Source organism: Dryobates pubescens, chromosome 7 (genome assembly GCF_014839835.1).
Source record: "Dryobates pubescens isolate bDryPub1 chromosome 7, bDryPub1.pri, whole genome shotgun sequence".
In the NCBI taxonomy this organism is placed as follows: Eukaryota; Metazoa; Chordata; class Aves; order Piciformes; family Picidae; genus Dryobates; species Dryobates pubescens.
This window is the reverse complement of record NC_071618.1, coordinates 10284091-10356179: the sequence shown is the minus strand read 5'-3', so window position 1 is coordinate 10356179 and position 72089 is coordinate 10284091. Positions and strand designations below refer to the sequence as shown.

Below are 72089 nucleotides of genomic sequence, written 5' to 3'. Positions count from 1 at the left end.
CCATGTCACAGTCACTTGCTCAAAGCACCCATGCTTACCCCAGCCAGCCCTTCCCTTATATAGAAAGCATGACATCAGGATGGTAGCAAATATCCATTGGTTGGTTCAGCTGCCTATCTTTGCTGTGGTCCCTTCCAGCATCTTGTAAACAAAAAAATACCCAAACAAAAAATCCCCAAACCTTATCCCTATCCTAGCAGAACCCAGGACCAGTGGGTCTCAACTCAGCCTTGCTAGTCTCTTCCCTTCCTTGCATGATTTGCTATACCTGGAGATCAAGAACTCTTGTGCTCTATGGAAAGCATGCTTAAATTTTGCTTTCCTAAAATTCAGGGTCCTGACTATGCTACTTGTCTGACTTGTATGCTTTATAACTGTGAACTCCACCAGTACATGATCACTGCAGCCCAGGCAGTCCCCAGTCTTGATGAGCTCATCTGTATTGGTGACCATCAGATCCAGCATTGCATCCCCTTAGGCAGGGCTGTCTATTTCCCATCTTAAGAAGTTATCACTGAGGCATTGCAGGAGTGACTCAGTCTGATGCAGCAGCTATTGATAGTGGTTCCCCACCCTTGAGGGTGGCCAGGACTGGATTGAACACATTTGAAGATGGTTTTCTAGCTGCAACAGAGAGGAACTTTCAATACCTGTATTATGGATGGGTGTCTGAGGCTGTAAGAGAGTTTATTTTCTTTGTGTAAGGTTTACAACCATTTTGGATGCTTCCTTTAAAAATCAGTGTGCAGATCTCCACCTCGTTCAATTTTGAGGACTTCATAAGTTCCTAGTTGTGGTGGTTTGAAAGGAAAGGCTCTGCTTTTCCCTCCCCCACTGAGAAAGAGGCCACGGCTAAACCCAGTCGGAGAAATGAGAATATATTTTACAAGGAAACAGATTCTATGTAACACAACAAATACAGGTATTTTACAATATATACAGGAATATACAGCAAATGAACTCAACCAGAAACCAGACCCCCCACAGAGGGGGCTTCCCCCTGTGCCCCCTTCACCCCCCTACCTCCCTTCTTCCCCAAAAGAGGTAGAAAAGAGATGTGGACGGTTAACAGGGCAGGAAAGGAAGAAAGGCCTGGCACAGGAGTTAGTATCTTATCTTAGTTGGCCAGAATCCCAGAAGCAGATCCAGCCGAGAGGGACAGCGAAGAAAGGAAGACTGAGAGAAAGTTCCAGCTGCGCTGGGACTAACCTCACCTCCCACAATTCTACCAATGAAATTTGTTTAGAATACCAAAATATTTTACAAACATTTAGCCAGTGTGCCCCTTCCTTAAAGGCACAGCGTCAAACGGCCACACTAGTATATGACATGCATGCATTTTTTTCTCCACTGTCACAATTGTAGTATAATATTTAATGTTCTAATTGGGAAGAAAATGAGTGAATAGCCAGTTGTGAAGAGAATTGGAAGAACTAATTTCACTGAAAGTCAAACTTGATTAATTTGAGCCTTTCTACTCATCTCCTTTTGTCCTTAGCTAAACAGGTTTGCTTCACAGGGGCCAGATTATTTGTAGTGCTGGGTGATAATTTCCTCTCCTGCCATCTCACTCAGAGATTTCCTGCTCATCATCTTTCCATAAGAACTTCTTCAGGTCAGCACACATGAAGATTTGTATCTTTTGCATTTCAGTGGTGGAGTTGTTAACACACAACTACTAGAGCCATCTATGTACTGGAAGACAGTTCTTAGATGAGTGCCAGCTCTGGTGCTCTGCTCCACACCTTTTTAATCATGATGGTATGTGCAATAATGGATTTTCCTTGCATCTACCAACTGAATGCCATAGAGTCATATAATACCATAGAATCATAGGCCAGTAAATACTTTTAAGACCAAGAGTCCAACCATTAATCTAACACTACAAGGTCCACTGCTGAACCATGTCCCTAAGCACCACATTTATGTGCCTTTTAAACGCTTCCAAGGATGATGATTCAACCACTTCCTTGGGCAGCCCATCTCACTAACTAACAACCCTTTCAGTGAAGGAATTTTTCCTAATGCTCCACCTAAACCTTGCCTTGTGCAGCCTGAGGCAGTTTCCTCTCATCGTGTCCCTTGCTACTTGGGAGAATATCATTCAATAATCTCGGATGGATCCCATCTGGCCCCATAGAATTCTGTGGGTCCAATCAGTACAACAGGCTGCTTGGATTATGGTGGTTTGGTTCTGTTCCCTGCCCATGTCTTCCAGCTCAGGGGGCTGAGTACCCAGAGAATAACCAGTTCTACTACTAAAGACTGAGGCAAAGGTGGCACTAATTGCCTCAGCCTTTCCCTCATCCTTAGTCACTAGGTAGTCTTCCTGAGTGGCCTGCCCCTTCTTCCAGATGCTATAAACTTTCCCTTTTTTGCCTAAGCTGTAGCCAAATTTCTCTGGTCAGCCTTTTTCCCCACCTGCCAGTCCATCAGCACATGGAGGCAGCCTCCTCCTGCACCTTTAAGACTTTCTTCTTGAAGTCTGTAGAGCCTTCCTGGACTCCTCTGCCTGTCAGGACTGCTTCCCATGGCGCTCTGTCAAACTGTCATGACAATTTTTTTTAAGCATCTGGCCACATTTTTTTTTTTTTCCCTCTAGCCAGAGCATACAGTTGATTCTATAACCAAAAACACTTCCTGACATCATCTCCATAAGAAAAGAGCTGGACAAAGGATATAAGGACACAGTAGTTTTCTTCTCCATCTTTCACCAAACTGACATACGATCTAATGCACAGGGTGGACAATGCATATAGTAAATGAAGCAGTTTAGAAAGGATTAGAAATTGTCACTGCTAAAAGATCAGTGTGATATTTTTTGAGTATTCAGTGGGGTTCAGTGCTGTTCAGATGTTGCAGTACACTCACACCTGCCTCATTCTGTTAGATTTCAGCTTTTCTGCCTTTTATATGAAAAATCAGCAGGAAACATTGCTACTTCTGTCACTTTTCTTTTTTTCTTTTTTTTTTTTTTTTTTTTGCTGGTAAGCTTGTCTTTAGCATCCTGCAGTAGACTTTACTTCATCTCATTTTAAAGCATGAGCCTAAAAGACAAATTATCCATTTTTCCAAGCAATACAGCTCCTTTAATGTACTTACTCGGACACTCCCAGAGGTAGGATCAATATCTCTATATTGAAAAGACTGGTTGTGGGACTCATGTAAGAAAAATGTAATGGGTTTTGTGCACAGTAGAAGCAGATGTACTGCAGAGAGGCATTGCACTGGCTTCCCTTGACAATTGTACCAATATCTTTCAAATCCTGTAACAAGCCCTGTTCTAGCCCCAGCATCTCCAACACGAGCAAAGAACTATTCCTGCACTGTATTTAATGTGTGTTTCAATGTAAAGTGCAGTACAAATCTTCATGACAAGAGCTTGAGCAGATTTTCTCCCCTCCCTCCAAGTGAGAGGCGATGCATTGTCTCTTAGTCCATAGGTTTATACTGATTGCTTTTCTATGGCCCAATATTACAATTGAGTGGAATAGATTCACCCCAATGTATGGAAAGTAACCCCCATCTCTTCCCTTCTAGCCTGAGAGCATGGTAAAGCTGCAGGAAAAGAGGATTCAGAAGGTAACAAATGAGCAGCCTGCTGGATAAGTGATTTACCTGTTAGGCTACTATAAAATAAGTGGCAACCATAAGCTTTCTGGAACTAATGCCTTAAAAAGAACTCCTGTGCTATTATGAGTGTGATTTAAAGTCTGGAGCCAAAGAGAAAAGAGTCAGCTCCCTACAACCTTGAGTAAGCATCAGAACTCTGGATGGCACCAAGAACTGAGCATTTCCCACTGCCAAACTCTCTGTTCCCTGCAGATAACCTGTGCAAGACTCTAGATCACCCTCCAGGCTTATGGCTTTTATTCTCTACTGTCTCAATATTCTCTCGAGCACAGCTGTAGCCCATGTAGTCCCTAGATTTTCCTGTTTTTCCTGTCTTAGAGAAGCAATTTCTGGGACTGATAAAGATAATGATTTCTTCTAGTTCTAGCCTTATCTAACTCAGTATAAAGGGGATGTCTTCACCTTTAATTTCAACACAGAAATGTCCATTAACACAATACAATCATGCTGATGAAAGATCCATAGACTTACATTGAAGATATTATGACTGGCAGAAAATACACTTTCTTTTCAATAATATCAGCACTGAGTACCTGCAATTTTCTTTGGCTTCAAAATCTAGAGACACTAGAGGGTCAAAGAAATGTAAACAGAAGAATTAAAAAGTGATTGTCAGAAGGACTCTGTTTTCATTAGTGGAGTTCATGTCTCTCTCACTACAGGAAAGTGTTTAGCAGCTCGAAACTGCACATATTAAAAAAAGGCCAAGTAACCCATCAAAATACACATATATGCTTTTTCATGTGGCAGAACACAAATCTGCCACTATCTCTAAGGGCATTAATGCATTACTACTTTTACCAAGACAAAAATCCTTTTCTGTAGCACTAAGCAGCATTCTTGGGCTATACATATGCAGATGCTTTACATGATATCTGGCATAGATTTGTGTTTATTGTGTTTCTACATTAAATACCAAATATCTTAAAATCATAGAAATGGTGACTGGAAGGGAGCTCTGGAAGTCCTGTAGTTCAGCTGCCCATTTCTGTCAAGATTATCATGAGCACTACCCTAGGTCAGCCATGATGACTAAGAACTTCCATAATAAATAAAATAAAAGCAAATTTATAAAACATAAAGGTATTGCATAAAAATGGTTGTTAATTCATTTGGGCATATATGTTTTGAAAAAAAACAACAAAATTAGTATTTTTCAGATTATTGGTCAACTAATTTTATTGTCAAACTTCTTATATAATGAGAATTCAACCAAAAATGCAATCATTCATCACATTTTTTATTTAAAAAATTGTATTTTTTTCCACTTTGTTCTTAAGATTTGTCAGTTGTCTTTAATGGCACATTCACTGTTTTATTCCAAGCATCATTTAATCCCCAAATATGTGCTTCCCTAAACTGACTAATTAAAAAACACACTGCAGAAATCAGTGTTATAACTGAGATAATAATCATCCCAAAGCCTATCTGGCTTTTTCATAATGTCACATCATTGTGTCAAAGTCCCCTCAGTGAAATATGCATTACAAAGAGAAAGCAGGCGAAGCTGGTTTTTATTTGACAAGATGGAGTAGAAAAGATTCAATCTAAAAAAAAATGCTGATGCTTTGGTTTTCAGCTCAAGGTAACAACAGCAAAATGAGAAGGTTCTGACCCAAAAGGTGACAAAGAACTCCCTAGGGATGAAGAAATACATAGTATTTCATTACACATGGAGCCACTATATCATTACATTAAAGTATTTGTTTCTCCATTGCTCAGCCTGTATTCCTTACCTTAATTTGACTTCACATAATTTAAATAGAATTTCATATCTTCAAAGCACTGTGCATGCATTAGCTAATTTCACTTATTAAAATTTGATACTGCTGTCTAATGATAAATTCCCAAATGCAGTAGATTTGAAAATTTCCTGCTAAGTATGCCTTGATAAGCCTCCTCAAGTGTATAGCTGTAAACTGTTTTTTGATGTCATTAGATCTGTAACCCTTCCCTGGTACTATGCTGTCAGGTAATAAGGAGTTACAGCGATTACTGAACTGCTAGACCAGCTAGAGAGAAATGAAGACAAGATTTCCCTTTTCTTGAGGGATTTTTGTCACCCTTTGGAGGTATTGCAAAGTCTCCATAAAAATATGGCCACCAGAATGTAAACATTCACTGACAGACCATTTTGGTACCGTATTTTAAGTGTTTCATGACAAGCTTACTTTTCTAACATGAATGCACAAATGGATGAGAACATATTTACACATCAGATCTGGATATTGGTGTCCTGAGCAGCAGCAACCAACAATACTCTATGTCAAGTGCAGATCTCTCAGGTTTTCTTCACATGGCCTCTGTATTCAGAGCATGGCTGGAGCCACTTCTAGATTTTTCCACTTTCTGGGGACAGATCCAAATGTTGTCAGACCACGGGCAGCTATAAACTCCTTCGAGTGACTGCAAGGCCGTGTATCAGGACCCTGTGTTCTGAATGGCAGAAGGCCACGGGAGAACTAAAGTAATCCTGGAACACAAGTTAGCATCCAAATATTGCAAAAGACAAAGGTGATAACTTGTTTCTCAGAGGTGGTTGGTGGGGAGAGCAAGCCACAGGAATTAATGCTTTTGATCTTCTCTACAGGAATGACCACAGAGAAAGATTTGAAGGGTTCAGATAGCGTGATTTAAATCTTGAAATTTTCAGTTCCAAAGTGCACTAAATGTACAGGACTCTTCAGTAACTCTGAGGCAACTTCACCTTGTTTTCTAACATACTGGGCATACTGGGGTGCAAATATTTAAAGCAGTAGCAACCATTAAGCATTGATAATATGACCTGCACAGCAGAGACCTTTCAGAGTATTAGGCTAAGTAATTATTAGCAGTAAACAAGAATGTACACACTACAGTGGATCATCAGAAAGAAAACAGAGCTCTTTTTAGTTTTAGAGATGAATTAGGACAATTTGTGTATTAAATTTCCCTGCAGTACTTCAGACTACTTAGTTTTCATACCTTCAGATGTGCCTGTTCCTCATGAGATTTGCTGTAGTCATTCTGCTGAGCTTCTGTTATATAAACAGAAAAGTCATCTCTCTTACCCTGCCCTCCCCAGCTTGTCTTAGCATATGCTGCTAGCTTTCACAGTTGACAGACACTCTGACAACTGGCAGTCTGTCTGTCAAGAAGATCCTAAAAGATGAAAGTGTTGAGTAGAAAGTTCAGTTCAGGCTTTAGGAATCTTTGCAACACAGATACTGTGGCAGAGTGCTGATAAAATCCTTGGATTTTTATGGATGTGGAATCTACTTAAAAGTTTTAATGTTTACTTTACACAATGTTTAATCACCAGAAAATTTGATATTTTAAAACGCAACCTCTCTCTCTTCCTTTCTCTAGGCCAAGTACAAAAGGCCAATAACCTCTTCTCACTGTGCGTGAGAATTGGGTGCCTTGTCTCAAGGTGACCCTCACAGATATACCTCTCTCTTTCTACCTTTCTGGAGACTTTGCCAGGTTCCTATCACCTTCCTCTTGCTTCTTCTCACCTTTCAGAACATTGTTAACTTTCCTTCTGCCTGGTTTGTCAGGTGAGGAGCTGATCCCACACCACTGCACCAGGCAGCTGGCATCAGGCCAAGCAATATTGTCCCTTTGTTGCTGGCAGCCAACAGCATGATGAGAGGAGGCAGTGACCTGCCTGGCAGCATTGACAGCAGAGGAGGAATGCTAGTGGCAGGGCTGGGATGATGCCAGGAGCCTTGCTGGGATGGCTCTGGCTCTGCATTGCAAGACCTCTACAGGAATGGGGCAACTTTGCTGATATCCCTGACAAGCACTTACATTTTATTCTCATAAGTGCAGACTTTGACAGAGTTTAGGAGCTGATGGAGTAAAACAGCTTTGTGCTGCTGTCACTGCTTCTAATTACCATCTCTAATAAGGCTTCATACAGACTTCTTCTCCCTGACTTTTAAAATGGTGTTATGGCCTCCTGGGTGAGTGGGCTGTTCTTTCTGACAAACCAGCAAGAGCAAATCTATAGTGCCTGTTTGAACATGAACAAAATGGACTTACAGTAAAACAAAAATGCAGAACATTATGCAAAATATTCAGCCCAGAAAAGGAAACAAACAAACAAACAAAAACCCAAACAAAACATAATGTAAATAGATGATGGAAATTATACCAAACCTTCTCCCTTGACAGTGATTTATTTAAGCCAATTGATTTCAGGCATACAACAAATTTTGATCACAAAGAAAGAGGTTTGTATATTACATACTGCCCTTTTCTTTCTGAATAAGAATATCTCTGCTTGAATAAACCATTTGTCTTTGATAGAAATCTAAAGGATTTTTGATGCAGTCCCCATGTAAGACTGGAAACTGACAACACCACGCAACTTGTCCACAAGCTGTAGCACACTTGTTTTCACAAGAGTCTTTTTCTTCCCCTCATTTAGTCTCTGCTGTCAGATTTGGGGATTTTGTTCAAAGTGGGTTTTCTTCTTTCTTTCTCAGTGAGCTGTTTCACTGAGTCACACATTTCACCTCAGTGCTTTATATGATAAATCTGAAAAATAATTTAAATTGGCACAGATGCTATAAGATGCGTCAATCAATTCTAAATGCCATCTGTCGCAGTACATTCAAAGTGGAGCAGAGAAGAAAGCACCCACTGGTTCAGTTCCCCCACATTACCTAGCAGGTGCCTGACTGCCCGTCAGCAGCTCTGCGTCTTTCTGCCTTCTGAAGCTTAATAGGACAACCAATCATCTAGTTTAATCCTGAGGTCTACAGCAGATTGTAAAAAAATTACAGCCAAAGCTAAGGTTCTACCTTCTATTCTCAAAGGAAGGCTCAAAGAAGAAGAAATCCTTTAAGTTTTCATTATGAAATGTAGAAGATAATTCCTCCCTTATCCCTCTTTTCTTTACAATTGAGCACAAAGTTCTGTCTTACAGTTTGTACATACACAGCTCCTTTTCATCTCAAGACTGCTTTCTACTCTACAAGAGTGAGGCCTGCAGCCCCAAAGCACCATTTACTTTTCTGCTTCTATGTTTCCAACCTACAAATGCTCAGAAAAGAAGTCTGTGGTTTTCTTTCTCCATGTTTGGGTTTGCCAGGGCAAGTAAGAGGGGTGTCGTGTGGGTTTTTTTGCTGTAGAGAAAAGTGGTGCATATATAGATATAACAATAATGGACAAAATACTGACATGCTTTACCCTAACTCTGTGCCCTCGTTCATACAGCCATTAGGTATTATATGGATACTTGACCCATGAGCAGTATCAAACACACCAAGAGCAGACTGGCAAAGAAGGGCCATGTCATATCCCATCCTTCCTAGTCCATAAACTAGACTGCATTTAGTGGGCTACTTTGCAGAAGTTTTTCTTCTTGTTTTGCTCCATCTGCTGTTATCCACAGCCATAGGAATGTGAATGCTGCAGACAAAGTGCTGCAGGCAAAAGGGTCTTTTCTTCTGTATAAGCATTCTTAGATTTTCCAAATCTTTCCCAGAAGGGGCCTCTGTTCTCTAAGTGTACCTTACCAGCAAGGCTTTCTTCTGTTATGTCCTGACTATTACTAAAAGACAAATACCACATGAAATTCTTCACATTTTCATCCCAAACTTTGCTCAGCCATCTGTCTTTATTCAGCCTTCTCAAATTATCTATAAATTTATTCCTTTTATTCTCTCATGAAATTACCAACTTCAAAATCCTTCCAAACTACTCTGAAGCTTTCATCAGAACTAATGATAAAAGCAGTAACCAGGTTGCTGAAATTTTGGCAATGCCTGAGAGCTCCGAAATGGCCTTTCTCTGCCTAAGAGGGTTACTCACAGTGGGTGAATTGCTCAGTATCTGTTTCCTTGGGAGACCTTTAATCTCTGTGCTGGGAGATTATGTCACAGTATCACAGTATCACCAAGGTTGGAAGAGACCTCAAAGATACATAGAATACATAGAATACATAGAATAAACCAGGTTGGAAGAGACCTTCAAGATCATCGCGTCCAACCCATCAACCAATCCAACTCCGCCCAAGCAACTAACCCACAGCACCAAGTACCCCGTCAAGTCTTCTCCTAAAAACCTCCAGTGATGGTGACTCCACCACCTCCCCAGGCAGCCCATTCCAATGTGCAATCACTCTTTCTGTATAGAACTTTTTTCTAACATCCAGCCTGTATCTCCCCTGGCGCAGCCTGAGACTGTGTCCTCTTGTTCTGGTACTGCTTGCCTGGGAGAAGAGACCAACATCCGTCTGTCTACAACCTCCCTTCAGGTAGTTGTAGAGAGTAATAAGGTCACCCCTGAGTCTCCTCTTCTCCAGGCTAAGCAACCCCAGCTCCCTCAGCCTCTCCTCGTAGGGCTTATGTTCCAAACCCCTCACCAACTTTGTTGCTCTTCTCTGGACTCGTTCCAGCAAGTCAACATCCTTCCTAAACTGAGGGGCCCAGAACTGGACACAGTACTCAAGGTGCGGCCTAACCAGTGCAGTGTACAGGGGCAGAATGACCTCCCTGCTCCTGCTGGCCACACTGTTCCTGATGCAGGCCAGGATGCCATTGGCCCTCTTAGCTGCCTGGGCACACTGCAGGCTCATGTTCAGTCTACCGTCGACCAGCACCCCCAGGTCCCTCTCAGCCTGACTGCTCTCCAGCCACTCTGACCCCAGCCTGTAGCTCTGCATGGGGTTGCTGTGGCCAATGTGCAGAACCCGGCACTTGGATGTGTTAAATCTCATGCCGTTGGACTCTGCCCATCTGCCCAGCCTGTCGAGGTCCCTCTGCAGAGCCTCTCTACCCTCCAGCAGATCAACTCCTGCGCCCAGCTTGGTGTCGTCAGCAAATTTACTGATGATGGACTCGATGCCCTCGTCCAGATCATCAATAAAGATGTTAAAGAGCAAGGGGCCCAGTACTGATCCCTGGGGCACACCACTGGTGACTGGCTGCCAGCTGGATGTGGCACCATTCACTACCACTCTCTGGGCTCGGCCCTCCAGCCAGTTCCTAACCCATCTCAGTGTGCTCCCATCCAAGCCATGGGCTGACAGCTTGGCCAGGAGTTTGCTATGGGGAACGGTGTCAAAGGCCTTGCTGAGGTCCAGGTAGACTACATCCACAGGCCTCCCCACATCCACCAGGCGGGTCACCTGATCATAGAAGGAGATCAGGTTGGTCAGGCAGGACCTGCCCTTCCTAAACCCATGCTGGCTGGGCCTGATCCCTTGGCCATCCTCTAAGTGTTGTGTGATTGCACTCAGGATGACCTGCTCCATAATCTTTCCTGGCACTGAGGTCAGGCTGACAGGCCTGTAATTCCCTGGCTCATCCAACCGGCCCTTCTTGTGGATGGGTACCACGTTGGCCAGCTTCCAGTCAGCTGGGATCTCTCCAGTGAGCCAGGACTGATGAAAAATAATGGAGAGTGGCTTGGCCAGCTCATCTGCCAGCTCTCTCAGCACCCTAGGATGGATCCCATCTGGTCCCATGGACTTGTGGGGGTCCAAGCTGCTGAGAAGAGCTCCTATCACTTGCTCATGGAACACAGGGAAACCATGCAGCTCCCTGGCTCCCTCTGCCAGTTCTGCAGGCCAGCTGTCTGGTAGACGTTCTTTCCAGCTAGTAAAAACTGAGGTAAAGAAGGTGTTAAGTACCTCTGCCTTTTCCTCATCCTGTGTTACAACATTTCCTTCCATGTCAACCAAGGAGTGGAGGTTGTCCCTGCCCTTCCTCTTGCTATTAATATATTTATAGAAGGACTTTTTGTTGTCCTTCACATCAGAGGCCAGTTTAAGTTCCAAATATGCTTTTGCCTCCCTAATTTTTCTCCTACATGCCCTAGCAACCTCTTTAAACATTCCATGGGTTGCCTCACCTTTCTTCCACAGATTATACACCCTCTTTTTTTCCCTTAGTTCAATTAAAAGTTCATTACACAGCCAGGCTGGCCGTCTGCCCCGGCGGCTCCTCTTCCGGCACATTGGCACAGCCTGCTCCTGAGCCTTCATCAGCTCTTTCTTGAAGCAGGTCCAGCCCTCCTGGACCCCTTTATTTTTAAGGGCTTTCTCCCAAGGAACCCTCTGAATTATTTCCTTGAGCAACCTGAAGTCCGCCCTCCGGAAGTCCAGAGTGGAGGTCTTCTTGCTGCCCCTCTTAGCTTGACTGAATACTGAAAATTCTATTATTTCATGGTCACTGGCCCCTAAACAGCCTCCGACCACCACATCACCCACCAGCCCTTCCCTGTTGGTGAAGAGGAGGTCAAGCATAGCCTTGCCCCTGGTAGGCTCACGCAGTACCTGGGATAAGAAGCTGTCCTCCATGCAGTCTAAGAACCTCCTAGACTGCCTCCTCTCTGCTGTGTTGAGATCCCAACAGATGTCAGGCAGGTTGAAGTCGCCCATAAGGACAAGGTCAGGAGATCTTGAGACAGCCTTAAGCTGTCTATAGAATGCTTCGTCGACATCATCCTCCTGGTTGGGTGGTCTATAACAGACTCCAACCAGGATGTCTGCCCTACCGGTCTTCCCTCTAATTCTTGCCCACAAGCATTCAACCTGATTGTCCCTAATCTCTAGCTCAATGGCATCTAGTGCCTCCCTGATGTACATGGCCACCCCTCCACCCCTTCTTCCTTGCCTATCTCTCCTGAAAAGCTTGTAGCCATCAATTGCAGCACTCCAGTCATGTGAGCTATCCCACCACGTCTCCGTGATGGCAACTACGTCATAACTTTCCTGCTGCAACAAGGCTTCCAGCTCCTCTTGTTTGTTTCCCATGCTTCGTGCATTAGTGTACATGCACCTCAGCTGGGCTGCTGGTTTGGCCTCTGACCCTAGCTTACTGCCCCCAGACTCTTGCCTGAGGGGACTAGTTTCAGCCCCTCCCCCCTTCGAAACTAGTTTAAAGCCCTGTCGATGAGAGCTACCAGTTCCCTCCCCAGAATCTTTTTACCTTTGGGGGACAGGCCATTCTCATATACTGTGACCTTTCCCCTTCTTTGGGACAGATGTACTCCATCTGTTGCCAGGTGGCCTGGTGCAGTAGAAATTTTACCAAGATCAAAAAACCCAAAATTCTTTTGTCTGCACCAGCCTCTAAGCCACTTGTTGATTATGGCTGCTGTTCTGTTCCTTGTGGTATTCCCTCCTGCAACTAAGGGTATTGAGGAAAAAATTATTTGAGCACCTGTCCCCTCAACCAGATCTCCCAGGGCCCTGAAATCATTTTTGATAGCCCTGGGAGTTCTGACTACAACATCATCATTCCCTATCTGCATAAGTAGCAAGGGATAATAGTCAGAAGGCTGTACCAGCCTGGGTAGCCTTCTAGTAACATCATTAATTTGGGCTCCAGGGAGACAACAGAGTTCCCTATGAGATGGGTCTGGCCGACAAATGGGGCCCTCCATTCCCCTCAGAAGTGAATCACCAATAACAATTACCCTCCTCTTTTTCTTGAGGGAGCAGGTCCTGATGCCAGGGGAGGGTTGTTTAACCTTAGGCTGTTTTGCCTTAGGCCGTTTAACCTTAGGTTGTTTACCCTTAGGCTCTTTAGCCTCAGGGAGAACCCCAGATGGTGTGTCCTCTGGTAACAGGACCACCTCACCCTCGATCTCCAGTGCCCCATACCTGTTTTTCAAGAGCAGCGGGGAAGGTGTGGGAAGGCAAGGAGGTTTAACCTTGTGTCTTTTGAGAGGAACCTGTGTCCATTCCCCTCTGCTTTTTGGGTAACCAGCCTCTGCTGTGGGAGCCTGCAGAGCCTGCTTACTCTTGTTCATATCTTTCCCCCTCTGGTTTATCTCTTTCCTCTTCATGTTCATCTCTTCCCTACATTCCCTTACACTTTTAAGACTAGCAACCTCATCCTTTAGTCTGGCCACCAGATTAAGTAGGTAGTCAATCTGCTCACACCTTATGCAAGAGTTACCCCTACTACTCTGCATCTCAAGAGCCAGGCTCCAGCACTCTCTACAGCCAGATACCTGGACAGCTACCTGCTTGTGTTCTTCCTCAGTCTGGGTCGACACTGACTTTTTTTTTTCATCAAGTCCAACCTGTCACCACAGACCTCATGACTAAACCATGGCACCAAGTGCCACGTCCAGTCCCCTCTTGAACACCTCAGGGACAGTGACTCCACCACCTCCCTGGGCAGCCCATTCCAATGGCAAACAACCCTTTCAGTGAAGAACTTTCTCCCCACCTCGAGCCTAAACCTCCCCTGGTGCAGCTTGAGACTGTGTCCTCTTGTTCTGGTGCTGGTTGCTAGAGAGAAGAGACCAACACCTTCCTGGCTACAACCACCTTTCAGGTAGTTGTAGATAGCAATGAGGTCTCCCCTGAGCCTCTTCTTCAGGCTAAACAATCCCAGCTTCGTCAGCCTCTCCTCCTTGGGCTTGTGCTCAAGGCCCCTCATCAGCCTTGCTTCCCTTCTCTGGACACATTCAAGTGTCTTGATGTCCTTCCTAAACTGAGGGGCCCAGAACTGGACACAGGACTCAAGGTGTGGCCTAACCAATGCAGAGTACAGGGGCACAATGACTTCCCTGCTCCTGCTGGCCATACTATTCCTAATGCAGGGCAGGATGCTGTTGGCCTTCTTGGCCACCTGGGCACACTGCTAGCTCATGTTTAGGCAGCTGTCAATCAGCATCCCCAGGTCCCTCTCTGTTTGGTAGCTCTCCAGCCACTCTGACCCCAGCCTGTAGCTCTGCATGGAGTTGTTGTGGCCAAAGTGCAGAACCTGGCACTTGGACTTGTTGAATGCCATCATGTTGGACTCTGCCCAGATGTCCAGTCGGTTGAAGTCCCTCTGCAGAGCCCTTCAACCCTCTAACTGATCAGCAACTGCTCCCAACTTGGTGTCATCTGCAAATTTGCTGATGACTGACTCAATCCCCTCATCCAGATCATCAATGAAGATGTTAAAGAGGATGGAGCCGAGCACTGATCCCTGGGGGATGCCACTGGTGTCTGGCTGCCAGCTGGATGTGGCACCATTCACCACCACTCTCTGGGCTCGGCCCTCCAGCCAGTTCCTAACCCAGCACAGAGTGTTGCAGTCCAAGCCATGAGCTAACAGCTTAGCCAGGTGTTGGCTGTGGGGGATGGTGTCAAAGGCCTTGCTGAAGTCCAGGTAGACCACATCCACAGGCCTCCCCACATCCACCAGGCAGGTCACCTGATCATAGAAGGAGATCAGGTTGGTCAGGCAGGACCTGCCCTTCCTAAATCCATGCTGGCTAGGCCTGATCCCTTGGTCATCCTCTAAGTGCTGTGTGATTGCACTCAGGATGACCTGTTCCATAATCTTGCCTGGCACTGAGGTCAGTCTGACAGACCTATAATTCCCTGGCTCATCCAATTGGCCCCTCTTGTGGATGGGCATCGCGTTGGCCAGCTTCCAGTCATCTGGGACCTCTCTGGTGAGCCAGGACTGCTGGAAAATGATGGAGAGTGGCTTGGCCAGCTCATCAGCCATCTCTCTCAGCACCCTAGGATGGATCCCATCTGGTCCCATGGACTTGTGGGCATCCAAGCTGCTGAGGAGAATTCCAATCACCTGCTCGTGGAACACAGGGAAACTGCGCAGCTCCCTAACTCCTTCTGCCAGCTCTGCAGGCCAGCTGTCTGGAAGACATTCTGTCCTGCTAGTAAAAATCGAGGCAAAGAAGGTGTTAAGTAGCTCTGCCTTTTCCTCATCCTGTGATACAACATTTCCCTCCATGTCAACCAAGGAGTGGAGGTTGTCCCTGCCCTTCCTCTTGCTATTAATATATTTATAGAAGGACTTTTTGTTGTCCTTCACAGCAGAGGCCAGTCTAATCTCCAAATGTGCTTTTGCCTCCCTAATTTTCTTCCTGCATGATTTGGCAACATCCTCAAACATTCTATGGGTTGCCTCACCTTTCTTCCAAAGGTGATACACCCTCTTTTTTTCCCTTAGTTTTATTAGAAGTTCATTACCCATCCAGGCTGGCCATCTGCCCCGGCGGCTCCTCTTCCGGCACACTGGCACAGCCTGCTCCTGAGCCTTCATCAGTTCTTTCTTGAATCAGGTCCAGCCCGCCTGGACCCCTTTATTTTTAAGGGCTTTATCCCAAGGAACCCTCTGAATTAGTTCCTTGAGTAACCTGAAGTCTGCCCTCCGGAAGTCCAGAGTGGAGGTCTTCTTGCTGCCCCTCTTAGTTTGACCAAATACCGAAAATTCAATTATCTTGTGGTCGCTGGCCCCTAAACAGCCTCCAACCACCACATCACCCACCAGCCCTTCCCTGTTGGTGAAGAGGAGGTCAAGCATAGCCTTACCCCTGGTAGGCTCACGCAGCACCTGGGATAAGAAGCTGTCCTCCATGCACTCTAAGAACCCTCTAGACTGTCTCTTCTCTGCTGTGTTGAGATCCCAGCAGATGTCAGGCAGGTTGAAGTCACCCATGAGAACAAGGTCTGGAGATCTTGAGACAGCCTTAAGCTGCCTATAGAATGCTTCATCAACATCTTCTTCCTGGTTGGGTGGTCTATAACAGACTCTAATCAGGATGTCTGCCCTGGACTATTTTGTAATTTTCTCAACCAGATACCATTTTCAGTTAAAAATATATGGGTGGTTATGCTAGAAATCAGGCTAGCTATGGGTCATTAAACAACATATGTTGAGATTCATTGATGCCATTAAGCACCCACTTAGTGGATGATGTATAAGATACAATCTCATTTTATATATGATAAGGATAATGTATGCTAAGTGTGGCCAGGTGGATAACACCTTATTTTTGAATAATTGTTGGGTTTCCCTCATCAAACAATATCTATTGTCATTAAATACAATTTAAAAAATGTAAATTTTAATTAGACAATCATAAAATGCCTTCACCACATGAAATTAGATGGGCAAGCTTTTCTGCCTTGTAAACTTGTAGCTTCATTTAAAATCTTTATAGACATTATCCCACTTTTTATTAAATTCTATAGGTTTCAAAAAAATTGCTACAGAACTTACACTGACCCTTATTGCTATCATCTCTTCTGGAGGACTGTTTGACAAAAATGCCAAGTGACTATGCAAATAGTCAGGAGTACTATTTGCAATTCCACATGGATTTGAGTTTCTTTATGGCTTATCTTGTCTCCATATGCTAAATAAATTGACCTCAATTTCCTTTCTTCTCAGATGAAAAGATGGAACCCAAGTTGCTTTTTCTTACCCTTCTGACATCATTTTCATTACAGAATCACAATATTACAGCACTCTTTTGTAGTATTCACATGTTTAGATCTGCCTTTTTTAAAGGTGCTCCTCCATTTCCATTGATAACATGTCCACTTTCACCCTCCTTATCTCCATTTGAACGAGTTACCACATTCTTCAGCAGTTTCCTGAGGGAAGGAGCACCTACAAATGCTCCAGCAGTCCCAATTACATAAGTCAGCGAGTTCTTACACTCTGCTTACAGAGTGCTCATCCTCAACAAGCAAGGTGCTGAAACAACCACGTATAAACATTTGACAAAGGGATTATAAACTCTCTTTAGTATAGTTCTTCTTCCAGAGGCACTGCCTTTTCCTCAGTCAATTATTTAAAATTAATTTTCTTCATGCTTTTATAATACATCAAGACAACCGCTGACTTCTTCAGAGTTCCTTTGTAATGCCTGAGAGGTCTAAAAATGCTAACATCTATCAGCTGTGCCTCAGGTTGACTGATGCCTTCCATGGTCTGCTTTGAACAGTCTGCTTCCCTGCTCTAGGGCTGCACAGTAAGCTTCTCAACTCCAATCAACTCCAAAAGCTGCCTGTGCTCTACCAGTACTCAGAAACTCGGCAAGCATGATGTAAATTGTATTATCTGTAATCATGTAAATTTGTACAGTCAGAGAGTCGATTTTTATTTGCTTGGCAGGAGAATCCACAGGCTTGCAACACTCTAAAGCATTTAAATTGCTAGGTACAACTGCTGTGACATTTCAATTCAGCTGTGTTCATCCCAAATGATAGAACCACCATCTCTGACCTTTCACATGCATGTATATGCATAAAGCTTGACAGTAAGTAAATGTTTGAGATCTCTCTTGGAGTACCAAAAGCAGCTGCCACCTTGCATAAGTATGTGCGGAGATTTGGAAAATTTTCATTAATATTCTGCTAAAGTAAGCCTGTGAAATTTTATTGTTAGCAGTAGCACTCAGCCTCAGAGAAATAATAGGTAAAAGACAATATATGGCGTGCATTCACGTCAAACTTCAACAGAAAAGCAACGTACTATCTATTGCTATGCTTTTCACAAAGGTTCATCTCCCTTACACCTGAGCAGAGCTGCTAGGCTGATATGGAGCTGTCATCTGTGGCCCACTCCTCAGCTGCATTATGCCAGCATATGTCAGGCAGAGATCTGCAACCATACTGTGCCACTCCATTATTGCTTTCCTCTTTTGGCTAGAGGGCCAGAAGTATATTCCCCTGAAGAGGAAAGTGCTAGTTGTCAGAAAAAATTATGAAAACATATGGGCATATGGCATACGGGAAATGAAGTGATTCAGTGCAGCTCCCAAGTAATCTCCTGCAAACATAGATCCTTAGAGGTTCTGCCTGTGAACAAAGCTTGTTCCTCTACAAAACAGTGGCATGTAAATAACTACTTATTTCCTATTTTTGGTAGAAGGTTGAAGGGCACCTTTGAGAGCTGTATCTACTAATGCACATAAATGTTCTGCTGATAACCCCTCATAGGATTTGATACAGAATAAAAGTGACCAAAAATGCTGCTTTTCATGATGCCCTCTATCACAAGAACACATTTTTTCTCAAATGTGAGGAACTGACTCCTTGAAAGAATAAAAATTACTTTAAAGCTATTCTGTGAGAAGTATCTGGTTCAGATCTCTTGGCAATATGTCACACCACTAAGCTGAGTAACATATCTGCTGCCTCCTCTGTGTGAATGAAGACATGATATTTAGATCATGAAGATAAAGACCATTGCAGACCCTATGCATCTCTTTAAAAACCAATTAATTTCAATAAAGACTTTGTCAGCAAATACATTTTTTATTTATACCAGTGTTACTTGCCCTAGAACATGGGCTTACACATAAATTGTTTTGCAGGACAAGGGGAATCCCAATTATTTGCTGTTTGAATCATCAAAGAGGAGAATGCAGAAAATGTTTTCCTATCTTGTGATATTTTGACACAATTTTAAAAAACATATCTCCCATTCTACAATGAAGATTTCAAGATGGAGACATGTAAAAAAGTTACTCTGACCTCAAAATATCCATCAGCCAAATAGCTTGGAAAAAACCCCAGAGACTTGTGATCATTTATGTGAGATCTAGAGGTGGTCCATCATCCCTAACTTCCTGTGTAGCAACTGAATTTCTGCTTCTGAATTTGATTTTTTTTTTAATTGTGCTAAAGAAAACATTGCATATGTTGTGCTTTTGAGGAATATGGATTTCTTGACATAAAGCTCTTTTGAAACAAAAATTCTGACAAGATACCCCTGAACAAAGCTTTTCACACCAAAATCAATATTGAAAGGGAATTACAGTTCACCAGAACATTCAGCAACAATAAAGTTTGTGCTGTGTGTCTTATTCCAAACGTTGGGAAGGAGACGCTGTTCTATTTGAACATTCGCATGAGTGAAATTAGGACACAAATGAGGCTATATATCACAACGAGACTATTTATTAATGAGAGGAAAAAAATGGAGCAAACAAAACAGAAAGGAAAGAAAGAAAGAAAGAAAGAAAGAAAGAAAGAAAGAAAGAAAGAAAGAAAGAAAGAAAGAAAGAAAGAAAGAAAGAAAGAAAGAAAGAAAGAAAGAAAGAAAGAAAGAAAGAAAGAAAGAAAGAAAGAAAGAAAGAAAGAAAGAAAGAAAGAAAGAAAGAAAGAAAGAAAGAAAGAAAAAGAAATTAAAACAGACAGACAAACAAACAAACAAACAAAGTGTGAGAGAGGAACAGAGAAAATAGAGACAGAGCAGGAGAAATTGTTACCACCCCATGGTGCTGCTTTGGTGGGGGTGAGGAGAGATGTCCTGGGCTGCTCCTTCCAGCCTCCGATGTCCTCAGTGATGTTTCTCCCCTTTCTCCCCTTTCTCCCCTCTCCCCCCACCCCCCATAAGCTGGTATAGCTCAGGGCTTTTATACTATTCCTGATTCATTCATCATAGCTCCACGTGGCCCACACCCTTGTCACATTCCAGGGGATCTTTCCTGTGTGCTTTCAGGGGTCTGTACTGAGTAGCCTCTGCCCCTCTTTGCCATCCTCCACACCCCGTGGGCAGTTGCTGTCTCGGTGGGCAGAGATGACACATCAAGCAGGTTGTTCAGGATGATCTTAGCTTTGTTGAGACACTTCTCAGTTCTTAATGTAATCACCACAATCACAAGGTGATTTACACATTCAAGAGAGGATTCTCTCACTCTCTCATGATATTTTGGAAAATCAGAATGCACACATCCAGGCAGATGTTATTTGTCATCTGCATTTCTTATTCAGTATTTGAAAAGAATACATTTTTGTCAAATTACCATTTAGTATTTATTATCTTGATCTCCACTGTTCTAAAATAACTTTGAAGGAGGAAAGAACCAGTGACTAGGACAGAGGTCAGCAGTTTGCATTTCTGCAAACAGACTCAGAGTCTTTCCCACTCTGGAAAAGAGGGTTTCTGGAACTGAAAGTTACTGACTTTCTCAAGTGCCAGAACTTCAACAGACAGCTGTTATAGTATGTCACACTTCATTCCATGGACACCAGGGCTGTAAATTACTGAATCTGAATTACGACCTCTAGAATATACTAAATTATCTCACCTTTGTCTTGGAAGAGATGCTTAATTATATCTGTGAACACCACTTTAAAATATACCCTGAACATTCTCTGTTACAAAGAATACAGGAACGTAATTATTCTTACAAGGAAAACAATACCTATAAGCCACATTTATTCCTCTGTAACAGATTTCAGACCTTTAAACTTTTCTTCATGAGATTGTCTAGAAATTGGTGGTGTAAAGGAATGAAGGGCTGAAAAAGAAATTTATGGAGATGAACATACATGGTACCACTGTATCACTATTTTACAAAACTAATAATATTACAAAATTAATAATCTGTCTACTTTTAAATCTAATATCTAATGGCATTTTTTAAAGATATGTTTATTTGCTTTAATAGAGCTTACTAATTTTTCGCAGGATATAAGCAAATTCTAATTAACATTCAGTTAATGCTATCCCAGGATAATGGTGGATTTGATTGCATGTTTCTATTATTTTTACTTATTATATTTATATAGATACCAATATTACTAATACTGAACCATTATCTATTATAATAGCTGGCTGTGTAATCATTACATCTTGTGTATCACATCAAGTTATTTTATTTTCAGTATTAACCAGAAGGGCATGTTAATCTTGAAAGCAGTTTATTACATTAAGCTGACAAACAGCTTTTGTATTAAAGGAAATCAAGCATGCTAAGAAACTTACAGAAAATGCCATGTGCTCCTGTTTGTTATTCTTCAAATTTTGTTGAAAATTATTAGCTACTCTTTTTTGAAAATAAGATATCCATTAAGATAAGGCAGACCTTTAATTTATGCTAAACTGATATGCTTGGTTAGCTACTTCTGAAATTAAGCTAGTAAAACAGCGTATATCTGTACAAGTTAAAATAAATTTGACATCTCTACTTGCCTTGAATATTACTGACTAATCTTACATAAATATTAAGACATAGTACAAGGACAACAGCTCAGCCTCCTTCACTGTTATATAGGCTTAGAACCAGATCAGTCTTTCAAGCATCCTTGATAAGCTATAAACAATTCTTCTTCACAATTGTCACTGTACTCAGGTGAAAGATTAATTCTTTTTTTTTTTTTTCCAAGGCAGGAATGGTAACAAGATTTTTTAAATGAAGTTATGAACATTCTTCACTTGATTGCAAATGATTGAGAGATTGGCTGATTCAAAATGACTTCTTGTGTTGAAATTCATGTGATGCATAGTTCTGTGACTGCAGTAGGACAATGCTGACGGAATAATAACTGCAGATGTTTCAATATATGTAAAGCTATGCACAGTTAAATTGTGATCAATGTATTAGGTTTATCTGTTGGCAAGAGCATAATCTTACTAGATATGATTAGCATAAAATCTACCTCCCACACTATAGTATATGTACTTTGGTAGCAGTATGGGGTGAAAGATAAAAGGAAAAAAAAATAGACTGATGGGTGAACAACAAATTAAGACTTTTGAATTTCTACATGAACCTTAAAGAAAGTATTAAATGAAAACATTAATGAAATACCCTTCCAAAAACTACTTTTCTTCACACTATTTTCCTACATGTTTGAATCAATATGCAGGCACTACATGTCTGACTGACTCAGGAAGGCATTAATGCATTTTAATTATCTCAGGGAAGGTGATTTACACCACCAGTTGATCAGCAAAGCCCACTCTCAATCCCCTTCGTGTTGAGATAAGTTCAGCTTTTTTTACAACAGCCGTGGTCACTTCCTGTATTATTCTTTTCAGTTCCATGTCTTGCCTTTTGACCTCTGTAAACTGCCCACAACTTTTCATAGGAGGATAAATAGCATCATTGTTTTTTCTGCATGAATGGACAAGACTGTTCCATTACTGAAATCTAAAGAGTTTGGACAGCAATTTGTGGCAAGCATTCACAAACAAAATCTCCCCAGGGATCATATATGTATGCTGCTCTGACACAGGAGAGAAACCTGCAAGACACCTGTGTTACCATCCTTACCATTGCTCAGGTTTACCCTCATTCTCCATCAACTTCTAATTCCAAAATGCTCCTCAGTTCCAGTCCACAGCTGAAATTCCTCCCTAAACTGTGGTATTTCTGTGGTTTATTGTCTGTAAAGCTACTTGCTACAGTTCAAGTGTGTTCTGTACTCTGTGTGAGGTTGCACCCAGCCACAGTTCATCAGCTTCTTTGCCTTAATTAATTATGGTTCAAATAGTGATGGCTTTAACATATAGTTTATTTGTTTGGAGGTTGTTTGTTTGTTTGTTTGTTTTTAACAAGACAGATCATAGCATAGAAAACAAATATTTTAGCAGGTAATTCAAATGTGTGGGTGTGGTCTGAAAATCCCAGGTATGTCTGTTTGTACTTACCAGATGTATAAGATCAAAGCCTCACCAGAAAAGGAAGACTTCTTAATATGCCAAACAGGTTCAGATGAGATGGAAAGCTGGCTTCTTAAATCAACCCTTTTAATGTTGATATGGAATACTGAGTACTAAATCTCATGGGAACAAGTGAAACCAATTCCACAAGATTTGTTACTTGTCACTTCCCAAATAGAGTTTAAGATTTAGGTTTGATTTAGTAAGCCAAAACTGTATTGGGATTACCTGTTCCAAGGCAAAGCTTTTCTATGTACCTTACCTCTCTGCATCTGTGATCAGCAAAGACATGTAAATTAAATCACTTTAGTTTTAGAAATTTCCTTTTTTTTTTTTTTTCTTTTAAGAAACATGTTTTAATCAGTGGCCTCCAGGACAGGCTGTACTCCACAAGTATTAACTGTATCTTTCGGGGTAGAAAGGACTGATCAGAATGAGCATTTGTGGGTTTGGTGGGAAATTTGTTATTCATGATTAGAGGACTATAGATCAAAAAAAAAGTGCTAAAACTTTTGGATATCAGTCTCACCTCAGTATGTTCTTTCGTGCATGACTCCCACTTAATATCTTCAGTAGGGAATATCCTTTGGAAAGTAGATATATATTTTGAGAGAATAGCCATGGTTACAGAAGTGGGCCGTAAATATTGCATTCAGTACAGCAAAATTATTTTCCTTCAACAGGAGACATACACAGTGACTCTGCTCCTGGTTTAAACTCCTAGGAAACATGAGAGAAGGTACTTCAAAAAAGTCATCAAGAGTCTGTATCTTAAATTACTCATATATTCACAGGCTAAAACTACAGGGATTGTGCCAAAAAAGAGATTTCCTCTCCCTTTAGTATACATTTAGACAAAAACTTGACTTTAGGAAATGGGGAAACCTACTGTGAAGTTCTGAACCAGAGAGGTTGATTTTTTTATAAGTACTGAACCTTTGGCTCTTGACACAAAGAACAAGTGCCTTGCTCAAACATCTGAAAGATTTGCTTTCTCCCCCGGCTTTGAAAGTCTAGGCATTTCACCTTGATTTAGCTTGCTACAGCAAAGAGGCTTACCTTGAGTACATTGCCACACCTATGTACCACAAATATGTTCACAGATTCTAGTTTTGAACATTTTCCCTCAGAGAGCTTCCACACTAAAAATTCTGCCTCTGTCAGTGTTACAATCCTCATTATCCATCTGAACTCCCAGAGTTTCTTTGACTCTGTACAGGCTATTTTTCCTTTCTGTTTAATTCAGTAGCTCAAGCATTTGTTTTATATTTCCTCCTTTTAATTTTGAAGCACTTGGTGTTACGAGATAAGCCTGTAACAGACATAATTATCCAGCAGGACATTATTCACTTGTTACTGCCACCTACCTGCCTTTGTCATACCAGTGTTTTGTCTGGTAAGGAAGATCATATAAAGCCTTTCACTTTTATTATTTCTTCACAGCTATATGAAACCTAGACATGAAAATCAGAAAACCCATCATCAGTCCAGTAAATGTGATTTGCAGAACCTGCCCCATGCTTTATTGCTATTGCTGACATCCCCATGTTGACTTTTTAAACTGAAAACAGATATAACAATCTAGTTTGTCCTTAGGCTTCTGCTGTTTCCTCCAGGCCTTTGCTTTCAGCTGGAACCAGACACATATTTCAGAAAGTCATCCCTCTTGACTTTAAAGCTTCAGAAATTGGACTATAACTGAAGCATAAACATACTTTCCTTTACCATTTATTTTTCATATTTTTTTGCATTAGTTTTCATAGATTCAGTTTGCAGCCTTTGCACCTCTTTAGAAGACTTGTTATCATACTGCTGGAGGTGGAACATTTCACACAGCACTTACAGGATGGCCAAGGGATCAGGCCCAGTCAGCATGGATTTAGGAAGGGCAGGTCCTGCCTAACCAACCTGATCTCCTTCTATGATCAGGTGACCCGCCTGGTGGATGTGGGGAAAGCTGTGGATGTAGTCTACCTGGACTTCAGCAAGGCCTTTGACACTGTCCCCCACAGCAAACTCCTGGCCAAGCAGCACTCTGTGCTGAGTTAGGAACTGGCTGGAGGGCCAAACCCAGAGAGTGGTGGTGAATGGTGCCACATCCTGCTGGCGGCCAATCAGTAGTAGTGTCCCCCAGAGATCAGTGCTGGGCCCCATCCTGTTCAATATCTTTATTGATGATCTGGATGAGGGCATTGAGTCCATCATCAGTAAATTTGCAGATGACACCAAGCTGGAGGCAGGAGTTGGTCTGCTAGAGGGCAGGAGAGCTCTGCAGAGGGACCTTGACAGGCTGGACAGATGGGCAGAGTCCAAGGGCATGAGATTTAATACATCTAGGTGCTGGGTTCTGCACATTGGCCACAATAACCCCATGCAGTGGTACAGGCTGGGAACAGAGTGACTGGAGAGCAGCCAGGCAGAAAGGGACCTGGGGTCACTGGTTGATGTAGGCTGAACATGAGCCAGCAGTGTGCCCAGGCAGCCAAGAAGGCCAATGGTATCCTGGACTGTATGAAGAACAGTCTGGCCAGCAGAAGCAGGGAAGTCATTGTGCCCCTGTACTCAGCACTGGTTAGGCCACACCTTGAGTCCTGTGTCCAGTTCTGGGCCCCTCACTTTAGGAAAGCTGTTGACTTGCTGGAACGTGTCCAGAGAAGGGCAACAAAGCTGGTGAGGGGTTTGGAGCACAAGCCCTATGAGGAGAGGCTGAGAGAGCTGGGGTTGCTTAGCCTGGAGAATAGGAGGCTCAGGGGAGACCTTATTGCTGTCTATAACTACCTGAAGGGAGGTTGTAGCCAGGTGGGGGTTGGTCTCTTCTGCCAGGCAACCAGCACCAGAACAAGAGGACACAGTCTCAAGCTGTACCAGGGGAGGTTTAGACTGGATGTTAGGAGGAAGTTCTTCATAGAAAGAGTGATTGCCCATTGGAATGTGCTGCAAAGGGAGGTGGTGGAGTCACCATCACTGGAGGTGTTTATGAAGAGAACAGATGTGGCACTTGGTGCCATGGTTTAGCTGATTAGATAGTGTTGGATGATAGGTGGGACTCAATGTACTCAGAGGTCTTTTCCAACCTGGTTGATTCTGTTCTATTCTATTCTATTCTATTCTACAAAATGTGGAGTACTGAGCATCATTGGTGATAAAGGCTGATAATAATCCACACCCGCTCCACAGGACAGGACTCACCCTAGTTATCACTTCATAGCAAGCCTACTGGTATGGATCCGTCGTGGGTTCAAGACTGCAGTGAGCAGCAGTGTCCTTTATAGGTGGGTTGGATTAGTTGATAGGTTGGATGAGATGATTTTGAAGGTCTTTTTCAACCTGGTTTATTCTATTCTGTTCTGTTCTATTCTATTTTAATATGCAATTAAATTCACTGTTTCTTTAAAGTGATGCTACTTGTTATATGAAGCTTTATCAGGCAGGATGTGGGTAACCTTTGTTAAATATCCTGTGGCTGAGAGGCTACAGGCTTACCTGTGACAGCTTTCCTGGGGAAACCCAGGCAAACAGGCTGAAGACCACAGTGGGCATTCCTCACCTTGCCTGTGAAAGCTGTACAGGAACACTGCATTGCCTCTTCTGCTTGAAGAGCTGTTCATACATTTTATCCAGTAGCAATGGTCTCAAAGGTCTCTTCCAACCTGGTTGATTCTATTCTATTCTATTCTATTCTATTCTATTCTATTCTATTCTATTCTATTCTATTCTATTTCTATTTCTATTTCTATTTCTATTTCTATTTCTATTTCTATTTCTATTTCTATTTCTATTCTCATTGCATTTTAACAAATAGATAATGCATCTGAGAACCACTAGCTCTCTTCCATCCATGTAATGGAATGGACAGGGACAGAAGGGTAAGCAAGCAGGTGAACCACCCAAAATCAGAAGGATGCTACAGGTAACTCTGTAGGTTCATCTCACAATAGTCACTGAATCAGTGGCTGCTCTAAAATTACTCACACAGTGGTCTCCTTGCATCAGGCTTCTGGTTTCACACAAGTTTACTAGGTCAGATGCAGCACTGCTTACATGTTGGCTTCATCTTTTTTCCTCATTCTGCACCAGAAATGGAAAATTCCTTTACCAAGACTGCTAGAAAGTGAATCTGTAGATTCTCCTTCTGCCCTGGCCATGCTGGATCTATACTGGCTTTATGCCACACCACCCCAATGGCGCAGGGTGATTCTTTCCAAATGTCAGTAATGGAAATAAGCTTCTCAGAGCTGCCAGTAATGAGTAGGAAAAGTGGGCTGGGTTTGCATGCAGCAGTGCACGAGCTCCTGAATGGCACTACATTGGCTGGTTCAAGAACCAGACTGTGAAACCGACACTTCTGGGCACACATAGCCAGATTCATACAGAACTGTATTTGAGTTTAGAAGCCCCACTCAAAGAAATTGGCTCTGCATTGAGTTAACTTACTATCTTTGCAACAATTAATGGAGTGATTAATCAGCAACTGGATAAACCACCCACAGATAATTCACAGTTGATTATAGTTTCTTTTGTCTGACTGTGCCCTAGGATTGAAATTTTATGTAATGCACAAGCCAAGAGTGTCTCAGCTAAATTCCTAGTGGGTGTTTGCAATCAAGATACCACAACACAGCTTGATACAAATATTAACTTTTGCTCAAGGGAGTATGGGAAAGATGGGGTTATTGTAGGTCATTACAAAACGAAAGGATGTCAGAGTAACAGCCGAGATTCAGCCAAAGCTGACACTGAAATTCTTAAGATGCTGTTCAGTGAAGGCAAATCTTGCTCTCCAATTTACAGAGGTTCGGTTTAGATTTGTTTAGTTTTAAAAATGAGTCTCCAATGGGGAAGAAGACAGAAATGCATCTATTCTTTGCAATAGAAGTGCGTTGTCTAAGGAATAACAACAACAATATTGCTGTGGAGACCAGCTTCAGGGCAGGTAAGACTTCACTGGGGAAGGGATCTGAAGCAAATGCAGCCAAGGAAAAGCTCTTTTGGGGTCTTTTTTGAAGTCAGGAAAAGTGCTATCTCTGTGCTCATCCTGCCAATTTGTGGGTGGGGCTGAAGAGGTAGCATGGGCAGAACCAGCACTACCCGGTGTTGATCATGCCTTCAGCCCATAAGAAGCCTCGGGGAGGGCAGCAAGCAGTCGCTGCCCACAGAGCAAGCAAACGGGACTTGAGTGTGCCCAGGTGATGCTGCAGCTGTCTGCAGCTTGTAGGTTCCCTGGAACCAGTGAAGCCTGAGGCAAGAACTTCCAGAAGAAGACCCAACATGGTTATAAGACATCCAAAAGCCACTGCCAGGAGCAATGGGGAAACTCAGACTGAGCTCCTGTGCATAAAGGTGGCAGCGCAGGTGTCCAGCTGCAGGGAGTGCCTTCCTCTGGCACTTGTTCCAATGGGAGGCAGTAACACCACCTGTCTGCCGTGTGAACAGATCAATGATTTGCTGAGCCAGTTGGTGGAGCTGAAGGAGAAGGTGGCAATGTTGAGAAGAATCATAGAATGCAAGAGTGAAATAGATTGGTGGAATCATACCATGCAAAGGCAGCAGGTGGGGACTCCTCAAGAAGCAGAGCACCTCCTCCCCTCATGTCACGAGGCGGAAGGAAGTGGCCTAAGAAGAGGATGAAAATGGATAGAGGCCCCTGCTTGGGAAGGCAGGCTAACCTCTTCCTGGCCTCCCTCACCTTCTCAGTTACCCCTACACAATGGATATGGAACATTGGAAGTTGAAAGCCAAGATTGAGAGGCCCCTATGTCCTACACCTGTCAGGTGGAAGACAGAAGTTTAAATGAAGAGAGTGAGTGGTGGTGCATTTATGGCCATGGCAGGAGTAGAGTGCACAAGGAAGTTCCAGTTGTTGGAGACTTGCTCCTGGAAGGAACAGAGGGCTCAATACACAGGGTTGACCCTCATCATAGGGAAGTCTGCAGTCTTCCTGAAGCCAAAATAGGGGATACCACTAGAGAACTCCACAATATGGTGCAGTCACATGACTATTATCCATTACTGATCTTCCAGACAGGTGGGGAGGAAGCTGCATCCCATAGTCTGAGGGGGTTGAAGAGAGATTTCAGGGCCTTGGGACAGTTGGTGAAAGAGTCTGGGGCACAAGTTATTTTCTCCCCGCTATATCCAGTACCCAGCCATGATGTGGAAGGAAATGGAGGAATCCTGTCAGTAAACACCTGGCTCTGAAACTGGTGCCACAGGCAGGGCAGTTCTTTGATAATGGCTGGTTTTATTTGACACCAGAACCAATGGTAGTTCATGGGAATGGCTTATCTCGCAGGGGGAAAAGAATTCTAAGACAAGAACTAGCAGGAATCATTCATAGAGCTTTAAACTAGAATCTGCACCAGTGAGGCAGTGTTCCAGTATTGATGAAGACCAGAAGGCCTCCCACCCTGCCAGGGTAGAATCAGTGTGCTCAGCTCCCTCCCTGCAATGCCTGTACAGCAGCACACACAGCATGGGGAATAAACAGGAAGAGTTAGAAATCCATGTGTGGTCAAGGGGTTATGATCTGGTGGCAATTTCAGAGACACAGTGAGACAGCTCACATGACTGGAATGTGGTCATGGATGGCTATGTCCTTTTTAGGAAAGACAGGTCAACAAGGTGAGGTGGTGGAGTTGGAGTTTACATGGGAGAGCATCTAGAATATATTGCCTTCTGTCCAGAGGTGATGTTAGGAAGAAGTTCTTCACTGTGAGGGTGGTGAAACACTGGAACAGGTTGCCCAGGGAGGTGGTAGATGCCTCGTCCCTGGATGTTTTTAAGGCCAGGCTGCATGTGGCTCTGGGCAACCTGATCTAGTGTGAGGTGTCCCTGCCCATGGTGGGGGGGTTGGAACTAGATGATCCTTGAGGTCCCTTCCAACCATAAAAATTCTATGATTCTATGACTCTATGAATGAAAGGTGAGTTGAGAGTTTGTAGGTGTCAATTAAGGGGCATACCAGCATGAGTGATGTTGTTCTGGGTGTCTATTACAGACCACCTGATTAGGACAAGGAAGTTGATGAAGCCTTCCACAGGCAGCTGACAGCAGCCTCACAATCCCAGGCCCTGGTTCTCAAGGGGGATTTTAATTGCCCAGGTATTTGCTGGAAGGCCTCCTCAGCCAGCCAGCCACAGTCCAGGAGGTTCCTGCAGTGCATTGATGATAACTTCTTGATGCAAATGGTAGATGAGACAACTAGGAGAGCAGCAGTGGATGTGGTTTATCTTGATTACAGTAAGTAATTTGACACTGTCTCCCACAGCATCCTTGCAGCTAGGCTGAGGCAGTGTGGTCTGGATGATCAGGTAGTGAGCTGGATGTTGAAGGAAAGAAGTCAGAGAGTTGTGGTCAATGGGATAGAGTCTAGTTGGTTGCCTGTATTTAGTGGAAACACTTGGTGCTCAGTACTGGGACCAGCACATTCCAATGGCCAACAACTCTTTCTGTGAACTTTCTCCTCACCTCAAGCCTAAACTTCCCCTGGCACAGTTTGAGACTGTATCCTCTTGTTCTGGTGCTAGCTTGGAGAAGAGGAGACTGAAGGGTGACCTCATTAATTTTTGTACATATGTAAAGAGTGAGTGCCAAAAGGATGGAGTCAGGCTCTTCTCAGTGATGCTCAATGACAGGAAAAAGGGCAGTGGGTGAAAGTTGAGGCATAGGAAGTTCCATGAAAACATGAGGAAAACTTTTTTGCCTGTGAGAGTAGCAGAACACTGGAACAGGCTGCCCAGGGGGGTTGTGGAGTCTCCTTCTGTGGAGATATTCAAAACCTGCCTTTATGCTTTCTTGTGTGGTCTTGTATAGGTGATCCTGCTCTGGCAGGGGGGTTGCACTAGATGATTTTCCAAGGTCCCTTTCAGCCCCTAACATTCTGTGATTCTGTGAACTAAGCAGCAATCTTTCTTGCAAGTGTTTTATTTTAATAGCACATACTGCCACCTGCTGTAAGCAACTGAAATTGCTTTTGCCATTTTAGAACTTTCGAAGCTGCCTAAGGCAGCCAGCCTTAGATTTAAAATACAGCTAGATTGTTGACATCTTTCTCTGATGCTAATTTAATTAGCTATTCATCCAAATATTTTCTTAATTACATATGATTTTGTAATAGCTGGAGCCTGACTGCCTCTAAGGTGCATGGAAATCTTGGAAACAGTTCTGTTCTAGATGTGAAGTTGATAGCACATTATTTAAAGGACAATTATTAACCATTTCAGAATACAAAAAATTCCATTAGGAAATTAATAATTGCTCCAAGATGAGCAGCAGTTTTTTAATGAATCAAGCCATGAGGGATCAAAAATACTGAGTACAAAATATTAAAATATTTATTGTTTTACTTAGTTGCCCATTTGCCTCAAAGGAATGCCAAGAAATGTTCAAGAAATCAAGGCATCTCTTCATGACTTTTTAGAATAAGAATGCTATAGGGGCATATATTCTATATGACCATTTTAATGTGTCTGTTTTCTTCCTGGTATATTTGTCTGCCTCCAATTAAGATGCTGAATGAAGTGTAAACAACTCTTTTGCCAAGTCCTTGTCAGGCATAAATCCATGTAAGTGCTGTCAAGTCTGTGCTTAGACTGTCACAATCTGGAAAATGGTTTCTTATGTCTACTTGAGATTTTGGAGAGGAAAAAAAGGGAGGGGGGAGATTAGGTCTAGAGGAGAAAAGAAAGAAGGAGAAAGAGGTTTGTGTTGAATCAGTAAGTATTCATGTGCTTATGTAGTACTTACCACTACATCAGAAAGAACAAGTACTGTGGTGGGTTAACGCCCATTCTGAAAAGAAACAAAACAGGGTGGAGGGCTTGCAGGTGCTTTGCCCTCCCTGCAGGGCATTTTCCCCCACTGGGAAACTGAGTCTGTTCCACTCCCCCCATCCCTGCCCAGCTAGGGTATAAAGAGCACGGCATTGCAGCTATTAGGGCTCCTTTTTGGCTCCTGCCTCTCCTGCATGAGAGCTACTGCGGCTGCTTTCCTGCTTTTCTGCAATGTGGTCGGGCCTGATCCTTATCCCTGCTGCCTCCATGTCTCTTCAGAGAGGGAGACTGGTTTTGTATTCTTTTTTTTTTTTCTCTCCTCCCATCCATCCTTGTTCCTTGCCCTTGTGAACCTTACCTGTTATTGTTATATATATATATATTGTTAAAAAAAACTCTTTACCTCTCTACTTCCAGGCTGACTCCAAATTATTGCTTGGTGGATTTGCTCCTTCCCATTCCATTTTTTTTCCTTTCTGTTGGGAGGGAGGAGGGGGGAGCAGGGGAGAGATTCTCAGCCTTGTCCCCATCTGAGCTCTTAACTCCCAGTTAAGGCTCAAACCACCACAATACAGAAGATGCTAATATGAAAAGCTAAGCACATAGTCCTGTAGTAAATAAAATTTCTATTCCAGATTCTACAGGTTGCTTTTCATCCAGAAACAATCCCAAACATCTTGTCCCTGCTGCCAATCTTTTCCAACACATAGCTGTTTTAAAGCAGGGTGAATTTCCCCCTTTCTCCATGTACATAGAGAGCCTAACTCCACAATAGCCACAGGCTGCCAGGCAGTGATATATGGCTGGGTCATCTCTTTGCTGAGGATAGCCGGAATGGACTATGAACTTTACTTACAAACTGTAGATATCGTTTTAGATTGGATGGACAGTGCGAACAGCCAATGAAATTGTTTAGAAGGGGTGGATTGTGACCGTTTTAGGCTGTGCCTTTAAGAAAGGGACAGTGCTGGAACACTCTGGCTGAATATTTTGAAAACAAAGATGGGTCTAAATTAATTTCATTGGTAATTGGTAGAATGCTACTTTAAGTTTTAGTTCAGTTGGAATCTTTCTCAGTTCCAGTCTGTTCTGTCTCTCCAGCCTGTCTGCTTCTGAGCAACTAGCTGGAGCTGACCTTGAGATAGGAAAACTAATCCCTGCATGCGCTTTTGAGCCTAATAAGAATTTCCTCCTCAATAACTACCTTTTCTCTCTCTCTAACCCTTTCTCTCTCTCTCTAACCTTTTCCCGGAGGAGGGAATTTTGTTCTGTATTACTTTCTTTGCTGTATATTTCTGTATATATTGTAAATATTGTACATTGTGTATATATTAACCTGCATTTAATCTTGCTTGTAAATACAGCTCTACCCTTTGATTCTCCAACTGAGTCAGCCATGGTTTCTTTCTTTGTGGGGGAGGGAGAACTGAACCTTCTCTCACCACCACACCTATCCCTGGCCACATGACCTAACTAGAGAAAATTCAGGAACGAGTCCAGGTGACTCAGCACCTCCCTCCCTCTGGTGAAAAAACATGCCATGGCACATGCTGCCAGCTGCAATCAAGTGAGAAGACAGCAGCTCTCTTGCCAAATGGCGTTGCACAGCTCACGTCTCCCACGTTTAAATTTCCCATGGTTGACATAACCCCCTTGAGCTTGCACATGAGAAGACATTCCCGCCAGTTCTCGCTGTCTGCCGAGGTCCTCCCACCCTGAAAAGCCCCAGAAAGAAACCAAAATGGAGTGCCTCTCAGCTCAAGCACACCGGTTCCAGTGCCGTTCCTGAGCAGCTCTCTTGCCAAATGGCCAAGCACACATTTTCCAATGATCCCTATTGTGACCATTTTAGGCTGTGCCTTTAAGAAAGGGACAGTTGCTGGAACAATCTGGCTGAATGTTTTGGTGGAAGAATGAAAAACAAAGATATTCTAAATGAATTTCATTGGTAGATTGGTAGAATGCAACTTTAAATTTTTAGCTTTAGTTCAGTTTGAATCTCAGTTTAGTCTGTCTTCTTCAGTCTGTCTGTTTCAGTCTCTCTGAGCAACAGCTGTGCTGGACGGAGCTGACCTTGAATTAACTGAGCTAACCAGATAAGAAACTAATTCTTGAATATGCTTTGAGCTAACAGAATTTCCTCCTTAATAATTACCTTTTCTCTCTCTAACCCTTTTTGGGAAAAAAAGGGAGGTAGGGGGAGGAGGGAATACAGGGAGGGGAAGTTTTTTTTTCTGTATTACATTCTTTGCTGTATATTTCTGTACATATTGTAAATATTGTATATTGTGTATATATTAATCCGCATTTCATCCTGCTCATAAACATAGCTCTTATCCATTTCTGCTTCTCTGACAGAGTTAGCTATGGTTTTCTTTGTGTGTGGGGGAGAACTGAACTTTCTCTCACCACCACACCTCTTACCTTAAACATGAATGATAATACTATTTATTCCCTTAATACCCATCCCATATTTTGACTTTTTTAAAGTGGGAATAGACCACTTGTTATTCCAGGATTTGTGATGCTAGAAATTGCACTGAGCATGAAAAAAGAAAGATCCCCCTGTTTTGGTGTAAAATCCTTCCTTTTCATTTAACCACAAACAAACAACAACAACAAAAAAACCCAATATCAACTTCCCTTGTGAGTTAGTGATCCCCTTTGTTTTGCTCTAAACCAACTCTGCCTCTATGGAGAGGTGCCATACCTCTTCAAATATCTAGGCCATTTCCTGTCAGCTTGTAACTTAACAACTAAAATGTTTAAGTGAGATGTGTCTCATCTGAGGTATTTTCCTTCCCTTTCTATTCTTTTTATAGGTGTCTCATAATTTATGAGGAACATTTATGTAGATGCCTCATAAATTATGTATTTTAATATTATGCTTAGATGTGTTTGACAACACCTCAGTGGCAGTATGTCATCTTTCATTGTTGGAAAATACCCATGCAAGATTAGTCAAGAGAATATCTTAGTAACAATTTTTTCTGTCCAGATCTTTCTATTTTACTTTCTGGTTTGCTTTCCTTCAGTCAAAACAGTGTGGAGAACAGATTACCTGCATCTAGTTTTATTGCTTCTGTTTCTGTTCTGCTGAACTCTTCAGGTTGTCTTCAGAATACTGTCTGACAAGGAAGAGTGTTTCCACTCGTCTTTCACCCACAAGAATCTGTCAACCAAATCTGCCAAAATTTGATTGTGCTCTAAACTAAGGAAAATAGTTTGATCTCAGCTAGTATAAACTGTAACATTCAATCAAAGTCAACGGCTGTACCAGGCTGACTTTTGTAATTTAATGGCTTGGCTCAAAATGTCACTTTCATGTAGAGATGTCTAGAATAATCTGTGCATATCAAATGGGGAAAGTTTTAAACATTAATCCTATGCATGTTTAAATACAGGCCCTTTAGAAACGCATTAATTTCAAAATACATGAACCAGTGAAGCTGGTTCCACACTTGAAATTAACCCCATGCTTAAGAATTTGGTAGGATGAAAGCAACAAAAATGCTGTAAGTCAAAGTGCTGGGTTCCTTTGCCTCTTTTGATAGCCTCTGATCTTTCATCTACTAAAAGGATGACACATGAATAAATTGTGTGCTCTGGGTGCACTAACTGATGTGGGTTTTTTTGCTTGTGTTATTTGACTTAGCATAAACAGCAAGTGTGCTTTCATCAATGAAAGAGCAATATATCTTCAGGCGCTCTGAAATGTGGAAAACAGAAAAGGTCAATTATTGCAGACGCACTGCTGCTTCACTGATGATACCATCACAAAACTTCTCAAAAATTCTCATTTTGATATAAACCAATGTCCTTCTAATTTAAAAGACATACTTATACAGATCATAGAATCATAGAATTGTTAGGGTTGGAAGGGACCTCAAGGATCATCTAGTTCCAATGTACAAAACCATAAAAAATATTAGTATCTAAATATGTTTGTCTTAATTTTTTATTTTACTTCTGTTAAAATGTCAATTCCATAAACACAATCATTTGGTTTTCTGTATGACAGCAATGTTAACGTTAAATGTTAACTCTTGATTTATGTCACAAATATTCTAGAATTCTTTCTACACATTAGTCATACGAGGCTCATCTCTGAATATCTCTTGTAAGCTCTGAGTATCTCTAATCATTCTTTTAGTATTTATAGAGGCACGAGGAAACAAAACTCTACACAGGTGCATATAGGAAAAGGATTGTGTCTTCTGTTTTGACTACTAGGTACAACCTAGTAAGCAAGCATGGGGGTGTATCTGAGAGGCCACCTATCTCCAGGGCTTAAATATTGGACTCTAGGCTGTCTATAGGCATTTCTATCTAGTTAAAAGCCAAAGCTAGGAATTCTTCTGTAGGAGGATACCTGTTTTATATGTGTGTGCATACATATGCATATACAAGCTGTAACATATATACAAAGATGGGTATGAATATACACACATATATATGCATATATATATATATACAGTGACTATTTAATTGTCATGGTGTATTTTTCATGGACTCCAATGTGGTAATTGAAGACATTGAAGACCAGTTTATTAATGCATCTGAGGGCATATATAAATATGCCCAAAATAGCTGATGTAACACATGGGCAATAGCTAATAGCTAATACTCCATTTTGTAACTTGAACAAAATGGGAATAACAATATACTCATATGTCAAAGGACTTAGAAATCATGAAAGATACAAAGTGCAAATTCCCACATCATTAGAACTACTAGAAATTACAAGTTGAGGCCAGCCTGTGCTAGTTGTTTTGTGTCTTTCAAACTTGGATGTTCTCATTGAATATTTCACTCCTGTAGTGTTGTAGTCTTGTTCACTGCAGAACTTAGGAATGGTGATTGATAATTCAAGAACCGTGCATTCAATACTCAGTTCATTTAATCATTAGAGTTCCTAGGTAGTCATTATAATCTAAAAACCTAAAGCAGTAGTTTAGCTTTACTTTTGTGCTCAGGAAGTTAAAGTTGTGTTGCTCTGCTAGATTTTGTGCTGTTATATATCAACTGAATTTTCATGTATAGATGTATTCCCTTGGTTGATTTACCAGAAGACTATAAATGTCAATGCAGTACTTAAAAGGAACCTTTTGTCTGCAGTAAGATCTGGTTGCTGTCAGTAATATTAAGTTACAGACACAAGAACAGCCAGTAAAAAAACCACCCCAAAGTCATTGCTTCATTTGATTGTTATTAATTTTTAAGTACTTTCTTTCAGCTCTGATTGATGTAGAATGTATTTCTTTTCTGAGCATCTTTAAAAGGAGACATTGACATTTGATGCTGTCTTAAGTGCTAACAGTCATCACTGTTGATGAACATAGACTCATTAATGTCTACATCGTTCACAGCGCAAGGGCATTTCTGTCACTCTTGAGTTTGGGACAATTCATTTTTACATTAGCTAATACATCTGCTTCCAATGCCACCCATGAATTTTAGTTGATCCCTTGGGTCACAACACTAAGTTTTGCACAGCAAAGGTGTTATTTTTCAATGTGGAGAAGACTTTTTAGAAGCCTCTGCTATCCATAGGAATGCATTTTTATTCATTATATTCTTAAATCTATGACCTACAGCTCTTTCACTTGTTCCTTAGGTGAAAGGTGCCATTGTAAATAACATAACACTCTGAATCATATATACTTTTTGAGCACAGGACTATTAAAACTGAGTGTGACCCTATGACATTATCAAATCATACAGGAACCATCAGACCTGCTCTTATCTTAATTTTGGATCCTGAAGAATTTTTTAAAAAATAAAATGTTTTTCACTGACATATTACTGTGACCACTTCAGGACAAGTACAGCAATGCCAAAGACTTGAGTTGAACCCAAGCCTTTAAGTTTCTGTGGAAGAAACTGCATTGTCCTGAGAAAAATGAATACTCTGAAACTGCACCAGTGACAAAAATGTTAAATTAATAGTTCTCCTATAGGGTTGGACAGTGCAGCATCCCTTCCTGCTTCACATCCAGTAACTCCTATTAATCACTGAAATACCACCTAACCTACATCACAACTGAATCATATGATTTTATTAGGGATGTCTGTTGATGACCAAATGCTGTTCACCAACAATTATTTGGATTATGGAACTGAAAGAAACAACTCCAGAACAAGAGGACACAGGCTCAGGCTGTGCCAGGGGAGGTTCAGGCTGGATGTTAGGAAAACGTTCTATACAGAGAGAGTGGTTGCCCATTGGAATGGGCTGCCTGGGGAGATGGTGGAGTCGCCATCATTGGAGGTTTTCAGGAGAAGACTTGATGGGGTGCTTGGTGCCATGGGTTAGTTGTTTAGGTGGTGTTGGATTGGTTGATGGGTTGGATGCGATGATCTTGAAGGTCTCTTCCAACCTGGTTTATTCTATGTATTCTAACTCCTCTGTTTTCCTCATCTTTGGCTCTCTGTCTAGGTAGAAATTGCCTCCTGATATGTGAATTCTCCTTTTATTTCCACAGGATTTGGACTGACTGAATAGTCATAAAATAATGCAGTAACTTTGCATTTTAATATCTTTCTCACATAATAAAAATTATAAACAGCACTAGGTTACAGCAAGCCATAATCTAGCAGGAGTCTGCTGTATTCTGAGAGTCAACATTAAAAAAGCAAATAAAAATTATAGCAGTTGCAAGAGTGGTGCACATCAGGGCACATCACACACTGCAGCAATGCCAAATACGCATAATTCTGTAAGCAAAAGAACCAGATAAGAATGGTTGCAAAGAATTTTGTACATTAGTAATTAGATATTTGACACCTAATGATGTATGAGATTCTCCTGTGGCTGGTCGTTCATAGTTCCCTCTTCACATGATCAGTAACTATAAGTCTGGAGCAGAAGCCTCCTGGTTTTAGGCCCAGCAGGTGTCAAGCCCCAAGCTCACAGGGCTGGTGCAGCTGGCTATTCTTGATGTGTCCCTTCCCACTTTCTTGTAAAGAAAATGAACTCTATCCTAGCCAAATCCAGGACATGGAGGCAATGTCACAGACAAAGAAACTTGTTTCCATATTGTTGTGCCTTGGGTGGACTGACTTACATGAGAAGATGAAAAAACTGAGAGGAGTTCTTTTGGAGTCTAAAATATTTTTATAATTTCTTTTTTTCAGGATAGGTTCATAGACCCTTTCTCTTTTAGATGCCTCTTCTACTTAGGCACCGGGAACTTGGGCAGATGAGTGGGCAGAAAGAAGGATATCACTATTCCTTTTGAAATTTGTTTAAACCTGGCTGGTTGGCTCAGAAGTCATCCAATATGAACAGACACAACTAGCATTCACAATTTGATTGCTCAATGCTCATTCTTTTCAGGCAACTTGACTAAAAATGTGAAGGGAAGCAAAGGGGACAAGTAAATCATCTGCTTTCTGTCTGAAGAGGTTTGACTGTTAATAAGTTGCACCTTCCTTCAATTTGCCTCTGATTTCTCACTGTAAGCTTAACATAAAATTCTCTGTACAAGGGAAGAAAAGAAAGAATCAAGTCCCTGGATAGCTGATTTTGCTACACTCAGCACTTCATACATCTAGCCTTTCTCTGAATTTATTCCAAAAAAAAGTGGTTGCCTTTCAAGTTATGTTAAATACATATGTGTATGTGTGTACGTTTTATGAATGTAGCCCCCTTTTATCTCCTTATACCTTTTCCTCCCTCATTGTAGGATTTCTGCTGTGTTTCAAGAATGCAGGCCTTAACTCTAGTAGGAAAACTTGTTGCAGACTTCATAGGAAATTGCCAAGTTTTGAGAAAGAGCTGTGACAACATCTGCAGAGTGGAACCATGAGACAAAAAAGGTAAAATTGACAGTGGAGATAGGATGATCAGGTTGGTCAGGCAGGACTCTTGGCCATTCTATAATTGCTGACCTGTTCCATAATCTAGCCTGGCACTGAGGTCAGGCTGACAGGTCTGTAAGTCCCTGGCTCTTCCAACCAGCCCTTCTTGTGGATGTGCATCACAATGGCCAGCGTCCAGTCACCTGGGACCTCTCCAGTGAGCCAGGACTGCTGAAAAATGATGGAGAGCCACTTGGCCAGCTCATCTGTCAGCTGTTTCAGCACCCTAGGATGGATCCCATCTGGTCCCATGGACCTGTGGGGATCCAAGTGGCTGAGCAGGTCTCTAACTGCTTCCTCCTGGATTACAGGGGAACTATACTGCTCCCTGACTCCATCTGCTAGCTCAGGAGGCCAGTTGTCCAGAAGACAACCTATCCTGCTATTAAAAATTGAGGCAAAGAAGGTGTTAAGTACCTCTGCCTTTTCCTCATCTTTAGTTACTATATTCCTCTCCATGTCCTCTAAGGAGAGGAGGTTGTCCTTGTCCCTTCTCTTGCCATTAATATATTTGTAAAAGGTTTTTTTGTTGTCCTTCACATCAGAGGCCAGTCTAAGCTCTAAATGGCCTTTTGCCTCTCTAATTTTTTTCCTGTGTGACTCAGCAACATCCTTAAACATGTCATGGGTTACCTCTCCTTCCTTCCAAAGATGATACACCCTCTTTTTTTTTTGCCTTAATATGCTCAGAAGTTTATTGCCCATCCAGGCTGGCCATCTGCCCCTTTGTTTTTAAGGGCTGTTTCCCAAGGGACCTTCTGAGTTAGTTCCTTAAGTATCCTGAAGTCCTCCCTCTGGAAGTCCAGGGTGGAGGTTTTGTTGATGCCCCTCTTAGCTTGACTGCATATTGAAAACTCAATGATCTCATAGTCACTGGACCCCAGACAGCCTCCAACCACCACATCTCCCACCAGCCCTTCTCTGTTGGTAAAAAGAAGGTCAAGCAAAGCCTTACCCCTGGTAGGCTCACACAGCAGCTGGGATAAGAAGCTATCCTTCATACACTCTAAGAACCTTCTAGGCTGCCTCCTCTCTGCTGTGCTGAGTTCCCAGCAGATATCAGGCAGGTTAAAGTTGCCCACAAGAACAAGGTCTGGTAATCTTGAGACAGCCTCTAGCTGCCTATAGAATAATTAATCAACTTCATCCTGGTTGGGTGGTCTATAGCAGACTCCAACCAGGATGTCAGCCTAGTTCCATGGCATCTAGAGCCTCCCTGATGTACAGGGCCACCCCTGCACCCCTTCTCCCTCGCCTGTCTCTTCTGAAGAGCCTGTAGCTATCAATTACGGTGCTCCAGTCGAGTGAGTTGTCCCACTATGTTTTTGTGATGGCAACTACATCATAACTTTCCTCCTGTAACAAGGCTTCCAGCTCCTCTTGTTTGTTACCCATACTGAATGCATTAGTGTACATGAACTTTGGCTGGGCTGCTTATTTCACCCCTGACTCTAGCTTACCACCCTCAGACTCCTGTCTAGGGGGGACTGGTTTCAGCCCCTTCCCCCTTCAAATCTAGTTTAAAGCCCTGTCAATGAGACCTGCTAACTCCCTTCCTAGAACCCTTTTCCCTCTGTGGGATAGGCTGTTCACATGTGCAAGGATATTTCTCCCACTCTGGGATGGATGTACTCCGTCTGTTGCTTTGCGGACCCAGTACCACAGAAAGTTCCCCAAGATCAAGAAACCCAAAATTCTGTTGGTGGCACCAGCCTCTGAGCCACTTGTTAATGACACATTCTGTCCTGTTCCTTTCAGCATTCTTTCCTGCAACTAAGGGTATTGATGAAAAAATTACCTGTGCCCCTGACCCCTCAACCATTTCTCCCAGCCTGCAAGTAATTTTTGATTGCCTTTGGTCCTCTGGTTTCAACATCATCACTCTCTACCTGCATAACTATCAATGGATAGTAATCAGAGGACTGTACCAGACTAGGCAGCTTTCTGGTAACATCCCTGACCTGGGCCCCAGGGAGGCAGCAGACTTCCCTGTGGGAAGGATCCACCCAACATATGGGGCCCTCTGTTCCCCTCAGGAGGGAATCACCAATAACAATTACCCTCCTCTTTTTTTTTTAAGGGAACAAGTCTTTATGTGGGGGGTGGGCTGTTTGGCTTTAGGCAACACCTCCGTTGGTGTGTCTTCTGTCTTCTTGTTCCCCTCACCCTCAACTTCCAGTGCCAGATATTTGTTTTGCAAGGTCAGCTGGGAAGGTGAGGGGAGCTGCGAGGGTTTTACTTCACGTCCCTAACAAGGACCTGTATTCATTTTCTGCTGCATCTTGGGTCACCTCCCTCTGCTAGGGGAGTCTGCAGAGCCTGGTTCCTCAAATCCAACTCCCCTTCACATTCCCTTACAGTCCTAAGTGTAGCAACTTCTTCCTTCAGTTCAGTCACTAGATTAAGCAGATAATCGAGATGCTTACACCTAATGCAGGTGTTATCTCCACTGTCCTCCATTTCAGGTGCCAGGCTCCAGCACTCTCTCCAGCCAGTCACCTGGACACCTGCCTGCTTAAATTCAGCCTCAGACTGGATCGACACAGATCTTTTGAAAACAGCTTTGCAGCAAGTTGCCACCATCCCTATCCCTGGCCAGGGGACCTAACTGGACAACAATTCAGGAACGAGCCCAGGTGACTCAGCACCTCCCTCCCTCTGGTGATCTCTGGAGGTCCCTTTCAACCCCTAGCATCCTATGATCCTGTGAATTATTTCGCAAAGGTCAAACTGGCCATGTCTGACAAAAATACAGGTCAGGAACACAGTACTCAAGGTGCGGCCTCACCAGCACTGAGTACAGAGGGACAATCGCCTCCCTGGTCCTGCTGACCGCACTGTTTCTACTACAGGCCAGGATGCCATTGGCCTTCTTGGCCACCTGGGCACACTCCTGGATCATATTCATCCTTCTGTCCCTTTCCCTAGCTGCAGGTCCCTTTCCACCACACAGCCCTCTAGGCATCCTTCCCCAAGCTTGTAGCATTGCAGGGGTTGTTGTGGCCAGGGTACAGGACGCAGCACTTGGCTTTGTTGAAGCTCATACAGTTGACCTCAGCCAATCTATCCAGGTCCCTCTGTAGAGCCTCCCTACTCTCAAACAGAACTCTCCCACCTAATGTTGTGTTGCCTGCAGACTTACTGAGGGTGCATTTGATCCCCTCATTGAAATAATTGATAAATAAATGCTTCCAGTTTGAACTTGAAATTATCCCTTATATGTTCTTTCCAAATAATCTTCCCTAAAATTACAGAAGAAAAGCTACAGCTATTGAAAACATCCCAATAAAATGCTAAAGAAAATAATTTCAAGATGGAGGCTTTTTAATTTCCTTACTTCTAGAAACATTTTAATTATACCTTTAAGTGCCACCTTCACTATTAGGCTTGTACAATAGTTCAGAATTGTAGACTGCTTCCTCATTCCTATTCCCTCACAGCAAAAAGAAGTGCAGTTAAAATTTATAAGCCAATCTACTGTTTTGTGGTACAACAGCTGTTACCAGCTGGAAATGCTTTAGGCTTGGTTGAAGTAACTATGTTAAAAGCCACTTCCCTAGCCATCTTCAAATGAACATTTTTTTTCTCCTTTTCAAAAAATTTTACAACTTAGAACTTCAAGTCCCTCTTTTGAAAGAATTAAATGGAAATTATATGTGGATTGAAAATATTAAATAGCTTGCTGGGATTTTTTAATGAAAAGATTGAAATAGTGTGTCAAGACCACTGTTTTTTAGAACCTCTCACTAGCTGTTAAACTGAGATGCCATAAACAGAACAATGCACCTCACCCGTCATTTACCACAACTGACAGAGATTTTGACTGATTTCTTTTCACCTGAATAAAATGGACCTTCAGTTTGTCAAAGATATTCTTGCAGGCTTTTTCAAAACATACAGATGTTCTATTTCAGGGAAGAGTAAATGGAAATTGAGCAACAGGGACTACACAGTTTTTAAGTGTTTACCAAACAGATGTACTATGGTAAAAATTTATAGGATTTCCACAATTTTTTAATTCAGTTCTAGAAAGAAGTTCATAGCCAAACTAAAGTAGGGACCCCACATGGATGTTTTATAGAGGAGCAGAGGATTGTGGGTGAAATACCTGGTTTGCTGTGACCACCCAGTGGGCTAGACCCCTTTTGGGACCTCCCAGGTGTGGTCTGTGCAGTGGCATCCGGGCCAGCACCCAGCCTAAACCACCACAATGAGCAAAGTAGGTCTGGTCATGGCAAACTTGGTCAGCCAGTGATGGCTAGGTAAGCCCATAGTGATGAAGTAGGTCCAGCATCCAGCCATTAATTCATTAGTGGGCTAGGATTGGCATCAGCTAGGTACATGGCCAAACATAACTATGGTGAGGACTAAGACCAGGGGCCCAAACTTAAAAGCATCTTCTAAGCTGATAGGAGGAGATCCCCAGCATGGCTTGTCACAACTTTTTTTTGCACACAGCAATTTTCACAATTCTCTGAGCAAAGCACCACAGTTACACCATTAAAGAGCCTGCCTGAGCACAGGCAATCAGTCATATCCCAGGAGGAAGCAGGTGCACTGAGGGCTTTGAGAGCTTCTTCCCATGTTTGAAGTTCTCCAACACTAGAAATCCTATTTGTGTGGCTAGAATAGTTTCCCTTGGAAATTATCATTGTTGGTGTATGCCCAATATAAAAATTTAGCTAAACAGGTTAAATATATGAATCACCCTTCTTCTTCAAAAACAAAGAAAACATAAATTAATTTAGAGGATGGTTTTTCATCATATTTTACTGAAAACACAATTTACATCTGTCTAATTAAAGTATTAATTTAGCTAGTGATAATTTCATTCAATATGTATAAAGACCAATGTATATGAAAAGGGGCAAGTTCTCATATTGACTTGCTGCAGCTTCTTGCCTTTTCTTTATCTGGCAATTCATCTTCCTAAAAGGAGGAGGGAAAAGAAGGAATTTGGTTCTGCTGCTATTCAGTACAGTTACAATAAAGTAGAGGCACATAAAGAGACCCAAAGCTATCATAATACTATAGCTAAGTTGCAGCAAAAGGAGAGGGAAGCTTTTTTTAATCCATGCATCTGAGTTTCCTCAGTGTTACTACATACAATATTTTAAACGTGAAATTGCTAGGATGATACATCTTCAACACACAGCAGGATACAATCCACCATATATACACAGTTATTTTCAGTGGTTTCTTGCTTTCAGGTCTTCAACAGATAATTAAACAATACTACTATATTTTTCAAAAATCTGCATTTTAAATTCTATCTGCAGATGCAGGAACAAGATCATAGAATTGAATCATAGAATCATAGAATTGTTAGGGTTGGAAGGGACCTCAAGGATCATCTAGTTCCAAACCCCTGCCATGGGCAGAGACACTTTCCACTAGATCAGGTTGCCCAGAGCCACATCAAGCCTGGCCTTAAAATTTTCCAGACATGAGGCTTCCACCACCTCTTTGGGCAACCCATTCCAGTCTCTCACTGCCCTTATGCTGAAGAACTTCTTCCTATTACCTAATTTAAATCTACCCTCCTCTAGCTTGGATTCATTCCCCCTAGTCCTATCACTACCCAACACTGTAAAAAGTCCCTCACTAGCTTTCTTATAGGCCCCCTACAGATACTAGAAGGCTACAATAAGGTCTCAGAGCCTTCTCTTCCCCAGACTGAACAACTCCCAACTCTCTCTCTGTCCCCAGCCCTCTGATCATACTTGCAGCCCTTCTCTGGACACATTCCAATACCTCCAGATCCTTCTTATAATAAGGGCGCCATAACTGGATGTAGTACTCCAGGTGGGGTCACACCAGAGTGGAGCAGAGGGGGATAATCACCTCCCTTGACCTGCTGGTGACACTTCTCTTGATGCAACCCAGGATGTGATTTGCTTTCTGGACTGCAAGTGGACACAGGTGGCTTCTAAAAGAACTATGGGGGAAAAAAGAGGGTGTACCATCTTTGGAAGAAAGGTGAGGCAACCCATAGGATTTAAGGATGTTGCTAGGTCATGTAGGAAGAAAGGTGCCACATCCAGCTGGTGGCCAGTCAATAGTGGTGTCTCCCAAGGATCAGTGCTGGGCCCCATGCTCTTTAACACGTTTATTGATGATCTGGATGAGGGCATTGAGTCCATCATCAGTAAATTTGTGGACAATGCCAAGCTGGCAGCAGGTGTTGATCTGCTGGAGGGTGAAGGGGCTCTGCAGAGGGACCTTGACAGGCCGGACTGATGGGCAGAGTCCAACGGCATGAGATTTAACACATCGGAGTGCCAGGTTCTGCCCATTGGCCACAACAACCCCATGCAGTGCTACAGGCTGGGGTCAGAGTGGCTGGAGAGCAGCCAGGTAGAGAGGGACCTGGGGGTACTGGTCAATGGTAGGCTGAACATGAGCCTGCAGTGTGCCCAGGCAGCCAAAAGGGCCAATGGCATCCTGGCCTGTATCAGGAACAGTGTAGCCAGCAGGAGCAGGGAGGTCATTCTGCCCCTGTACACTGCACTGGTTAGGCCACACCTTGAATAATGTGTCCAGTTCTGGGCCCCTCACTTTAGGAAAGATGTTGACTTGCTGGAACGTGTCCAGAGAAGGGCAACAAAGTTGGTGAGGGGTTTGGAACACAAGCCCTATGAGGCAAGACTGAAGGAGCTGGGGTTGCTTAGCCTGGAGAGGAGGAGACTCAGGGGTGACCTTATTGCTCTCTATAACTACCTTAAGGGAGGTTATAGACAGGTGGGGGTTGGTCTCTTCTCCCAGGCAACCAGCACCAGAACAAGAGGACACAGTCTCAAGCTGCACCAGGGGAGGTTTAGGCTGGAGGTTAGGAAGAAGTTCTTCACAGAGTGATTTGCCATTGGAATGGGCTGCCCGGGGAGGTGGTGGAGTCACAATTACTGGGAGTGTTTAGGAAGAGACTTGATGGGGCGCTTGGTGCCATGGTTTAGTTGATCAGATAGTGTTGGATGACAGGTTGGACTTGATGATCTCAAAGGTCTTTTCCAACCTGGTTAATTCTATTCTATTCTGTTCTATTCCATTCCATTCCATTCTATAGTGATCTTCTCATCCACCAGCACCCCTAAATCATTTTCTGGAGGGCTGCTCCCAAGCCAGTGACTGCCCAGCCTATATTGGTGCTTCGGATTGCCCCGACACAGATGCAGGACCCTGCACCTGGTCTTGTTCAACCTCATGAGGTTGGCTTGGGCTCTTAAAACAGTAGAATGTCAATTATTTTCAGTGCACAGACATAAAAAGATGAAATGTGAAATAAAGCAAGGGGGCTGATTAAAGTTGTGCTAGCTTGCATGTACCTAAAACTAGTCAAGGCTTTCCTGCTCTCCCCTTAGTACACAAGCTATTAATTTCATATGAAAGAGCCCTACAGCTCCCTGCCACAGTGAATAATTTTTCAACTCATTCATACAAATGCCTTGCTTGCTTATCAAGGCAGGCACATTCCAAGTGGAGTTAGAAGAATTCAGCACGTTATCTTAGGAATAAATTGACCTTGGCAGTACCATATTTCAATGCCTTCTGAACATGCTACTAATGATTTTGGACTCTTACATTCTCATGTAATGGTAGCAGAGGCAACACATAACGTGGAAGCCATCCTCTACTGCTTTGCAACAGATGTATTTCCATTCATCTGCATATGAAGACTATAAAAGAGCAGTATCAGAACGAGGCACTTGCTTTACATCTGGCATAAATACCTACAACATTAGCAAGACAGTCCTTCATTTTACATGATTAGGTGTGACTCTGGGGTGTATACTCTGATGTACGACAACATCTGAAATTTCACCAGCCCTGTATGGTCAACACACTCTGTGTTTCCACTGACAAGTCAGAGAAATCATACAAAGAAATATTTAAAAAAACTCATTCATAGACTGTCATACTTCATGCCAGCTTTCCACAGGCTTTTAATTCCAGAATCACATGACAACAGCTTCAGCATACACCTTGAAAAGTACCAAAAAAAAAAAAAATTAATTAGATCTGAACTTGTTTTAATAAACTACTTAATAAACAAAATTAATGACAAAAACTTCTCCTGGGGTACTGAAGTTTATTGCCTCTGCAGAACTGCCACTGCAACTAACCAAGAAATTGGTCCATCAGTCACCAAAACAGTTGCAGATAGGATGGGTACCTACTAGATATTCAACTACAGTAGGTCTGGAAAGTTGTGCTCATTTCTCCATCACTGGAAGCATTTCTGCAAAGTGCCATTTAAAAGATAGTGAACAGGAATAATTTAAAATTTTTCTCTATTTACCCCAAACTACAAGATCTATAGTCTTTTTTTCTCCTCTTTTTTCTTTATCCACTTCTTCAGGATTATAATCTTAAAGCAAACTTAAAACTTGACATTACAATGCAAACATTTGGTCCAAGTGCTTCTAAAAAAATTATCAGCTTTACATGAAATATAATCTAAGAGATCTTAACCTACAAACCTCCTATTTTCAAAGATCTAAATGTAATTAAGAAAATGGAAGTATTTATTGCAGTAAGAAATACAGCAGACAATTATTTTATAGTGCCAGTTCAAACATTAGGTTAATGCTTCAGCATTTAGACTCCAGCATCGTCTCTTGAACAGTTTTGAATGGGTGACAATTCCATAATAAGAGAGGCTAGTTTTGTATATCAACTTTTTATTTTTTCCTGACATTCATAAATACATAAAAGACGTTATTTTGTACACAGGCACTCCTTTCATCCACATCAGCTCTTATTGCTACCTAAAAATCTTTATATTAATTCATAGATGTTATGCCTGAAATTCTCTGCATATCTTGACTTTTTAAGAAAAGCTTGTATATGGACAATATATTCTTACTTTTTGAATCCTTTTTTCCTTCAGTACAATTTAGAATTTCCTTAAAACAAAGCAGATTCACAGATACTCCTATCTTCCTGTCACTACTGTTCTTCCATGAGAATTCCTTTGCTTAGAGGAGCCAGGGATTGTCCTGTCCACTGATTTACATTCTAGATATATATTAACAATTGGGTCCAGTTTCATTTGCAGATGCAGGCAGTCCATCCACCTAAGCTGCTATGTAAAAGAAACATGTCAAAAGAAAACCTGACCTGCAATGTCTGTATTTTTATGGCATAGTAGCAAGAGTCAATTTTTACACTGACATATTAAATATGACATTTTAAAATATGTGTAAATGTATGAAATAGCAACCAAAAGAAGAAATGACATTTAAAATTGGCTGACATTATCCACTATGCTAATTATCATGACACATACAAATATCCATGATTGAGAACTGAGGCAAATTACAAAATAAAACAAGCTAAACCAGCATACTGCACTTGCAAGGTTTTTTCAAAAATTATTTGGGAAAAAGTACTTTCAGTTTAAATAAATATAAAAATAAATCTTTAGTACACAGTGTTGTGGTGGGTTGAAATTTCCCATTCACATTAACTAAGCATGACTAACTCAGTTGGAAGCAAATGGAAGCTGTATTTAGAAGCAAAAACTACACTCTACAATGGAATGCAATGAATATGTACAAAATATACAGTATTTACAATATTACACAGATATTTACAATTAGAAAATAGCATGGAAACACACACACACACCCCGTAACCCCTCTGGTTTTCCCAGAGAACAGGGAAGATGCTCCACTCCTCCCCCAAACCTCCTCCCCCCCTCGCAATAAAAGAGGAGCTGAGAAGGAATGTTAGTTCTTATCTCCAGGGCCATCCAGAAGCAGTTACTTATCTCCCCGAGCAAAGCAGAAAGCAGCTAAAGCCACAGGAGAAAAGAAAAAAAAATGGAAGTGAAATGTGAAAGACTGTTAGGATACATCTGTGCCCATCCCACACATTTTGTCCAATGAATTTGTTTAGAATAATCCTTTGTTTTCCTTTTTACACCCAATAGTGATTTATTTCTACTTTTCTACTTTTCTGCTCAACATCTGCAGCTAAATTTTAAAGGAATAGCCTAAAACTACAACAATCCACCCCTTCTAAACAATTTCATTGGCTGTTAATACTATCCATCTGATCTAAACCAATACCTACAATGAGTGAATAAAGTTCATGGTCCATTCTGGCTGTCCTCAGATGTAGATGATTCAGAAGTCCAAAAACCAGGAAAAAAGAAAACAGAAAACAGTTTGTCTCTCCACAGATGAGGCAAAGAAAAGGAACAGGGACTCTCAGTTGACTCAGGGCTCTCAGGGTCCTTAGGGTTTGTGCACCATAGATTCCTCACGGGTTCTTCCTTTGGGCACAATGTTGAATCTGTACAACACTCTGAAGTTAAACTCTCTCACCTAAAGTTAGATTTCTTTGTGGAATACACTGAATTTTACCCTTCTCTTGAATTACTTTCCTGAAGGGACAAAAAAAGCCCCCAAAATGCTCTGAACCAGACAATGGGGCAGGAGCCAGCAGATCTGGTTTTCCATGAAAATGCCCACGTTAGCCAGGCTTGTCTGAACATGTCCTGGAGTCCAAGTCGAACAGGTGTGTGTGCCTTTGGCCACGTTTGAAGAACTCTTTCTATAGGTTACAGTGTCAGGTTTTATCACTCAATCTTTGTTGTCACTGGCCCTTATTGTCTTGGGAAATCTACAAGTACCAGCCAAAAGAGCCAGAGCCTTACCTTGCAATTGTCAAATCTCTGGGAGAAATCACAAGCTTCGCTTGGAATCCGAGCTGTGTTTCAGTTTGCCCAGACAGGACTGCAAAGACCCCTCAATGTATAGCGCTGTAAAGCCAAGGAGCAGACAGACATGTCTCGCCGGGCCAAGAGACAAAACCCAGGAGAAGCCGAGTCCCCAGGACAGTTTTGTTTTATTGGAAGAAGCAACAAGTGCCACTGCAAAGAACTGCAGCAGAAGAACCTCTTTTCTACAAGGCTTTCAGCTACAAAGCCTTCGGGGATAAATGCTGAATGTGTCTCAGTGACAAGCTGCAGACACCAACAGAAAGGGAAACTGTGTTCCTGCAGCTTTCACGTGGTCAACGCCATTTTGGTTTTGTTTAAATCCCCACACATGCCACAGGGTACCACAGTCAGTGAGTAATTACAAAATCTGATTTTTATAAGCATCTTTTGCAGGTCTGTTGCCCTAGAGAATTCTGGAGTTCGCCCCGCCTTGTGGGCAATCTCTGGCTTTGCTGCCGACGTTACCTTTATTTCCTTTGTAGTGCTGTTTGATGTTTCTGGATTTTTGCTCATATTGTTTAAATTGTTAATTGTTCCTGCTGGTGAGATATCTGTTCCACAACCAAGTATTTCGAACCAGTAAATAGGTTTTAGTAATATTTTCTGTGGGATTTTTATGATTAATAAAGTTATTAATATATTTATTAATTGTTCCACCTATTGAATATTAATAGCCTCCTTACGATCATAACAATTACCAAGAAAGTGTGACCAGGACCTTCAGCAGAAACCACCCCTCAGACAGGTTTGGCCTCTCCTGAAGGAGGAAATACCCGAACAGCTTTTCCTAGCAGATTCTTTTCTCTAACAACAGGAACTCTATCACCTTCTACCTTTCATAGCAAATCTGAGTGTGCAGGTCCAGCTCACTGAACCTCTACTATTTACCAACCAAGTTGCTTGTACTATTTGTTTCTCCCAGTTTTTCAAAGATCCACCCCCCCATGGCTTTAAGAGTGGTCTTCAGCATACCGTTGTAATGTTTCAATCTTCCCTGCAGCTGGTGTATAGTAGGGGATGTGGAATATCCACTTAATGCCATGCTGTTTGGCCCAGTTTTTCACAAGATTGTTTTTGAAATGAGTTCTGTTGTCTGACTCAATCTTCTGTGGAGTTCCATGTCTCCATGGGATTTGTCTCTCCAGACCAAGAATGGTGTTGCATGCAGTTGCATGTGAAACTGGATAAGTTTCCAACCATCCAGTGTTTGCCTCTACCATAGTAAGCACATATTGCTTACCAGATTGAGAACGAGGTAGAGTGATACAGTCAGTCTGCCAGGCCTCACCATACTTGTACTTGGACCATCTGTCACCATACCACAAGGGCTTAATTCGCTTGGTCTGCTTAATAGCAGCACAAATGTCACAGTCATGGATGACTTGTGTGATAGCAACCATGGAAACATCTATGGATCTGACACGAGCCCACTGGTATGTTGCATCTCTGCCTTGATGTCCTGATGAATCATGAGCCCACTGAGCTAACAACATCTCACCTTGGTGTTCCCAGTCAAGATCAAAATCAGAGTCCATGTCTACTTGAGAAACTCTTGCAGCTAGATCAGCCTGATGGTTGTGGTGTTGTTCCTCAGTAGCTTTGCTCTTAGGAATGTGAGCATCAATGTGTCTCACCTTCACTGGAATTCTCTCTATTCAAGGAGCAATGTCCTGCCACAGGTCAGCTGCCCAAATAGGCTTTCCTTTTCTCTGCCAACCATTCTTTTTCCAGTCCTTTAGCCAACCCCACAGAGCATTGGCTACTATCCATGAGTCGGTGTAGAGATAAAGCTTCAGCCATCTCCCATGTTCAGCTACATCAAGAACTAGCTGGACAGTTTTTACCTCTGCAAATTGACTGGATTCTCCTCCTCCATCCTTTGCTTCTGCAACTCAGCATGTTGGACTCCACACTGCAGACTTCCACCTTCGCTTGTTTCCAACAAGACAACAGGAACCATCTGTGAACAAAGCATATTTCTTTTCATCATCTGAAAGGTCACTGTAAGGAGGAGCTTCCTCAGCATGAGTTACTCTCTCCTCTGGAGGTTTTGTACAGCTAGTGCCTTCAGGCCAGCTTGTGATCACCTCCACCACACCAGGTCTTTCAAAATTTCCTATTCGAGCTCTCTGTTATCAGAGCCATCCACTTGGACCCTGTGGCATCTGTGACATGATGCGGCGCAGAACCTTTACCTCTGAACATCCAATTCAAAACTGGTAATCTGGGAGCTAAAAGAAGTTGTGACTCAGTTCCAATTACTTCAGAATCAGCTTTTACTCCTTCATAGGCAGTTAGGATCTCTTTTCCTATTGGAGTATAATTTGCCTCTGAGCCTCTGTAGCCTGAACTCCAGAAACAAAAAGGACGTCCACATGTCTCACCTGGAGCTCTCTGCCACAAGCACCAGGTTGGACCATTGTCACTTGCAGCCATGTACAAAATGCTCTTACTGTTTGGACCAGTTCAGACAGGTCCCAGACCCATTGCTTGAACTACTTCTTGCTTTATCTGGTCGAAGACCACTTGCTGTTCAGGTCCCCACTGGAAACTGCTTCTCTTTTGAGTCACATCATACAGAGTTTTCAATGTGACTGTATCCAGGAATGTGCAGTCTTAAAAATCCCACTATACCCAAGAAATGTATAGTTTCTTTCTTGTTCATAGGATTTGCCACGGTAGAGACTCTGTTTACCACATCCACTGGAATGTGTTGGCATCCATCCTGCCACCACACTCCCAGAAACTGGATCTGTCTGGTAGGTCCTTTCACCTTGTCTTGCTTGATGGTGAAACCTGCATTCAGGAGAATGTTAATGATTTTGTCACCTTTCTCAAAGACTTCTTCAGCAGTTTTACCCCAGATGATGATATCATCGATGAACTGGATGTGTTCCGGAGCACCACCTTTCTCCAGGTCATCATGGATCACTGTATGACAGATGGTTGAGCTGTGAACCCAGCCCATTGGCAATCTGTTAAAAGTGTACTGGACTGCTCTCCAGGTGAAAGCTAACAGGCCTGCGTTCCTCTGCTATGGGAATAGAGAAGAAAGCATTAGCAATGTCTATGGTAGCATACCATTTGGCCTCTTTGGACTCCAGCTCATATTGGAGTTCCGTCATGTCTGGTACTGCTGCACTCATAGGTGGGTTACTTCATGCAGGGCACGGAAGTTGACTGTCAGACACCAGTCTCCATTCTGCTTTCGCACAGGCCACACTGGACTGTTGAAAGGTAAATGAGTTTTGCTGACGACCTTCTGACTTCCCAACTGATGAATCAGATTCTGAATGGGCAATAAAGAGTCACGGTTGGTTCTGTACTGTCTGTGATGCACAGTCTGAGGAGCAACCGGCAACTTTATATCTTCTATCTCATGTTGACCCACAACTGCAGATTCATCAATTTTTGTCCATCAATTTCTACAGAAGCTACTCCAAAAGCCCATTTGTAATCCTTAGGGTCTTTGAAATGCCCTTTTCTCAGAAAATCAGTTCCCAAAATACAAGGTGCATCAGATCCTGTCACCACAGTATGCTTCTTCACTGTTTGCCAGTTAAACACATATCAACTTGTATCTTAGTTAACTCTTGAGATCCACCAGAGAGAAGTCAATAAAAAGAATAACAATATTGCTGGTAAGTTACTAGTTCTAGATTCCCCAGCCTTGCATAGCTTTGAGAGGACAAAAAGACAGTGTGAAATCAATACATTTTAAATACATGCTTTGAAATCACCTTTAGATGCCAAAGTGAGATATTTCACAATGTCTCAGCAGTCAGCTGTAATTCGTATGTCTTTGCTGCTCATACCTTTCTGAACTAGAATCACCTAAACTATATTTTTTTTTACTGAAACTCATTGAAGAAAAAACTGTGTGGGTATGAAGACAAACTCTCTTTGTATTGTCTATAAATCAGAATATATGACATTACACAGAAGTCAAATAAGTGAAATGTGAAGCATTGTAATTCCAATATACCAATTTTCTCCTCAAATTATTAGAGGAAAAATAATGCACTGTCTTTTAGTATGTACCATTTCATGTACATAAAAAATATTCTGCTTTTTAACAATATATGTGGTGGCTTAAGAAGAGCAGTTATTACATTTTTACCTAAATGTCATCAAATAATAAGGGAGCTCCTAACACACTAAATATATGGGATAGGAATAAACTTCCCTCCAGTTAGCCTTTAACACAACATTTCTTAATTATTTTTACAGTATTTTTTCATATGAACACAACCACAAAAAGCACTGCAGAAACAGGTCAGCCAAAACCTGGTGCTGCGCAATCAGCTCAACAGCAGTACTGGTGTAACAAGAATTGGTGTTTCAACTTTAATGCATTAATTTTGCGATGAGACATTATCTAACAGAATAAAGTAAAAACCTTCATGCTTTTCAAAGGAATTCTCTCTCACTAAAAACAAACCAAAACAAATTGGGAAGACTTTCAAAATAGATTTATTAATTGGAAAAAAAAATACACTGAAATGGTTATTTGAGAATTAATCCCACACTTCTGAAATAGTTTATGAAACATTTTTTGAAAGATAAACTGATAGTTACATGCAAAAGCCTAGTCCTGTCACACTTCATGGTTTAACTTTAACCACAATGAGCACAGGCAGCCATGACTGTTATTACGTAATTGATTTGTATTTTACATATATATATAGGTCACTATTAATTCATTAGCACCTCATTCAGAAGATTAGGTTCTATTTTACAATGGCTATGTACACAATAAATGTAATATTCTAAATGCAATATTCTAAAACTGAAGTGCTGCTGAGGCTGTGTGGGACTCAGTGCTAAAACAAATGTAAACAAATTAAAATAGTACGGGGTTTATAAATTACTAAAATCGATAGCATATAGAATATACACAGAACAATTCCACAAAAAACATAAATGTGATTGTAAATTGATAAATAAACAATAAGCAGCAGAATCTTCATAAAATATTAATTATTGTCTCCACCTTGAACAATGGAGGCAAGCACCATTAATAGTTAGGAATACTCTTATTTAAAATATTCTATCTTTCCCGACACCTCTTTGTTAATTAAAATGCTTACATGATCTATCTTGTGGTGCCTTCTTTTTTTTCTCCTCCAACACAGTTCAGCATCCCCTTGCTTCCACAACCCTGTAATTAAAAGCCTTCTTCTGGTTTCAACAATGCACTGTTATTTAGCCAGGTTGCTTTAAAGAGATAAAAAACATACCAAAAATTCAAGGCAATCTTGTAATATCCAAATCCCCTCATACCAACATTTTTGCTGTAAGCTTAAAAACTACTTTACATTAAATATTGATTTTCATTTTTGGGGACTCCTTCCTCCACTGACTGTGTTACCCACAGTTCAGATACAATTTTAAATTTCTTCCCAAATGTTCTCCTCAGTGCTTTTATGTCTTTTACTCGGGAACAATCTTCTCCTATAACAACATGGGAGACACCCTCTTCAAGGTGAGAGACTACTTTTGCACCATAAAAACGGAGCTCCAAAGCTCTAATTGATAGCGTTGTTCCATGGATTTTGGTTCTGGGCTCATTAACAACAGCATAACAGTCCACATAAATAGTGTTTCCTCTGAATATATTGAGCTGATAGTTGTTCCATGAATAGCGTTCTTCTAACTCTGCAATCACGTCCAAAGGCATCACCTTATTGTCTTTCATTCTCGAGAACACTTCCTTGAGTTGCACAACATCTGCATCTGCTGTGTAGCTGTCTCCATAACAATCATACTCACGAGCAAAATGTTCTTTTGTGTCAGGAGACATGTGAATCATAAAGGCCGGCTGCCAAGGCACCAGCATTTTGGACTGAAAACACTGTAGAAGCCACTCTGACCTCACCACATCATATTTGTTGGAAGCAATGATATTCTTCACTCTGACATTCTCAGCTCCTGCGATGATACAGTAAGTCTCAGGCCCTGGGTTCTGTACCACACTGCCACCAAATTCAGCTATTCTGCTTTCCAGATCAGATTTTGAGTATTTTGCTGTTCCAGTCATAACACAAAACTCAACATCTTCAAATACATTTGAAACCTTGCTTATACCAGAAAGATCAGGAGCTTTAAATTGTTCGGCTATTCCAATTATCTTCTTCACCTTTGATACAGTTTTCCTTTTTTTCTCTTGTGGCTCATCATACTCATCTATATGAAGGTGCTTAGACGCCAGCTTCCCTTCTGCTTTGCTTCTGAGATCCTGTAACATGTCTAAAGTCATGCACTCATACCATTCTTTGTCCTCTCTTATCTTCTCAATTCGGGGGAATCTCAAAGTGCAGTCAGTTTTGTACATGTCACTGTTAACAATCTCGGCTGCTTTGACCTGAACTATGACAGAGTTGCAAGGTTCAATGTACATTTCAGGTTTCTCAGTTCCACATAAAATGTTACAGGGAGGGTTCTTCCTATGATAGGGCTTCCAGTGTTTAGCCAGTTTCAAACCCAGGTCATACAACTCCTTCATAGTATAGCCAGAGCCAACACGACAAATAGAATGGAAAACGGTAGGTTTTTCATTTGGAGGGGGTGTCTCTGCAATAGCGCACAAAAAATGAGACATCATACCACCACGTGAGCCCTTCCCCCAGTAACCACCAACAATTAAAAGGTCAAGCTCATCCATCAGCCCATTGACATATTCTGGCTTGATTTTTAACCAGCCTTCCCCACGTTTGTCAGGCTTGTAGGTGGACAGGGGATCTTTCACCATAATGCCTTCCTCCCTATTATCTATTGCTTCATTTAAAGCATCAATTACATCTTTTCTTGTTCTGGCACTTCTTTTATGTACAATGTGCATCCTGCCTGTTACCGGGGTAAATACACTAGTTAAGATTTCATATCTTTTGCTTAGTACTTCGTGGCCCAACTTCTGATCATTAACCATCAATACATCAAATACACAGAAACAGGTCTGCAGATCAGAGTCCTCCACCATTCTTTTTATGTCAAATTTGTTTCCTTTCTGCATAAAGGTTCCCGTGTCAGGATTGTACGCCATCATTTCACCATCAAGAATGCAATTTTGTATATTGCTTTTAAATACTTTATGAATAAATGGTGTTAACGAACCATCAAGTGGGGAAGCCCCAAACTGCTGAGTATAGTCAAACCCGTTTCGGGAAAAGTACTTATACACATCTCCATCTTTGTGCATCTGCATACGTTCACCATCCAGCTTAGTTTCTATGTAGAATACTTGGTTATTCATTTGTTTCTCGATTTGCTGGACATCAGCAATAGCAGCAAGCATTGGTTTGAAGGCTGAAAACAACATGATAGAAACATCACTAAGTGAGACAGAGGGATCATGCAGTTGTCTGCAAACCTTTTCCAAATCAGTTGTGACATTGTGCAATTCAACAGCATCAGGATGAAAAATGGAAAATATAGTTTGTTGACTAACACCGAGCTTTAGATCTTTTACAATCATCCGGATGAGCCATTTTTGTTCCAGTGCTGTGCTCTGGCTAATTAACTGGAGAAGACTTTTTTTTAACAGACCTTTGTTTTTAGCAGCATTATTATTAGCTATAGCATCTAAGTGCTCATTGACTTGCTCTATTGTCAGTCTGCCTTGTTTTGGACTTCTAGGTTTCAACACAAAGTATGCAATTGTTGCAAAATCTCCAGCATCTCCACGTGAGCCAGCAGGTGTTCTGTAATTCAAAAGCTTTGCAGCATCTTTTCCATCCTTTGGTAAATTGAGCAGTTCAATATATAGCTTTGCAAGCATAGTTTCTTTAATCCCGTATGCCATCCTTTCTCTTTCCAGCTGTGGAAGAATAAGTCGCATAGCAGGATAAAAAGAATCTGTCACGTCTTTTTCTTTCTGATGAAGAGCTTTATGGAACTTTCTCCAGGAATCCAGAAAATCCTTGAAACACTTTGTTTTCTCTGGACGAGATTTACATTTCTGTATTCGCTCCAGAGTACAACACAGGTCTGCAAAAGGCACATGAGAGGCCACTGTTTTTTTAGAAGACTCGGAAGTAGGTGTGGAAGCCATCTGAGTCACTTTTTCACTAAGAACAGAAAAAAGCATGTATTTGTAGTGCAAAAAAAAATCACAATGTTATTCCGTCTCAATAAATAAATAAATAGAATTTACTGATTTTCTCATATTTCTAATGAGGATTTAACTGCTATCTTTATATGAGGCCTCCAGCTGGCACCACTGTTGTTACAGGTAAGACTCAGCACCCAGGCAAGAAATCACCCAGACAAGAGGATGGCAAGACAGGAGAAGGCATCACGCACCCTTCTCGCTGTTGTGCAGGCGGGAGTTTTCACTGCTCTGACACTGATTTCCTTCACCATTCTCTCCTGGAATTCAGCCTATCCTCGTCACCAGCTCGCCCTCTGCCCACTTGTCCCCCAGCTCCGGGCGCCTGGCAGCTCCCCAGCGCCTGAAGAGACCCGCCGGGTTCCCCATGGTGGCGCTGAGAGAGTGGGGTCCTACGAAGCCGGGTGCCGCTCTTGGTGGGGGTCAGTGCGACCAGGGGCGAGGGGTAGCGGCCAGAGCGCTCCCGGTGTTCCTCCTGCCGGCATCCCACCCACACCACCTCGCTACGGTGCTGCCACAGACACTGGGCTAAGGTAAACCGGACACCACCCGAGAGCACTTTCTGCTGTGCGTCGGCCGAGCCAACCGTGGAGCGGGGAAAGAACGGCTACCAGCAGAGGAGACTTACGCGGAACCGTGTTACACGAAGAGCCGGGGTCAGACCGTCGTCCTCCACCCGGGAAGTGGAAGAGAGCCCCGATGACATCACAGCCCGTGCCCCTCCCCCAGACTCAGAGTTTCGACAGCACAGGGAACTCCCGCCTGGCCCCCGGTCGCCGGTGGTAGCGGCGACAGAGGCTGCGCCTGCGCAGTTGCCTCCGCGGCCGGGAAGCGCTAGAGAAGCTTGGGGCGGTGAAGGCGGGGAAAAGGGCGAGAGACTCCTGACCCGGAAGTGGAGGCTGCGGCGAATGTGACTTCGTGCCTCGGAAGGAGCGGTGGTTGAAGTTGCGTGTGGGGTCTGTGCTAGGCTGAGCTATCGTCGGCGGCAGCCGCCGCAGCCGCACGAGAGGATGCGGCGGGTGGGTCTCGCCTCGTCTCGGGCCGGCCCCGCGGCGCGGGGAGGGAGGTGGGGGAGGAGTAGGCGGTGGGCCGGGCCGGGCCAGCGCGGTCCCGTCCCCGTAAGGCCGTGACCAGGCGGGGAGGGAGTCGGGGCGCGCCTGCAGGGGCAAAGGCAGTGTGGGGAAAGTGGGCGGCCGCCGGCAGACTTGTTTTTGGTTTGGTGTTCAGGGTCTCACTGTGACTGACAAGCGGGCGGGAGCGGGTGCCAGGCTGTCCTGTGGGGCCTGTGGCTCCTGAGCCGGCTTTTCGGGACCTCTCTCCCGAGGAACTGCTGTGTTGATAGCACCGTTCAAAGTTCCTTCAAGTACTTTCCTGTAAAGCCTTGGGAGAGTTTTTGCATCTTCCCAGCAGAATTTTTCTCTAGTGTTTCGTTCGTCTCCATTTCTGTATGGAACGATGTCTGCAAATGAAGGTGCTCGTAGAAGATGAGGCAGACGACGATAACTTTACTTATTGTGCCAAGCAAATATATTGAAAAGTCTGAGCAGAATGTTTCTTTCACATAGAAATGGAAATAATTTAGTATGCTTGGAAAGTAATATGTTTTAGAAGTCCATATTTGCAAGAAATCTAAGGCTCTGATACGATAAATGTTTGGGTTTTTTTTACACGGTATTAATATAACTCATAGATGTGCTTGTATGGTTCATTAAGGTCTCTCAGTTGGGAAGAGAAGTAGAATTAAGAGATAAGGGGTAAACACTTCCTGTTACGAATATGTACCACTTGATGCAGAGCTGTGGAAGTTTGCTGTTTGAAATAAATAGGATTATTGGCTTGCTCACTTTAGAAGCCACAGTTCTTCAATGTCTGATACTTAATTGTTATTACTCTGTGTTTCCTTTGGTTAGGAGTAGGTAGTTTACTGTTTACTTAATATTTCTACTTACAGAAGTCTTTTGAATAAGCTATATGTAAATGCAAAGCTTTCATCAATCTTGTCTCTTATCTGGAGGATGGTGGAGTATAGGGGAAGGAAGTGCAGTAGAAGGAAACAGATGTCTTCATGTATTTCTTAGGTTTTCTAAGAAATGAGGTTATTTTACTTGTTTGTTTTTAAACTGTGAAATTTGAAGGATTGCAGACTTTAAGGTTGCTCATAAAGTTACTTTTAAGGAGGCAATGTATAGAATCACAGAATTCTTTCAGTTGGAAAAGACCTCTAAGATCATCGAGTCCAACTGTCAACCTAAGATCACCATGGAATGTAAATCTATCATAACTTTGTTATTGTGTACTATGTATGTTTTATACTGCGTGTTCTGTGTATATATAGTTCAGGACATTTAATTATGATTCTTGAACTTCATTATAAGATGTTTTCAAGTCTTTCAGATGTTTCAAACAAGAACTGAACTTATAGGAGGAGCATAAACGTAGTATGCATGATTTCATCAGTAAAGCAGGTGTAACTTCTAGGGGTATTGGCTGTTAACACTTCATTTTCTTCCAGTTAACTGAAGATTGTATTGTCAATTGATGGGATTAGCACAAGGGACACAGACACCAAGTTCAAGAGATAGGTTTATCCTTTACTTATACATAAAGCAGCAGAAAAAAGAAAGCAAGCACAACAATAATAGTGTGACCAGGATAAATGATGATAATGGAACAAAGATAAGATATATCAAGGTAATACACCTATTCATTACTACATAAGGTTAGCAATACTGATTAGGATAGATACATTGCCAATTGCCCCAATACTTTACCATCATCCAGACACCACAATCGCTGGGGAGCTCTGGTTGCACTTACTTGGTAATTGTTATGATCGTAAGGAGGCTATTAATATTCAATAAGTGGAATGATTAATAAATATATTAATAACTTTATTAATCATAAAAATCCCACAGAAAATATTAATAAAACCTATTTACTGGTTCGAAATACTTAGTTGTGGAACAGATATCTCACCAGCAGGAACAATTAACAATTTAAACAATATGAGCAAAAATCCAGAAACATCAAACAGCACTATAAAGGAAATAAAGGGAATGTCTGGTTGCAGGGAGGATTTGGAGAACATTTCCTGGCAGTTGGGAAGTGGTATGCAATGTGTCCACACATAGGTGAGGCTTCCAAAGTCACTGTAGGAGGGTCCAGCTTTTATATTGTTGAATAAACAAGTTTATGTAACTGAATGCCGGAACATCTGGCTTTTGTTCTCCCATTAGATTCTTCCCATAGCCTGGCCAGGGCCCTGGGAGAAACTTAAGGGAGTATGCCTGCCTATTTGGTTTTGACCACATTCTGCCCAACAGGGCCAAACACCTGGCCACATGGCCTTGACAGTCTTTCAGATATGGTCTTGACAGTCTGTCAAGCAGGGCCAAACACCTGATTACACGCAGGGCTTTGATTTACCAAAAAGGCTGAACATCTGCTTACATGGCCATGATATTGTACTAAATAAAGTAAGTTAATTGCATTCTTATAATATTTCATCCCTTCTCATGATTGTATTTTGTCTAAGCTACACCTTTCCATAATGAGTGTGCATATTTGCTAATGGTTATATCCTAAGAATAGATATGTACCCTGCTAGTGAGTGGATATTAAGAATGCATGATGCTTGAATGGCATGTGATATTCATCTAGAGGTGAACTTTCTTTGGGGGCCTATTGTTCAGGCCTCATCACTTAAATTGGGCCTTTGACCTACAGATAAATCACATTCCTCATGACATGTCTGGTTGTAAGGTAACTTCAGATTCAGGTATTAGGCATAAAGGCATTGCCTTTTGCCTTTCAATTAGTCTCTGCTCATTGGTCATGATGATAACTTGTATTCCTTTTGTAGTATCTGTAATCAGTTGTATGAAAAAGGGGAGAAAAATGTAGCAGCCTTGAGAACACACCTAGTTCCCAACCTTTCCATGTTTTGACAGGTATTTGGGCCAGTTTCCTGATTTCTTTTAACTGTTTTAACCACTTTCACACTATCATCAGTTGGCAAACAACAGTTAGATTTGTTAAATTTCCCACAGACTCTTTCCTCTTCCTGCAACAAATAAACAGGTGATGTTGGAAAATTGCATTTCTCATTTGAGTAGATTGATCAGCCAGAAAATTAAGAGATGTAGCTGTCTGGTTATTATTTCCAAGTCAGCCTGTAATCTAATTATCCAATTCAAATTATAAATGGTAGTATCCTTTTCTAATGGACTGTTGCAGTAGACAGGTAATTTTAGTTGTGCAGGATCTGCAAAACAAAATTCTATACAAGCTAGATATTCTTGTAAGTAACACGGAGGGACAAGTTCCTGTTTTTTTCTTGTCCAGGTTTCATGATCACAATTATCCTTTCCTACTTCAGCCAGACTGGGAGGGCCATTGAGCTGTTGGACCCACACTTTTGCCTCGCTGTTGAGGCCAGTAGATCCAAATCCCTTATTACCATTAATAGTGGTAATTTGGGGTGCATCCCCTTTCTTTACCACTGTTTTCAAAACTGCAGTATCAGCAATCATGCCACTCTATCTTGGGGTTGAATGATTAAATCTTGTTCACCATTATTTAGTAGGATTACTTCAATTTCTCCTTGATAATCTGAATCTGCATCAATCACTTGCCTCCATAATATGAACATCGTTCGAAGATAGGTTGGAGCATAGAGGTCTAGTCCTGCTGCATCTGGTGAGGCCCAGTAAGGGGCTGTTGCACCTGGAGCAATTTCTCAGTAGATTTCTACAGTGATTTCTCAGTAAGTCAGTCTCACTCGCTGCCAGAGGTTTCACCTGCAAATTGCGTGTGGTGAGGGAGGTCTCCATTTCCCCAGTGGGCCAGTTGTTAAGGATGTGCAGCACATCTGTGAGATGGGTCCTTCATTGGGATAAGCTCCCTTCTCCAAGTTTTCTTTAGCTGTTCTTTCAGTAGCCCATTCATTCACTTGACCAAGCTTGTAGGTAATATGGTATGTGAAAAACCCACTGAATATTTTTCTGTTCAGCATATTGCGCAAATTTGTTTAGAAAATGAGTCCCATTTTCTGTTTGAGCTTGCAGAGAGATTCCATAATACAGGATTATCATCTCTAAAGATAGTGTTATGGTGAGTAGCCTTCTTGAAAGGGTGGGCAATCAAATATCCAGAAAATGTATCTACAGCAGTGCAAATGTATTTACATCCTTGGTCCTGGGGTAGGGATCCAATATAATCCATTTGACAAATTTGTCCTGGTAATTTCCCCCTCCCTAATTGCCCTTTCACAATATTAGGCACCGATTGCTTAAGTTGGCATGTGGTACACTGGGCAATTACAGATTTGATTATATCAAGTATCATTATGCCATGTTCTTGAGCCCACCTCTAACTGGCTTTTTCTCTAAGGTGCCCACATTTTTGGTGCACCCATTTCAACAAGCTTCCATGATCCTTTTTCTGAGGGAAATCCAATCTGGCTTGGGAAATCTTTGCTTGTCTGCAACAGGGTTATAGAGTTGCTTCAGCATGTCTATGATACTGTGAGGATCAATGCGAAACATGATAACCTTAATCCTTTGTACCATTTCCCAGATATTTTCCCACAATTCTTTTCCCCAGACTTCTTTGGAATGTATTTTCCAATCCTTGGCTGCCCATGTTGGCAACCAGGTAGCTGACCAGGAATCAGTGTATAAATGGCATTCTCCTAAATCATAATTCAGCATATTGACTGGTTTTTCCTTCCCCTGCTGTCTCTAAATATCTTCCTGAATGGGAATGGTAACTGACTGCTTTCTAAAACCTCTTTCCTTCTATGTATTTAGCTAATCCATCAGTAAACCAGACATGTTCCTTTTCAAGAGGCATTACCTGATCTAAAGTCTTTACCCATCACACAGGGCACTCCTGTTCAACCTCATGGTCAGAATTTGTCTGTTGGTCCCTTTGGGGGGCAGCAGCTACCCACTCATGGAGGGTGGCTACTCCACCAACCCTTACTTTGGCTCTGTCCTGAATATACCATTTCCACTTGATGATATTCTATTCCTTGCTATGTCCAATTTGATGGGTCTTTGCAGAACTTGTAACCCACTGCCTGACAGGGATTTCAGGATGGAGAGCCACTTCATGTCATAAGTTGTTCTGTTTCTGCCAATGCCCAATAACATGCTAATAACTGGTTCTCAAAGGATGTATAATTGCTTCCTGCCTCCATCAGTTTTCTCCCCAAAAAAAACCAGAGTAACCTTTTTCTTTCCCTGTTTTTGCCAGAGACTCCAATTGGCATGTGTCCCACTTACAGATAGATTTAACTCCACTTCTCCATTTTTACAGAATCACAGAATGTTAGGGGAAGGAAGGGACCTTGAGAGACCATCTAGTCCAACCCCCCTGCCAGAGCAGGATCGTCTATACCAGGTCACACAGGAACTCATCCAGGCAGGTCTTCAATTCCTCCAGAGAGGAAGACTCCACAACCCCTCTGGGCAGCCTGTTCCAGTGTTCCATCACCCTCATAGTGAAATAATTTTTCCTTGTTTCCACAGAATTTCCTGTGCCTCAACTTCCACCCATTGCCCCATGTCCTGTCATTTTGCATGGGCCATAAATCTAAAGCCCTTTGAATAGCCTCTTTGGCCAATTCAAAGGCAGCCTGTTGCTTATCTCTGCATTTTAACTCATGTTTTTAACTTGTCACTTTATATACCAGAGCAAAAATTTCTCTTGAATTTGTAATGTGCAGTCTCCAGAAACCACATAGTCTGGTAAACCTCTGCACCTCATTCTTATTTTGTGGTACTGCAAAATTTTCTGTTGTTACTAACATGGTCACAACAGGAATTTGCACAGGAGGTGTTTTCATTTTTCCTACCAAAACTGGTCAGGTACTAATGAGATTCTTTACTCCAATTTGGTACCAACCATTGGGGAGATTCAAAGTCAGACCCTTCAAAATATCTATCCCTTTTATGTATTCTGGGATAGGAACAATCAAAATGGGATACAAATGTCTTGGCAGATTCCCTATTTTCATTTCTGGTTGAGTTTGCACAGCTTTGCTTTGTTTCCCTCCCAAACTGGTAATAACTATAGGTCATCCTGTCAATTTCCTGGGATTCCCATAAATCAGGGAGATCTCTGCTCCAGTGTCAATTAAGGCTTTTACTGTTTGTGAGGACCAGTTGCTATGAAATAGCTGAAGCTCCACATTGGGCCAACAGTCCTTGTGCATCCATTGCAAGATACGGGAGAATCACAAAATGTGTTCTTCATAATTCAGCATGAATGTCCTGGATTAACACAGCCTTATCCTACAAGCCCCACTCTATACACGCAGGCAGGGGGGAAAGTTATAAAACGAAAAAACCAAACCCACAACCTAACAATCTCTGTGTTGAGATAAAGTTTAATGAGATGTTAAGACGCACATTTACCTTAGCCTGTTTGCAGAAAAGCACAGCAAAATGCAGAACCCGCAGCAGAAGCCAGGGACCTAACACCCCATACTCCTGACCTGCAGCCAGCCCAGTTCAACACCCCTGACCTGGAAACTGGAAGCAGTAACTGGAACAGGAAGTCTCTCATGCTACAGTCTGAACTTCAAGCACCATAATACTTTGCATCAGTTAGCACTTTTATTTTTAAGCTGGCATGATGGCAGCATGGTTTAAATATCAGCAACAGATTCACCTCAACCCATTACAATAGAGGTTTTGTGTCATAAAATGTTGTACTGTAAACTGAAAGGTTTATAACTTCCCATCCAGTACAACAGTAACTAGAAATTAAGACCAGACTTTTTTTTTCTTAATAGGTATTTTATATGCACAGTCTTGTAGTATGTTGAGCAGTCTTAAGTATCACAGACTTCAAAAAGTGTTGAAGAACATCTCATCACCCACTGAAAATTACTGTATTATCTTACCCTTTTTATGTCTTTCAAATGGAAATCTTGTTCTGCTTCTGTCTTGTTCTGTCATCTTTTATTGTCAGTAACAGGTCAAACAAGATAATACTAGTAAGACCTGCTACTTTGGGCTGAACAGAAAGCATGGTTTGCAGCTTTATTGAGAATTAATTTGTGTAGACTTGATTTAGTGTCTCTTCTGGACCTGTGTTCTTGTTTGAGAAACCATCATTTTCCTTTCTAGTAATCCTTCAGTTATTACTGGAAGGAGGAAGGGAAGAATCTAAGTGAAACTTGCATCAGTCCTCTAGCTAACAAATCTTATAGTAAGATGGGAAGTTAGAGCCATGGTCTGATTGAAGTCTGGAAATGGACGACCTAGTGGTTTCATATAGCTGGTAAGAAAACTTCAATAGTCGTGTACTTGTTATTTCAGATTAGTCAGCTTTACTGAAATGTGTAGGTGGGCATGAAAAGTTTGTGGCTGTGTAGTTTAGTCTTCCTGCTAACTACCATATATTGAGTTCTAGCTAAAGGGTGCATTGCTTTTGCAACTGCAGTAGCAAAGTTTTTATCTATACATATAAAAGTAATTCTGCAGCAGCAGTGTATCTGTAGTACAGCATTTTGATACTATCCTACTGAAATGAAAATGAAAGCAGTACACAATCAAAATGATCATGGATTTTAAAATCAGTTCTATCAGTCTTTGAATACTGTTCCTTAGTGTATATGAGATAGCCATCTGCAAAAATTAATCACCATAAGTAAGGTATTTACGACTTTGTGGTTTTTTAGTAGTTGTTTTCAATGACGAGTCTCCTGCTCTTTTGTGAACGTCTAATAAAGCATTTTTGAGAGCATTCATTTTGTAAGAAAGCAGAATTTTGAAGGAGAATGTTACTGTGTCAGTGTTCTTATAGTCTTGAAATGTAATCCAGGAAATATTTGTCAGCTTCATTAGGAAATTCATAAAATCATGAGAATGTTTTGAGCTAAAATGGACTTTTAAAGGCCATCTAGTCCAACACCCTGCAGTGAGCAGGGACATCTTACAGGAGATCACTGTTTGTCCAAATTCTGACCAACCTGACCTTGAATGTTTCCAGAGATGGAGCATGTACCATCTCTTAGGGAAACCTGTTCCAGCATCTTCATTGTAAGAAATTTCTTCCTAATACCTATTCTAAATCTGCCCTCTAGTAGTTTAAAACCATTACTCCCTATTCTATTGCAACAGCCCCTGCTAAAAGGATTGTTTCCATCTTTTTTACATGCCCTCTTTAATTACTGAAATGCTACTAGAAAGACTGCAGAGCCTGCTCTTCTCCAGGCTGAACAAGCTGTTACTTCATAGCAGAGGGGTTCTATCCCTCTGATTATTTTTGTGGCCCTCCACTCCAACAGGTTTGTGTCTTTCTGTGCTGGGGACTCCAGAGTGAGGTGGAGCAGAGTGACAGAATCACCTCCACTGACCAGCTGGCCATGCATCTTAGGTGCAGCCCAGGATGTGATTTGCTTTCTTGGCTGCAAGCACGTATTGCTAGCTTATGTCCAACTTTTCATTCACAAGTCCTTCTCCACAGGCCACGCAATCTCTTCGTCTGCTGGCCTGTATTGATACCAGGAATTGCCCTGACTCAGGTGCAGGACCTTGCACTTGGCCTTGTTGAACCTCCTAAGATTCGCATGAGCCCACTTCTCAAACTTGTCCAGGTCTTTCTGGATGGCATCCCATCTCTCAGGCATGTCAGTCACATAACTCTGCTTAGTGTCATCTGCAAACTTGCTTAGGGTGCACTCAATCCCATCTGTCTAGGTAAGTGATGAAGATATGAAACAGCATGGGGCCTAGTATGAACCCCTGAGGGACACTACTTGTCACCCATCTCCATCTGAACATAGCTGTTGATAGCTACCCTCTAAATGTGACTGTGCAGCAAATTCCTCATCCACCCAAACAAGCCACCCATGAAATGTGTATCTCTCCAGCATAGAGAGAAGGATGTTATGGAGGTTCCTGTCTGTAGCTCTTCCCTTGTTCACTGCTGTAGTTACCCCATCATGGAAGACCAGTAGGTTGGTTGGTGAGACTGAACTTGCCCTTGGTGTATGTATGCAAGCTGTCTTGAATCATCTTGGACTCGATGATCTCTGAGGTCTTTTCCAACCTTGTTGATTCTATGATGTTTCTGTCCTCCATGGACTTTAGCACAGCTTCTAGGAGGATCTGTTCCATGATCTTCCCAGGCACAGAGGAAAGGCTGACAGGGTCAGTAGTTCTCAGGGGCCTCCTTTAAAGTTTCTAGCTTGTGTCGCTGATTAATGTGACATCTTTACTAAAGAAATGGGTTGCAATAATTAAATTTTCAGAGACAATACTTGTGCATAATTGGATGTGGGTATTGAACATGAGCTCATAAATAATACAACAAAGTTGAGATAACTACTCTCAAGTGTATTTCACTAGTCATATATTTGAAGAATATTATGTACAAGCTTAATTTCATATTGCTTTTCATCAGTGTGTAAATCTTAAGATGTAGCAGATTTAATTTTATTTCTCATTTGTATCTAGTTGTTATATAAAATAATTAGAGCTAGCATGTTACACTTGATGGCCAAGAAGGCCAATGATATCCTGGCCTGTATTAGGAACAGTCTGGACAGCAGGAGCAGGGAGGTCATTCTGGCCCTGTACGCAGCGCTGGTTAGGCCACACCTTGAGTACTGTGTCCAGTTCTGGGCCCCTCGGCTAAGGAAAGATGTTGACTTGCTGGAACGTGTCCAGAGAAGGGCAACAAAGCTGGTGAGGGGTTTGGAACACAAGCCCTATGAGGCAAGACTGAAGGAGCTGGGGTTGCTTAGCCTGGAGAAGAGGAGACTCAGGGGTGACCTTCTTGCTGTCTACAACTACCTGAAGGGAGATTGTAGCCAGGTGGGGGTTGGTCTCTTCTCCCAGGCAACCAGCACCAGAACAAGAGGACACAGTCTCAAGCTGCACCAGGGGAAGTTTAGGCTGGATGTTAGGAAGAAGTTCTTCACAGAAAGAGTGATTGGCCATTGGAATGGGCTGCCCGGGGAGGTGGTGGAGTCACCATCACTGGAGGTGTTTAGGAAGAGACTTGATGGGGCACTTGGTGCCATGGTTTAGTTGATTAGATAGAATTGGATGATAGGTTGGACTCAATGATCTCAAAGGTCTCTTCCAACCTGGTTAATTCTATTCTATTCTACTTGAACCCAGCATTGAATAATGTGAGAGATTCTGTATGTGTGCTGTGAGACATAAATGTCTGTTACAGTTGGGAAAGATCGTCTAATACATGATTACCATCACTCTCCATTTATGCTGTGTGTGTGTGTTTCTGTCATGAGTCTTTTCATGTTTGGATTTTCCAGCAGTTGTACTTTTCACTGATGAGAGAATAATGCTGTTAGGTGATTGTTTTCAGTGATCTTCTGTCATGATACAATCCTGCAGTTAGAAATCTAATGTGAGTTACTGAGCTGATAGCTTTCTACTATCTGTATGAAACAGAATGAGTCAAAATATAGCAAACCAGCTGGCGTTAATGTGACTACAGTGTGGTGTCTTACTGCAAAGGAGTCTCTTTCTCCTGACCAGTTTGTGTTGCTCTGTAATCACAGCTGATGAAGATTCTGGAAGATGGTCACTAAAGTGATAGACCTAGAGTGCACTGTGAGTTCTCACTGGTTGCAGAATGAAGTGCATAGGCCTATTCAGTGCTTCTCTTGGCCATCATCAGTAGCAACGTAGAATTTAAGGGCTATTTGCCAAACTGGTGGTGGTGTGGTCTGTATGATTTTTCCATTGGTTGGTAGGGAATACAGAGGGAAAGCGTAAGTTTTTTTATGATCCTAGTCATCTACTTTTCTAGTACTACTGATGGGCCTTGCCTGCTGAAAAAATGGGATTTTGAAGAGTTCTAAAGCCTCTTCCTTATGACTGCTTCTCTGCTTGTTTTACGGAATTGAATGGTTTCCGATAGTACAAAGGGAGTTTGCCACCAAGTTTAATGTTTATCTTTTAATGTATTATCTTGCTTTCATTTTCTGCGAGTATGAATGCTTAAATCACTTCCTCAATTTCCCCTGTACTTACACTTTTTTTTTTTTTTTTTAACAGATTTTACTTGTAGTAAAGGATCACTGACTTCTACGATGGAAAAGTCATGGATGCTTTGGACCTTTGCTAAAAGATGGCTGCTAGCATTGGCTTCCTGGTCTTGGAGTCTCTGTCGTATTTGTCTTTTACCCTTGATAGTGACTTTTCACTTGTATGGAGGCATTTTACTACTTATATTAATATTTCTGTCAATAGCAGGTATATTATATAAGTTCCAGGATGTGCTACTTTACTTTCCTGAACAGCCCTCTTCATCACGCCTTTATGTTCCTATGCCTACTGGTATACCACATGAAAATATCTTCATCAAAACCAAAGATGGAGTTCTTCTCAATCTTATTCTGCTGAGATACACAGGGGACAATGCAGCATACTCTCCAACCATCATTTACTTTCATGGGAATGCAGGCAACATTGGCCACAGGTTGCCAAATGCTCTGTTAATGCTGGTAAACCTGAAAGTAAACTTAATTCTTGTTGATTATAGAGGGTATGGAAAAAGTGAAGGAGAAGCAAGTGAAGAAGGTTTGTACTTAGATTCTGAGGCCGTGTTAGACTATGCGATGACTCGGTCCGACCTTGATAAAACAAAAATTTTTCTTTTTGGCCGTTCCTTGGGGGGAGCAGTAGCTATTCATTTAGCTTCTGAAAATTCCCATAGGATTTCTGCCATCGTGGTGGAGAACACCTTTCTTAGCATCCCATACATGGCCAGCACTTTGTTTTCTTTTTTTCCAATGAGATATCTTCCTTTATGGTGCTACAAAAACAAATTTCTGTCCTACAGAAAAATTTCTCAGTGCAGAATGCCTTCTCTCTTCATCTCTGGGTTGTCTGATCAGTTAATTCCACCAGTTATGATGAAGCAGCTGTATGAATTATCCCCAGCTCGGACTAAGAGATTGGCGATATTTCCTGATGGAACTCATAATGACACTTGGCAGTGCCAGGGGTATTTCACTGCGCTTGAACAGTTCATCAAAGAAGTGATAAAGAGTCACTCCCCTGAAGAAATGGCGAAAACATCATCCAATGTAACAATAATATGATTGATGTTCTTTGGGGTGGGGGGAGTACCTGCACTGTACCTTGATTTGTGGAAAGTGGTAAAAGAATGTTAATTTTTAAATGTATGTCACGTCTGTACTTGCCTAAAAAGTGAAATTAAACTTGGAAAGGTTTGATGCTTTATTGAGATGTTCCAGATAACTTTTGCAGCATTGTAAATGAACCATTTTATGTCTTTCTCACACTTTTTTGGTATCTCTGTCTGTATATTCCATTTGTTTGATATGTACAATGGATGCTATTAAAGGAACTTACTACAAAAGTAGTACAGAATGTATTAGTTTAGAACAATGGGAGGCTCTTCAGTGTTCATTGCTGTATGTGTTGCGCTTTTTGGACAGTCATGGTTAGCACAATGATTTGTAGTTTCTCTTACAGTTTATTTAAAGTGTGCCATGCATGAGGTTATTCCTTGAAATTTTATATTATGCAAGGTGGGGAGTCTTCAGTGTGCTAAATAATATAAACTAGCATTAATGGTAGAGTATACTTGCAGGTATACCATCCTGGGTTATTACTGTTCTTTTTATGGTTATGCATACATATATATTTCAAACTGTAACTGAAGAGGAAAAGACACTTTCCCTTTGTTCATTTTACTATTTGTAATATAACAGTGCCCAGAAAGTTGTATGTGCCTAAACATCATGGTTTCAGGATTTTGCCCAGGTAATTTCGTCATAGACAATAGGAGTAACCTTTGAAAAATGAGCAGTGCAATCT

General features: G+C 42.0%; 2 protein-coding genes across 2 annotated transcripts; one reads left to right on the top strand and one right to left on the bottom strand.

The window, feature by feature from the left end:
- Positions 1 to 54648: 54648 nt before the first annotated feature.
- Positions 54649 to 58917, bottom strand: LIG4 (DNA ligase 4). The gene is made up of 2 exons (XM_009898704.2): positions 58883 to 58917; positions 54649 to 58213 (listed from the first exon to the last, which is right to left on the bottom strand). The coding sequence occupies exon 2, from the start codon at positions 58195 to 58197 to the stop codon at positions 55462 to 55464; it is 2736 nt and encodes a 911-aa protein (XP_009897006.1). The 5' UTR covers positions 58198 to 58213; positions 58883 to 58917; the 3' UTR covers positions 54649 to 55461.
- A 202-nt stretch (positions 58918 to 59119) lies between these two features.
- Positions 59120 to 71509, top strand: ABHD13 (abhydrolase domain containing 13). Its single transcript, XM_054163032.1, has 2 exons — positions 59120 to 59273; positions 70299 to 71509. Exon 2 carries the CDS (start codon positions 70334 to 70336, stop codon positions 71345 to 71347), a length of 1014 nt encoding a protein of 337 aa, XP_054019007.1. The 5' UTR covers positions 59120 to 59273; positions 70299 to 70333; the 3' UTR covers positions 71348 to 71509.
- Positions 71510 to 72089: the final 580 nt, after the last annotated feature.

Excerpts from the sequence above, each read along its gene's own strand:
- ABHD13 (XM_054163032.1), top strand. The coding sequence starts at position 70,334 with ATGGAAAAGTCATGGATGCTTTGGACCTTTGCTAAAAGATGGCTGCTA.
- LIG4 (XM_009898704.2), bottom strand. The coding sequence starts at position 58,197 with ATGGCTTCCACACCTACTTCCGAGTCTTCTAAAAAAACAGTGGCCTCT.